The sequence below is a fragment of the Patiria miniata genome, unplaced genomic scaffold (genome assembly GCF_015706575.1).
Source record: "Patiria miniata isolate m_02_andy unplaced genomic scaffold, ASM1570657v1 HiC_scaffold_29, whole genome shotgun sequence".
Lineage (NCBI taxonomy): Eukaryota > Metazoa > Echinodermata > Asteroidea > Valvatida > Asterinidae > Patiria > Patiria miniata.
In genome coordinates this window covers 12,597,653-12,658,600 of record NW_024037068.1, presented here as the reverse complement: position 1 = coordinate 12,658,600, position 60,948 = coordinate 12,597,653, and the positions used below count along the sequence as shown (strand labels likewise).

General features: G+C 38.3%; 4 protein-coding genes and 1 long non-coding RNA gene across 5 annotated transcripts; 4 read left to right on the top strand and 1 right to left on the bottom strand.

Moving 5' to 3' along the window:
• Positions 1–2,160: 2,160 nt before the first annotated feature.
• On the bottom strand, positions 2,161–47,515 carry LOC119735180. The gene is made up of 10 exons (XM_038208885.1): positions 47,474–47,515; positions 8,046–8,112; positions 7,026–7,678; positions 6,679–6,819; positions 5,426–5,620; positions 4,764–4,820; positions 4,268–4,300; positions 3,590–3,881; positions 2,644–2,705; positions 2,161–2,415 (listed from the first exon to the last, which is right to left on the bottom strand). The coding sequence occupies exons 1-10, from the start codon at positions 47,513–47,515 to the stop codon at positions 2,161–2,163; spliced, it is 1,797 nt and encodes a 598-aa protein (XP_038064813.1).
• Positions 47,448–49,498, top strand: LOC119735179. The gene is made up of 3 exons (XM_038208884.1): positions 47,448–47,644; positions 47,919–49,414; positions 49,473–49,498. Exons 2-3 carry the CDS (start codon positions 48,046–48,048, stop codon positions 49,496–49,498), a joined length of 1,395 nt encoding a protein of 464 aa, XP_038064812.1. The 5' UTR covers positions 47,448–47,644; positions 47,919–48,045.
• On the top strand, positions 49,331–52,139 carry LOC119735178. The gene has a single exon (XM_038208883.1). It carries the CDS (start codon positions 49,512–49,514, stop codon positions 52,137–52,139), a length of 2,628 nt encoding a protein of 875 aa, XP_038064811.1. The 5' UTR covers positions 49,331–49,511.
• Positions 52,140–52,287: 148 nt separating this feature from the next.
• On the top strand, positions 52,288–53,802 carry LOC119735176. The gene has a single exon (XM_038208882.1). It carries the CDS (start codon positions 52,288–52,290, stop codon positions 53,800–53,802), a length of 1,515 nt encoding a protein of 504 aa, XP_038064810.1.
• Positions 53,803–53,879: 77 nt separating this feature from the next.
• On the top strand, positions 53,880–54,515 carry LOC119736290. The gene is made up of 2 exons (XR_005272300.1): positions 53,880–54,163; positions 54,438–54,515. It is a non-coding gene; the product is annotated as an uncharacterized LOC119736290 (long non-coding RNA).
• Positions 54,516–60,948: the final 6,433 nt, after the last annotated feature.

Below are 60,948 nucleotides of genomic sequence, written 5' to 3'. Positions count from 1 at the left end.
CTATAGACCGAAAATAATATATAGTAACAGTAAAACATTAACGGGGTCATTAAACATTCATTGTAATGGTCTGTATGTATTTAGTTTAATCACATCCCCGATAACTTGTGATGATAGACTTCGTTTGTTATCAAAGAAAACAATATATTGTACAGGAGTTTTGACATGTTTTAATTGCTTTCTTTCAAATTTTGAAATGTTCCTCATTATTAACATTCATATTTGTACACACTTTTTCCAACAATTGAGCATCGCTTATACAATATGATGAAAAGGTGATGATGGGATACTGTATTCTTTCCATTGCAACTTTGAAGACCGAGTAATCGTCGTTGTTTTAAGGCCCTCCCACCACCAACACCCCTACCCCCCCCCTAAAAAAAATGCAAGCTTTACAATTTACACCACAGTCCCAGGCTGTATTAGGCATTGTTGCCGAAATCATTTTATTTTACAAGTTTACATTTATGAAGGTTGCAATAACGGTACCTCTAAGTTTGTATTTGAAATAGTGGATCAGCCAAACATTGAAAAGCCATGTAGACAAAATCCACAGGTAATTATTTATTAATAGAAGGCACCAATATATTTTAAATCATTCTTACTGTCGCAGTGAGGCATCAACCTGTGTCAAAATGTTCTTGAACTGTACATATCTAACTTGACAAATAATCCAAGACGCACCTTGAAATAAATTGTTGTATGTGTAACTAAAAGGATTACAATTACGTCTTTTTGAAATAACTTGTAACTATAATTAGCATATGAGAAGAACAGTATCTATACAGGTGTATTTCAGCGTGCTTGAAAAGGGTCCAAAGATTGTAAATAATAGGTAAAACAAAATGAAGTAAATTTACTTTTCGCTTTTGTATAAAAATCTTCCTCATTATTTGACTTCAAAATCTAATTTACCTCATCTTCTCATATGTACTCATTAATTACTAAAAAAAAAAAATGCTCATTACCAGACATAATTTGATTAAAAACACACCTTTTTTTCAGCAACTCTTAAAATCATATTTTTCTTTCTATTTTTTAAATTTCAACATTACAACAGCCGATAAATCTACTTTAGTAACGGGTCTTAGTAACAACGGCATTCAGATGCGAAATATCAAATGAAAGACGCCATTTTCTTTTTGCATAATTTTTTTTCAAATACAAGCAGCATGTATGAACACGTTGCAGTGGTTGACAACGATTAAAGCAACTCACAACGACAAAAAAAGTGTCGTTTTCGTGCATATTTAGTCATAATTCCTGCTGGCAGTTTGTTTTCAAATCCCATTCAAACACTAGTACCAAAAGACTGACTTAAAAAGCAATTAAACAAGCAAAACGTTAGGACCACCAAGTCATTTTATTGTCTACTACCTTCGAAAACAGACTCATTATATAAGGTAAAAAATATCATCCAGATATACTACCTCGTTTTTATTTATTTCTTCCTAGATTCTGACGTCGTCTCTGTCAATGAAATCAAAAGTACAAACAAAAGTCAAGTTAGATTAAGTGGCATTGAGTGAATATTAGTTGCTCTGTAAAATGCACTTTTGTTGCAAAAACAGAAAAAGAAAAAAAGGAAATAGTACTGCAATGATTGCAGAGTGTTGTGAAAGAGTTGGGAAACTCAACGGAGAGAAAAACTTTTACTGTAAACATATATTGAGCTATTATCCTTCATTTTTGCAATGTATTTAATATTTTGAAATATCTATGATATTGAAACGGTTTAAACTAGGACTAAAAAGGATGAAATATCTGTTCGCGTGGAAAACAAAAAGTATTTCCATCCAATTCATTCGTACTCTTGTCATATTATGTGCCATGTTGTTTTTAAGGATTAGGACATGCATGTACAGTGAAAACCCCTTTATGTTGTATTATTTTTGTACAAGATGAATAGTGACTACTTTTACATAATTGGCATTTTCTCAGCAACTAAAAATACTATTTTCATGATTGCTTAAGTATTTTAAAGGAAAAACTCCCAGCTTTAATTTGATACCCAAAACATAAAAATCCACTGATCTCTTTTTTTTAACCGCAAATGTTTTAGGGTTGCATTTTTTTGGGTCACCCTGTATTTTAAAAGATATATAAATTGAAACAATACTATTATCGTTCCGGTGTTATGGAATAACTGGTGGTCTCACCTTAAAACTGCTGTGCCAGATCCCGTCGTCCAGCCTTCTCCAAGGCCCCGGCTAAGATACGGTTATCCAACCATCCCCACCGCTGCTTCCACTGGACAAGCATCGTAAAGATCTGATTACTGACGTCATATCTGTTATCTTCTTTAATCTTGAACAGGTCTGCATTAGTGCATTCTAACTCTGTTGCCAGTGCCTCCCACTCCGGTCCCAATCTGGAGGCAAGCCAACGGAAGCGTTTCTCGTCGTCAATTTCCGACTGTAAAAGAAATAAAAGAAACAAACATAATTTGAAACAAAGTCACGCAAATGACGACAGGAAACATCGCTATAGTGCCTGAGTTAATGGAGAAAAATGAAACATCCGAACAGACCAAAACAGTGGACGAAACGTTCAGTTTCCTCCGTCGTGATCCACTAATTCACAATGGAGTATTCTATCTTTCCTTTGTATCGACCAATAGAAACTGCCAAGCAGGATACTCACGGCAAGCCAAGAACAATCATCAGTCCTTCCCTTCGATATGGAACCATCATCTGGCGAGTTTTCTGGGGCAGGAGCAATATGAAACAGTTTTAGTCTCTTTTTGCAATGATATGAGAGTATTTTGTTACTCCGGCCACTATTCTTCATAATCATAAAGGGTAGTAATTACGGCAAGATTACGGCCATTATTCGCTGTCGGTTCCGCTTCTTTATTTATTATTATTTTTCTTGAGGGGGATCATTTTCCAGACCTTATTTATTTCATTACTCATTGGGTTCTTATCACCCCTAGGCAATGAAATTCCCATCATAGCAACATGTCCAGAGATTGCTAATTTATAGAAAATAGACGTTGGTTTAACATTGTGGCAGTGTTAGAATTCCTTCCATCGTGATGCGAAAAACTGCGGCCAATTCGTAGCACATCCCAATACAGCTGACTCTGTAGACATTCAAAACCAATCATTGTATTTGTCGTTCTATTTTGTTTTCTTTAAAAAGTTGAATCAACTTTAGGCTGTACCGAAATAATTAAGTTCGAAAGTAAATTGATACCTGCATTAACTACAGTTATTAAAAGTGGTCTTGTCTGGACGGCACGGGGACTTAGTGGGGCTTATCAAACAATGTGACGGTTTACACTTTTCAGAAGCCTCCAATTTTGACAAGTTTTAGCATTGGCAGTCCTCAAAATGCACATCTGTAATTCATGGACTAGCTTTGAGTAAAGTTTCGGCGTTTTTTGTTGTCTCTGAAGAGGCGTGATACAACTGAAAGCGATCACACTCTAAACTGTCATTGGTCCAATCCTATCGGTAATCAGGGTTCTACTTGGCTTGACACTTTTGCGGGTCGAAATGACACTTTTGCTCAGGTATCAGGACATAACAAAGCGCCGCAAAAAGGTCAAAGAAAAGTCCCTTTGACCCAAAACGTGTCTGTATACCTGCCCCTTGCAGCTCCTCCCTAACTTTCTTCACAATGTGCTTATCAAGAGATTCCAGCAGACGCTTCACAGCCGTCCTGTCTTGGACGCCACGTGCCCTCTGACGTCCAAAGAAGACCTTTAAGGAATCCTGTGCTTGCATTACGCTGTGGCCGACATCTGCTAGCCCCACCACCACTCTGGCCATGTCTCGTTGTTGAGAGAGAGTGCGTACCAACTCCTCCGATAAGCCTCCATAATCGCCGTCCGACAACTCTCGCTTCTTGGGAACTCGAACGCCTATCATTGCCTCCTTAAAAGACAATCAATAAACATACAAGTGTGAGGCCATATCAGTCCATACACTTTAAAACCTATTGTGTTTTTTTAACTTTTGAATACATATAAACGCTGTTTTTGCAAACATTTATGGACATTGTAGCGCGTTAAGAGGCTCAATGTGGTAGCTTTTACGGTATACTTGCTGCTTCTCTGCTGTTTTTCTAACACCATGTTTAACACAAACGTATACAAAATAAAACATAGGCCCGACATGTTAAAAAAAATAGCAGAGAGAAAAAAAGAACAACGGGAAAGACTTTAGTCAGAAGTCTTTCACCAAAATGTCTCGGCCGTGCGTCTGACTTTACTTTTGCCATAAAAAAACCATCTGTTTTACACATACGTGCAGAAACTCACCTTACACGATGGGCAGATTTCGTGGGCTGCATCCTAAAACAAAACCAAATAATTAAATTGAGGATTCAAGGAGTCAAATATTATGAAACTTTTATTTCTATTCCCATGTGAGGGCAAACATCAATAATCATGAAAATGAAAGTCACGCATCGCAAAGATAACAAAGGCTCACCTTTTATATAAAACTTAAGTACAAATTTATAGTAAAGTTTATCTTAAACCGTACTATAAGGACATATTTTCTATTTCACCTGAAATATGGCAATTTTAATTTCCATGTAAGCTTATGAAAATAGTTCAAAAATAATATCTAAAAATATCGACCGGAATCCGATATATCGCTCGATAATAGTTCGAAAATAATTCTCGTTTTGTTGCGCATTTAACTAAATGTATTTCTGTTATCAGTTCGACTTCAGTCCGAAAACTACCAAATATCTAACGAATTACAAGCTAATTTTCAAAAGCCAATATCTCTCCAAACTTTTAAACATACTTGTCGGCAACTGTAGCAAGGACTCTGCTCGTCTCTCTCTCGTTTCGATTCTTTCACCTATTTTAAAATGAATTTGTGAAAATAAACACAGTTTTTTTTTTTATTAGGGGACATGCCAACTTCACAATCGTTTGTTGGTAAGCCAGAAAAGGTAAAACACATCGATTACCAGATGCTCACCAGTGTCATGTGGACTAAAAAAATATTTGGGGGAGACTTAAAGTCCTTAATACCGGCAGCTGAGAAGCCGAATTGCAAGGGCCTGGCTATATACATGTACAATGGGGACGAGCCGTCGAGCCGATATCATGTGAAGGCGCCTTAGGCAGCCGCCATACGACCCATGTCTCATCACGGAGCACAGCTCTAAATCGAGAAGTGTTGATCTTTGCTTAATTACACCTATGTTGATTTACCAAAGTGGGGGTGTAAGCCCCGAATAAAGTTATTTCGGAACTGTTAACATGCAATTAAAAAAAAAAAAAAAATTCGGTTTCGGCAGAAAAATACCACGGTATGCATTGACAAGTGGCTTCAGATTCAAATTAAGTAAAGTTCTATCTAGAAAAAAGTGGGAACACAGTGGGAGCACTTAAAATACTGTTCAAAAATTACATTACAAAAATGGGTTTTTTTAATGAACATTTTCCCTCAAGACATACCTTTGGTGGTATAATGATGAAGTGAGCTTTGTCTCCATTTGAAGCTTCTCCAGTTTCGATGCTACTCTGGAAAATGGAACTTTCGCAAGAAGGACCTTTGCAAGATGAAGCTTCGTTGACATTTCGGCGATCAAGGTGAAAGGTCACAAAGTCCGTTGGCAACTTCCAGATTCTTTCGATTGGTATAGTCTGTTTCTAATATGCAGAAATGTATCAATATTAAAAAAAAAGTTTGAATGATGATTTTTTTAAATAACAATTGCGATATTTTTTGTAAGATTACGTTGTGTTCGGGAATTGAAATTCAATAGTGATTTTACCATAAAAACATTCAATTCCTTTGCGACATTTGCTACCTGAGTCAATCATTTGTATAGATGGCTTGCCACATGTAATAGAATATACTCCATCTTAAAGGGAAAATACAACATTTGCAAACATTGAAAAATAAAACTACCAAGTTGTTACGAAATACCTTACTAGGATGTTGTTAAATTACAGTCTAAAGCATCCTGTAAATTAGGGCACCTGGTGTCAAGTCATTTTCAAGAAAAATGGTACTTTTGTATACATTTCCAACGGTAGTCGGCCGACCACCGTTGGAAAAACCCAACTGTTCCAAATTTACCGGGTGTTTTTCAGTCCAAATTTTGTTTGCTATTGGTTCTATGTTCATGAACTGGTGCAGGCCAGCTAGACTGGTTCCCTTACCTTACAATTTCCTGCATTTTTGATCCATTTCATGTTTGGTAGAGTCGGGGAACAAGACTACTTGAACAAATTTTTAATTTTCTTGGTTTTCCAGCAGTTTCGAACACAAAACTTCGAACATGTCAGTGTAACAATATTTGATATATTATACTAACCCCCCCCCCCCAGTTCATTTCTGAAAATAACAGCAAAAGCCAATAATGTACATTCCCTTTAAAGGACATGGTTTGGTCACAAATGCTCCATTTCGCGACAATTGAGATGATACTGAATCCATGCAACACAGGCAAAGTATCAGGAGTGGTTCGCCTGCGTTTCTATCTTGTTAAACTTCGGTACCGCATGCTTTGCCTCAAACATGATGAGAAAATTGACCGGCGTTGTTGTTGAACTGCTGGCATTTTTTTGTATAAGCCAGTTTTTTTTTTAACCTGACGCCATACTTCGACAGTGGGAGTTGTCCTAACTAGGAAAGGCTCTGATCTGCAGGTAAATGTATTTACAATCACACAGAAAATGTGGATTAACAGTTTGCCTACTACCTGTAAACAAGGAATTGCCAGTTCCCAACCCTCCTTGATGTTCTCGATTTCAGCGTGGACGTCTCCTGATCTGCAAACTTTCAGTAATTTGGAAGCGTCCAGCTGCTCGGAGCTCATTTCCTTTTCCATTTCAAAAACATTCTGTGACACATAAATAAAGCACAGGTTTTGCACGTTATGTTTCAAAGGATCATGTTCAAACATTTTGCCGCCTGCGCATTTCTTGTCAGCCTGTAATAGTACACCTTATAGATATTATCTCAGTTTTTACCTTGTTTTTAAAACACTGCACAATGCCACGGTGTTCTCTTGAACTCATATGAAAATACTACAAATAATTTAAGTACCTCTCCTACAACTGGTTCAACGTTCCAGAGGCGAAACCGGAAGCTATAACGACCATCAGACGGATCAAAGGGGCTCCCAAACACTCCAGCCTTCATTATCTTGGTGCTCGTTGCGGAAGGTTGGCCAACTAGAGCTGCCCCTGTGAAATGCTTCATCAGGAGAACGACGGTCTTGTCTTTAGTCGATACCACCTCGCCGTCAACACCTGCAGCTAGAGTCTTCCAGGTTTTGAGCGAGCCTTCTTCGTCATTGCACAACTGTGCACGCAGCTCCCATCCGCTTCCCTCCTTTGCAAAGTGAGGGAATGACAGCACCACGCTGTCCAGAAACTCCAGACCTGTTGGGCCGCACTGGATCATCGGTGACAAGACACAATCTGACGGATCGATCCCGTCAACAGGTGGCGCATTAGGGTTGACGTAGATGTACACCTGCTGTAGTGAATCTTTGGGAAGTGCGCCACGAGGGATGTACAGGTGGACATTGTACTTGTCTAAGGACAGGCTTCCACCATCATGGTCGAAGTAACCGATTGCAATGTACGGCAACTGAAAGGTGTTATCCTTCAGTGTGTCTTCGCTGCAGTCTTTGGCGAAGTTGTCGTGTTCCTGAAGGATCCTGTTTAGGTGTGTTGCCGGAGTGGGTGGGCTGCCTGTAAACAAAATCAGGATGCAAGTTACACTGTAAACATAACATTGGTTAGAGTCAATGCAAACCATCAAGAAAACTACTCGGAATGGGTGATTGAGTGGCCTTCAAATCATGAGTTTACGTAAAGGTTTGCTGCCTCCACTGCTTGGAAGTTCTCAAAAAAATGCTGAATTACTATAGTTTCCTACTCAACTTGATTGTAAACATTCAAATCTGAACACAAAGACAGTGTCATATAATTTTAACGTAAAACACACTGCTATTCTAACAAATTTGACGTATACTAATTGAGCTGGGTTGCAATGTGACGTGTACTATTTCGAGCTGGGTTGAATTACATTATCCACATATGATTTATGTCTACACACCTTGAAGTTCCCCTTCGTTTTCTGGAGGTGATAGCACAACTGATGATGTCTCTGCTTGAATAAAGTCCTGCAGTTCAAAAGAGTAAAAGCGAGACACTAGAAATATCTGTATTTTGGTAATTTCTTTTTTAGAAATCAGAACAATCTGATAAGTGAATAAAGGTCGTATGCATCAGTAAAATTATCATCGGCAATTAGTACAGGCATTATGTTAAAAATTAAGGGGTAACCTCAAACAAATTGCAACAGAAACCATTTAAAAAGGTTATTACTCAGAAAAATCTCCTCTATAACATATTAAAAGTCTTAAGAAATCCGAGTGGTGGAAAGTAGTTTTCTAATGTGTTTCTTAACCACACCCAGTACCACTTTTTTTGCTACTTTATAATGGAATATTTAGTGATGCTGCAACAATATATTTAATACTAAACACAGAGAGTTGATCTTAATTTATTATTGAGATGCCCATTGACTTCAGAAAAGATCTGTAGATGATTTATATTTATTTATTATGCTGTAATATATATACTATCTGCAATATGATATATATATATGAATCTATATATAACATATAGGTTCAGTCTATTCTGCTGCCATTGGTTTCACGCACACGCACACTGCGTGGCGATCATCAGGCGAATTTACTCATTATTCTAGACCTTGGTAAGTTTCAATATCCCTATGTTTCCCAAATTTGCGATATGCCGATAATAATTTGCATAAATGCCATTTATTAATTTGCATAGATTAAAGTTAAAATTATGGCTGTCATGTGTGGACATGTCACAATAACATTTTCCCTGATAATCCAAGTCCAGTCATGTACATACATTAATTTCACACCATGGTGCATTGCTATAAGGTTCCTTAAAAAAGGAAAGAAATCCAAGTGGTGGAAATATGCCTAATTTGCATAAATTCAAAATGGCCACTTATTACATGATTTTTTATTTGGCCATAACTCTTGTCCTGCATTGCTTTTTGGAGTACTTTGAACAACAATTTGAAATTAAGATGAACACATTTGACTCACAGATTATAGAAATATGGTCATTTAAAAATGGCAGCAATGTCCATTTTGATCAAAATTGCCTGGGCGGTAGCGCGAAAACTGTTTGTCCGATGGTGCTAAAACTTAAAATTTCGGCTTTTCAGCCGAAATTACCTCATAAACTAAATATGATCCAATTTGAAGAGGTTGGGGTTTCAAATTTAAAAGTTTTGGGGGGTGATTTCACACTGAATGACCCCAATGTCAAATGACAAAATGTTGTTTAAAGTACCCCGAAAAGCAACTTATGACGAGAGTTATTACTAGATAGCATATTATGTCATATTTTTGGCCACTGCATTTTTCTTTGCTAAAGAAGGAATTTTTCTCATAATTATTTCAATAGACTTTACCTTCCTAAGCTGGAAATCCATTGGTAACATTTTTTTTTTCTATCTACCATGTGGCGGTCATCTTGGAATTCAAAATGGCCGCCATTTCGGGCCTAATTTGTATCTAACTTCGGACCTGATTGTCATATGAAGGTCAGTTTGGTGGCAAACCCCATGTTTTTGATACCAATGAACCCACGAAAATCATTGTTGATGGGGTATACTCCCAGTGGAGTACCCCATCAACAATGATTAACTTGGGTTCCTTGGTATCAAGAACATATGCAGTTTGCCACCAAAATGGACTTCATACGACATTCAGGTGCCACCTTATTATTTAAATGAAATCAAAGATGGCCGCTATTTTTGAATATCCAATATGGCTGCCATCCAATTGGGATGCCTAAATGTGCTAATTGGATTCCTTGGTATCAAATTTATGGGCTTTGCCACCACCAATAGTCACTTCATACGACATTGAAGTCCAAATTTATTATGCAAATAGTTCAGAATGGCGGCAATTATGACATATCAAAGATGGCTGCCATCAACTGTAAGTACCCCGTCCACAGTGATTTACTTGAATTCATTCAAATACATGGACTTCATAGGACATTCAGGTGCAATGTTATTATAAATAAGATCCAAGATGGCGGCTATTTTGAAAAAAAATCCAAGATGGCTGCCATCCATCTGGGATAGATCATCAGCAATGGGTCATTAAGATTACTTGGTATCAAATGTATGGGGTTTGCCACCGAAATTGACTTCGTACGCCATTCGAGTCCAAATTTATTATGCAAATAAGCCGAAAATGGCGGCCATATATTTGAAATATCCAAGATGGCTGCCATCCATTTGGAGTACACCATAAACAATAATGTACTCAGGTTCCTTCGTATCAAAAACATGGGGTTTGCCATCAAAATAAACTTCATGTGACAATCAAGTCCGAAGTTATGATACAAATTAGGCTCGAAATGGCGGTCATTTTGAAATCCAAGATGGCCGCCACACGGTAGCTGGGAAAAAATGTCTTCAATGCATTTCCGGCTTAGGGAGGTAAACTCTTTCCAAATATGGCAAAAATTACTTCTTAAACAAACAAAAAAAGCAAAAGTACATAACGGCCTATATACTATTATGGCCGCGCCAAATCATATGAAAATCATGTAATTAGCGGCCTTTTGAATTTATGCAAATTAGGCATATTTCCACCACTTGGATTTTTCACAACTTTTTTAGGGACCTTATAGCAATGCACTGTGGTGTGAAATTTGACTTGGATTATCAGGGAACACTCAATTGGTAGATGTCCACACATGGCATCCATTATTTTAACTTTAAATATGCAAATTGATATACGGCATTTATGCAAATTATACGGCATTTGAAAAATTTCGGAAACATAGGGATCTTGGAATTTACCTAGGACTTAAATAATGAGTAAATCAATGTAAAAGGACTAAAACTGTTGTTTAAAGTACCTCTAAAATCCACCTAGTATGAGCAATATGACCAAATCAATGCGAAAGTCTTAACATATGCGTTAATTTTGGATTTATGCAAATTAGGCAAATTTCCACCACCTCGATTTTTTAAGACTTTTAGTATGTCATTTTAGGGACCTTATAGAAATGCACTGTGGTGAAAAAAATTCTGTTGCAATTTGTTTGAGGTCAAACCTTATATTGCCTGTACTAAATGCCAACTTCTATGCAACAATTTATAACTACGTTCTCAATGACATGCGTTTGAAGATGTGAAAGAAACCAATATGTATCGGTCAATTAAAGTAAACCCGTAAACCAAATGGAGCTAACTGGAACGTGTGAGTAAATATTAAAAAAAAATCATGCTTTGGATTGTTTACTTATACAATGTACTATTTCAAGGTCTGGTTGAAAGGAAACAATCACAATGTTTTACCGTTTGCGAGAAAAGACAATAAAAGCCCCGGTTGTTTACATCGGACGCGACGGAAATTTTGTGGCATACCCACGCAGTTTTGTTTATGATGTAAATCGAGGATTTTCACATTGCTCCTCTTCCCTTTGCCTTTGTTTATACTTTGGTTTTGCAACAGCTGTCATTGGTGTTGTGCAATTCATCAATGATTTTGCACGTGTGTGTCCTCGATTTACACAATAAACAAACGCGTTGTGTGTGTGGCACACACTTTACAAACACATAAATGTTGTTTCTTACACATCCACAGAGTGCGAACCACTGTGAGACAGGATCAAAACTAGCACTTAATTTTTCGGGGACAACATTTTGAACACCCCCCCCCCCCCCCACCAATTCGTTCTTCCATGGTAGTCGCTAAAATAACACAAAACGCCTACTTTTAAAAGATGGTTGTGTGGACGTTCATATTCTACTTTTAAATGAACTTTCTATTTAATATCATTTCGTACAAAACGCGTTTTGTAGCCCAATTGGACGCATTCCAAGCAGTATCACCCCTTTAAGCTTAAAAGCAAGCTGGACATTATTTTGAAATGAACAGCTGCAGCCGGCATACTTTTTACCTGAAGAAGGAAATGGTACCTTGACAATGGCAATTTTTGAGTGTACGAAATAAAGAGGATGAGGGAACATTTTTTAGACAGAAAACTCTTTAAGGCGTTCAATTGTCGTTCAACAAGTGAGAGTCAATTGTTACCCTTGTCATCCTGGCATCAGTTGATGGTTTCTAGTATTGAAGCTGATGATTGAATTCGGTCAATGAGATAGTATAATGCTATTAGGTATTCGAAAAGCGTTTTGTATGCTTTAGAGTTTTTGTTTTGTTCACCGAAGCTGAAACCTCTTCAACGGGTCGGCTGAGATCTCTATACAGATGTGACATGGAACAAAATTCAACTGAACCCACATTTTTGAAAATAGTTCATTTTCTGCTTGGTACGAGGGGTTTCTTTTTCAGGTAAACTGAATCAAAGTGGACTTCGGTCTTGCATCATATTAAGTCAGACAGGCAGTCTCGATTACTTTGACCCAACGATTTTTTTAATGTTTGGGGGATATAAACTCAGTCAGTTATTGAAGTAATTAAATCAGAAGTGGTGTAAAGACACTTTTTCCCAATCGACGCAACCCATTGCCTTTCCCGGTTTATTACTCATACAGCTCTGGTTAAAAGAAAGACCGAGAACAAACGGTAAATTTGTCACAAATAGACTATAACATTGAAGGCCATAGACTGAGTGTGAATTTCCAACATTCCAAAACTGGGGGTGTTTTATTTTAACTCACAAGAAAACCTTTCAAGTTAAGCTTTTTGATACATTTTATTTTGGAATTTAAACCACAAAAAGAAAAAGGGAGGAATGGAGAAAATATTCAAGATATCGTGTTGGATTTTTTTTTACAATCTAGTCTGTGCTCTAAGCAAAAAGTCTGCTGTTGTTCATAAAAAAAATAATATCCAGTTTGCTTTTAACTTCAAAACTGTCATGTGTTTTGTTCAACATTCGAATACCAAAAGGCATACTGCATTATCGTCCCTTGGTCTAATTCAACTTTCAACTTTTTAACGTATTTGTTGAAGTCACAAATCACACAATATGGATCGAGGGGAAGGGAACCGTATCTTAAAAAAAAGAAACAATTTCCCCTTCCAAACCAAAAATCAGATATTTACAAACAGAGCGGATTCAGTTGAATTTCTTTCAGAAATAAAGATTTCCTCGATGTAACACTTTTTCATAGCTAATCCTTGCTTCCGGTGATCTTTCTGTTTTTGTTAAACAAATTAATTAAATAAATGGTGGTGTTGTACTTAAATGAAGACTTTACAGATTCAACCACAACCACATTCAATCCAGCTTGCTTTTAATTGAATGCGCTTTTTTCCATTGACAGTCACTTGCTTTCATGGGATTTATGGTGTTGTTAGGATGACGTCATTGCGGGACATGTGACGTCATATTAAAAGGTGTAAATTTTGAAGTCCTATACATGTATGTGAAGAATTTAGTCCTTTAACTACGGTATCTAATTGCATATGGACAAAACACCCCCCCCATAAAAAATAGACATATGTTTGTGGACAAACATAGGGCTGTTTCGGTAGCTTTTTGTGACATGTGACATGTGTTCCATCAACGAAGGATGTGTAGTTCTGTTTATAATAAATGGTGGCATATAATATGTGATTCCATTCGCATAGGGCTTTGAATAATGACGTCACATATTACTATAATATTATGGTAAAGAACAACTTAGCCAGAGCAAACATCGTTGAAAGCAAGTTCACGTCTTTCACCAATTTTAAATTACAAAGCACTTCCGGTTTCAACCAGAAGAAAGGGTCACGTGATTTATTTGCACATATTTAAAAAATGGAGACCCTCGATAATTCTATCAATTCCCGCAAAAATCATGTTCAGGTCTCTCACGGTTGATTTTATACTGATTTTTAAAGACGTCACGCAACCCGTGATGACGTCATCATGACGTCACTTCAATTTTCATCTATAACACATCCCGGTTTAGGTACATACCAACTTTCAATCCAATCGGACCAGTGGTTCTGTATATATTGGCCTTCGAAATATGCACGTTTAGTATGACGTCACATGTCACGTGATGATGTAATCATGACGTCACTTCAATTTCATCTATTATACATTCCGGTTTAAGTACATACCAAGTTTCAACCCAATCAGACATGTAGTTCTGTAGATATTGTCCTTGAAAATATGCACATTTGATATGACGTCACATGTCAGGTGATGACTAAATCATGACGTCACTTAAATTTTCATCTAAAACACTTTCCAGTTTAGGTGCATACCAAGTTTCAACCCAATCAGACCTGTAGTTCTGTAGATATTGGCCTTCAAAATATGCAATTTTTAATATGACGTCACATGTCACGTGGTTTTCAAAAGCTGAAAAGGTGAGTTGTATCCTTGACTATGTTACATATTTTTACCGAAGATGAAACCTTTTAAACAGGTCGGCTTAGATCTCTAGACAGTTGCAACATCAACAAAAATCGTACTGAACCCAATTTTTGGAAATCATTACATATTTGGCTCGGTATGAGAGGCTCATTGTCTTTCCGGTAAACTAAATAACATAACTTTAAAGTGGACTTTGGTCTTGTGTCATATAGGCAAAATCGATTATTTTGACCCAACGACATTCGATGGAATGTTTGGGGATTCAAACTCAGTCTGTGGTTGCTCTCAATCACAGTAAAACTAGCTGAGACTCCGTGAACCAAACAAACTATCAATGGCAGGAAACGAAACACGCTAGTTTTGATGTTAAAGGCAAACTGGATATTATAATTTTTTTAATGGACAACAGCAGGCTTTGTACTTGAAGCACAGACTAGATTGTAACAAAAAATGCCAATTCCTCCCTTTTTCTTTTTTTTGGGTTAAATTCTAACAAAATTGTATTAAAAAGCTTAACCTGAAAGGTTTTCTTGTGAGTTAAAAATCAAACACCCACAGTTTTGGAATGTTGAACTTTCACACTCAGTCTATGGTTGCGTTAAATCTCAGTAAATGTTATAGTCTATTATAGGCAATGGGTTGCGTCGATTGGAAAAAAGGGGTCTTTACTCCAATTCTGAATTAATCACTTAAATAACTTGCCATTTTTGTGGCTGTACCCCCCCCCCATGATTCCACATAGTCGCTTGAGCAATTGTTCCAAACGACGGAGTCAAAAGGTGTATCCGACATCCTTCAGATATCATTCACTGGCCCGTGACAAGTACTGATCGTGTCATTCAATGCAGAAAATCTGCTGCCCTCTGAAACCATATAGGTATCAATGCTATTGATAAATAGCGAAACCGGGAACCAAACTTAAGAACACCAAAGTAACCAAAGAAAGCGAATTGTACACTTACCAACTCCTTTGTCATCCGAAACGTACCATGTAAGGGAATGAAACAAAGTTAAAACATTAATTGAACGTATTCTTATACAATTGTGTGAAAATGTAATTGGATCTGACTTTGGAACGAATAGAAATCAGACGTTAATCATATTGTATCTGCCTCAGATTCTTCGTAAACAAAAAAAAATTGATCATATTTCATGTGTTTTTCCTCTTTCACTTTTTCCATAGGCTATGTACATGTTTTCATTCTACAAGCCACGTTTGGTATTATTATAAATACGATCAACTAAGGAAAACAACTAAACTGTTTGTAAATATATTTGGGGGGGGGGGGTCGGTAGGTGAAATCTACTCCACTTCTTATTTAATTACTCAAATAACTGACAATATTTTCTGGCTGTAGCCCCCCCCCCCCCGCCCCATGATCTCATATAGCCCATTGAGAAATTGTTCAAAAAGAAAGAGACAAAAGGTGTATCCGACATCCTTCAGAAGTCATTAACTGACCCGTGACAAGAATTGATCATGTCATTCAATACAGAAAATCTGCTGCCCTCTTTCCCATTGTACACTTACCTCTATCTTTGTTATCCGAAACGTACCATGTAAGGGAAACAAACAAAATGTAAACATTAATTGAAAGTATTGTTATACAATCGTGTGTCTAAAGAACAGAAATGTCGGGAAAATGTAACTGGATCTGACTTTGGAACGAATAGAAATCAGACGTTAATTATATTGTATCTGCCTCAGATTCGTCGTAAACAAAATGTATCATATTTCATATGTTTTTCCTCTTTCACTTTTTCCATAGGTTATGTACATGTTTTCATTCTACAAGCCACGTTTGGTATTATTATCAATACGATCAACTAAGGAAAAAAACTAAACTGTTGGTACATATTTATTTTATTTTTTTGGGGGGGGGGTCGGGTCTTTCCCACTTAGTCTATGGTTGCGTTTAATCTCAGTAAATGTTAAAGTCGATTTGTGACAAATCTTTACCATTTGTTCTCGGTCTTTCTTTTAACCAGAACTGTCTGAATAATAAACCGGGAAAGGCAATGGGTTGCGTTAATTGGACAAAACAGTGTGTCTTTACTCCACTCCCGATTTAATTACTCAAATAACTGACAATTGTTTGTGGTCATAGCCTCCCCCGTCCCAATGATTCCACAAAGTCGCATGAGCAATTGTCCTTTTTCCATAGATTAAGTACATGTTTTCACTTACACGTTTTTGCTCTGATTGGTCAATTCATCGATGATTTTGCAAGTGTGTGTTTTACACAATAAACAAACGCGTTGTGTGTGTGGTACATAATTATGTACACACATTACATACACATAAATGCTGTTTCTTACACATCCACAGAGTGCAAACCACCGTGAGACTGATTCAAGACTAGCACCCCCCCCCCCCCCCTATTTGTTTTTGCATGGTAGTCGCTAAAATTACACAAAACGCCTACTTTTTAAAAGATGGTTGTGTGGAGGACATTATTTTGAAATGAACAGCTGGATTGGCTATGAAAAAGTGTAACACCGAGAAAATCTATATTTTTGAAAGAAATTCATTTGAATCCGCTCTGATTGTAAATATCTGATTTTTGGTTTGGAAAGGGGAAATTGCTTCCTTTTTTTAAGATACGGTTCCCTTCCCCTCGCTCGCATATATATATAAAAAATCCAACACAACATCTTGAATATTTCTTCTATTCCTCCGTTTTTTTCTTGTTTTTGGTTTAAATTCCAAAAAAAAAAAAATATCAATAAGTTTAACCTGAAAGGTTTTCTTGTCAGTTAAAAATAAAACACCCCCAGTTTTGGAATGTTGGACATTCACACTCAGTCTATGGTTGCGTTCAATGTTATAGTCTATTTGTGACAAATCTTTACCGTTTGTTCTCGGTCTTTCTTTTAACCAGAACTGTATGAGTAATAAACCGGGAAAGGCAATGGTTTCCGTCGATTGGAAAACAGGTGTCTTTTCTCTTACTTCTAATATAATTACTTAAATAACTGACGATTGTTGTGGCTGTACCCCCCCCCCATGATTCCACATAGTCGCTCGAGCAATTGTTCCAAAAGACGGAGTCAAAAGGTGTATCCGACATCCTTCGAATAGTATTCACTGGCCCGTGACAAATACGGATCGTGTCATTCAATGCGGAAAATCTGCTGCCCTCTGAAACCATATATGCATCAATGCTATTGATAAATAACGAAACCGGGAACCAAACTGAAGAACACCAAAGTAACCAAGGAAAGCGAATTGTACACTTACCATTGGCTTTGTCATCCGAAACGTACCATGTAAGGGAATAAAACAAAGTTAAAACATTAATTGAAACTGTACTGCAATACAAGTTTTTCAGATAAAAGGAAGCTGGATACTATTTTTTTTTTAAATAAAAAGTAGGCAAAGAAAGCGAATTGTACACTTTCCGGGGGCTTTGTCATCCGAAACGTATCATGAAAGGGAATAAAACAAAGTTAAAACATTAATTGAAACTGTACTGCAATACAATCATGTGGCAAAAAAACAAAAATCAATGTCGGGTAAATGTTATTGAAATTGGCTGTTGTACGAATGGAAATCAGAGGTTAATTACATTGTATCTACCTCAGCTTCTTCATGAACAAAACAAATGATCAATGACTGTAAAGGGAAAAAACCCATTCAATTAAAAGCAAGCTGAACATTATTTTGAATTGAACAGATTGTATCTATAGTGGTTGAAGTACTGATCATGTCATCAATACATAAAATCTGCTGCCCTCTGAAATTATATAGGCCTCGATTCAACTGAATCCGCTCTGTTTGTAAATATCTGATTTTTGGTTTGGAAGGGGAAATTGTTTCTTTTTTTTTAAGATACGGTTCCCTTCCCCTCGCTCCATATTGTGTGATTTGTGACTTCAACAAATACGTTAAAAAGTTGAAAGTTGAATTAGGCCAAGGGACGATAATGCAGTATGCCTTTTGGTATTCGAATGTTAAACAAAACACATGACAGTTTTGAAGTTAAAAGCAAACTGGATATTATTTTTGTTTATGAACAACAGCAGACTTTTTGCTTAGAGCACAGACTAGAATGTAAAAAAATCCAACACAATATCTTGAATATTTTCTCCATTCCTCCCTTTTTCTTTTTTTGGTTTAAATTCCAAAATAAATTGTATCAAAAAGCTTACCTTGAAAGGTTTTCTTGTGAGTTAAAATAAAACACCCCCAGTTTTGGAATGTTGGACATTCACGCTCAGTCTATGGCATTCAATGTTATAGTCTATTTGTGACAAATTTACCGTTTGTTCTCGGTCTTTCTTTTAACCAGAGCTGTATGAGTAATAAACCGGGAAAGGCAATGGGTTGCGTCGATTGGGAAAAAGTGTCTTTACACCACTTCTGATTTAATTACTTCAATAACTGGTGATTTTGGTGGCCGTCCCCCCCCCCCCCCGATGATTCCACATAGTCGCTTGAGCAATTGTTTCAGAAGACGGAGTCAAAAGGTGTATCCGAAATCTTTAAGATATCATTCACTGGCCCGTGTCAAGTAATGGTCATTCAATACAGAAACCGCATTCAATTAAAAGCAAGCTGAACAATATTTTGAATTGAACAGATTGTATCTATAGTGATTGAAGTACTGATCATGTCATCAATAAAGACAATCTGATGACCTCTGAAATCATATAGGCCTCAATGCTATTGATAAATAGCGAAACCAAGAACCAAACCAAAGAACACCAAAGTAACCAAAGAAAGCAAATTGTACACTTAATACCGTTGTCTGTGTCGTCCGAAACTACCATGTAAGGGAATCAAACAAAATGTTAACATTAATTGCAAGTATGGTAATACAATCATGTGTCTAAAGAACAGCAAAGCCTGGAAAACGTTATTGGATATGACTTTTGAACTAATAAAAATCGTACATTAATTACATTGTATCTACCTCAGCATATTATTCGTGAACAAAACAAATGCATTATGACTGCAAAGGAAAAAACGCTCATTAAGTTAAAAGCAAGCTGGACATTTTTTTTAAATTGAACATCTGATTTTTTGCTGTCTTGGAGAAGGAAATGGTACTATTGAAACATGAAAACATAATATTTCCTCCTTTCCTTTTTTGTTTTAGGCTAAATTACCATGATTGCGTCCAGTGGTTGAATCTATATAGTCTTCATTTAAGTGCAAGTTAAAACACCACCATGTAATGAATTAAATTTTAAACGACAACAGAAAAATTCTCGGAAGTAAGGATTGCTTTTATATTAAAAGGTGTTACACCAGGACATCTTCATTTTGGAAAGAAATTCAACTGAACCGGCTCTGTTTGTAGTAAATAATTTATATAATGTTTGGTTTGGTAGTTAAAATTGTTTCTCCTGTTTAAAATTATGTGTTTTTCCCCTTCGGTTGCATAGATTAACTAGTTAAAGTGAAATTAAGTTTCTGAGTTTTGAAATATTGTTTTTGATATTCGAAGGTAAGAACGCCTGATTGTATCCTGTACATACAGTGCGTTCGTTTAAACTAAATTAACACTTGTTTAAAGTGAAGATTGGTGTTGCATCACATCATCACTGCAATCGCTCGCAGTGTCTACCGCAAGCCCACCCACACGGACAGATACCTGCACAGCAACTCTTTCCACCACCCAAGAATCAAGTCCTCCGTCAACCGAGCCCTCGTCCGCAGAGCGTACAACGCCTGCGACGATTAACACTTACCTCAAGAACTCCATCACATCACCGCAGCAATGCAGCGCAACGGATACCAGCCAAGCCAAGTCAAGACGCAAGACCCAATAACCATTCCCGGCTGTAGGGTCTCCTATACCTCAGGCCAACTAGTTAGGGCCCCGAGTTCCATCACCCTCCTCTACTTAGGCACCACTTCTCATCACATCCAGCGCATCCTCCAAAAGTATGGAATTCGAGTCTTCCACACATCAGCCCCTCTGAAGATGCAGAACATGCTGACTTCACACAAGGATCGGTGTGACCCAGAATGCAGACCAGGTGTGTACAAGATTCCATATACATGTATATCGGCAAGACCGGAAGGGACCTCCCCACCAGACTCAATGAACACAAAGCCCATGGCAGCATGGGAGACTTCGAGAAATCTTCCATCGTCAAACACTCCCACACCGAGGACCACTCGATCAACTGAAGCCAAGCAGAACCACTTACTAGCATCTACCGCTGGTACCCCCTACGCATCAGAGAAGCCATCAAGATCATCAAGCATAACACTGTTCCCCAAGACATCGGTTTCCACATCAGCGACATCTGGCGCACCATCCACAAGTCCAAGTCCGATGGGTCTCCGATTCCCTAGGACAACTTAGGTTCAGTTCTCGCCTATGGATCACCTATACCCTGAGCTCCTTCCCCTTTGCCCCCTCACCGTGTACTGACACGCTCCAGTGATCATCCAGTATCCTTCAGTCAACTTGCATCCGTCTCAGCTTCACCGGTTTCGAGCTTCACCAGTTTGCATCCTTTCCATGACTCACTGCACCCATCCTTAAAACATCACATCGTCGGAATCCCACTCTCCTGACGACGGGCAGAGCATACTGTTTGAAACGTTGAGTCCCTCCGGTTCTTTTCAGAACCACACATACTCACTAAAGAGATTTATTCACATGGTGCTACCGCAAACGTATTTTGTCTTAGTATCTTTCCACCATGCAAACCTTCAAATCTCATCTGAATATTTCCTCCATTCCTCTCTTTTCTTCTTTTGGTTTAAATTCCAAAGCAAATTGTATCAAAAGCTTAACTTGAGAGGCTTTCTTGTAAGTTAAAAATAAACACCCCAAGTTTTGGAATGTTGGACTTTACACTCAAGTCTTTGTGTAGGGACCCGATCTGCTCCTTCCCACACAAAATTGTTGCACCCCTATTTTAATTTTTGGAATAGTCCTACTAGCTAGTACTTGTACCTGCATAACATGTGGTCTACTTGTGGTCATTCTTGAATAAGACCACACTGAGAGAACATCATATTCATCTCTCCCTGTTGCTGGTATGTTGAAGATTATTCTTTTAATTTTGATACATTTTAGTTGACAATACTTTGCACTTGTATAAATTTTCTCTCTTTTTAATGCATTTTAGTTAAACTAGATAACAGAATTAGCCATTGGATAAGGTTTTGATCTAGGAAGATGCTGTATTCCTCAGATGGTGGTTAACTGAATAAGGATCATGGCTAAGTACAAGTTGAGAACAGAAGTAACAGTGATTTATCAGTTCTTTTGTAATTCAAGTTTATACTCTTGTAACATTACTTTGTATATTTCTTTATTAATCATCTCTTTAACTTGTATCTAGTTAGCTTTTAAGTTACTTTTAAATCTAGTATTAGAAGTACAGTATTTCCTGTACTGAGTGCACCTTTAAGTATTAATAGTTAAGATGAAATGGAAGTTATGGTTTGTCCCCAGAACTGAATTTAGACCACTTGATAGATAGAACGAGATGTAGTAAGAATATAATAAGTATTGTAATTTGCACACGTTTCTGTGCAGTCTTTTGACCAAGGACATTTGTGTACAGAGGAACAGTTTGTGTAGTGAAACAGTGTTGCCAGTGATTATGCCTCAGGCACTTACACTGTTGAGCATGGGCATGGTAGAAAGTATTGGTGCATAAATAATAAGTTGGCCAGAACCCCCCCCCCCTACCCCCCTGAGGTGGGACCACTACTGTATATAGAGTATTGCGGTCCAGCACCAGATGTTAAATCCATTATCTAAGACAGTAGTTCTTTGTTTAGATAAGGAGACCAGAGCTCAGTGCTGCCAAAGCTCTAGGCAATGTATCCATGGTAACAATACGTTTGGCCAGAAGAATTATGCACGTTGTTACTCAATTGTTTAATAGGCTAGTCTTGTGTGTTTCTACTATGGCCACACCAGCCGAAACAGACTTTGTTTTCGTTAAGATTGTTTGGCTTTTCCGCTGAACCAAAAGCCTTTGTTTTTGTTCTGATTTGTTTATTTCTTCTTTTTGATCTTTTTGGGTCCACCCACTCTTTTTGGGTCCACCCACAATCCCATTGACTTTGTACACGATTTTGGTACCAGCCACTTTTGACCTAAAACAAAGTCCTTTTCCAATGAAACTTAAGACCCTATAGTGAAGTTGTGTCTCGAAGAGTGACGTCATGATTACGTCAACATGGGTCACGTGACGTCATCACAAACGTGCATATTTGGAAGGCCTATATCTACAGAACAGTAAGTCCGATTGGGTTGAAACTCGGTATGTTGGTGAACCGGGATGTGTTATAGGTAAAAATTGAGGTGACGTCACGATGACGTCATCATGTGACATAATATAATTTTTTTGAATTTTTGGAGCTTTAAGCCATATCTCACGAACGCAACATGCAAAATTGAAAATTCTTGTTGTATTATGTCTGTTAGATAATACGTGTTTGCCAAAAATTTAGAAAAAAGTGTGACGTCACGATGACGTCATCAAAAATGCCATTTTTGAAAACACATATAAGGGAAGGCCCAATCGTCATGAAACTTTGTGGATAGGTAGACGGTGTCACAAGTATGCAAAGTCTGAAATGTCGTCACCATAACGTCATCGGTTGATTTTTATGATTTTTTTTAATATTTAAAATTGTATTGCCTTTTTACAATTTTACACTTTGTTTCATTGGATTAACGTCAAACTTGGTGCACATCAAGACTACAATAAAAAATATGTGGACTGACAGCAATTGTTATGATTACGTCATCATGGGACACGTGGCGTCATCACAAACGTGCATATTTTGAAGTGCTATATATCTACAGAACCGTAAGTCCGATTGAGTTGAAACTCAATGTGTCGGTAGACTGCGATGTGTTAAAGATACAAATGAAGTGACATCATGATGACGTAATCGTGCGATTTGATATGAATTTTAGAATTTTTGGACCTTTAAGCCGTATCTCACGAACGCAACATGAAAAAATCAAAATTCCTTTTGTATTTAGTTTGTTAGGTAATAGGTATATATACATATTTTTTTTCATTCGTGACGTCACGATGACTTTATCAAAAACGCGAATTTCCAAAACACATATAACAGAAGTTCCCATCCTCGTGAAACTTTGTGTATAGGTAGATAATGTCACAAGTATGCAAAATTTGAAATGACGTCGTCATGACATTATCGATTGATATTTCTGTGATTTTTTTATTTTTTAAGATTGTATTCCGCTAACAAAATGTTACACTTTCTTTCATGGGATTTATGGTGTTGTTACGATGACGTCATTGCGGGACATGTGACGTCATGTTAAAAGGTGTAAATCTTGAAGTCCTATACCTGTATGTGAAGAATTTAGTCCTCTAACTACGGTATCTAATTGCATATGGAGAAAACACCCCCCCCCAAAAAAAAAAAAATAAAAAAAATAAAAAAATACGGAAAAGCCCTTTGTTCTGTTCATCGAACAGACATAGCTCTAGTTTTTTTTTTTTTTTTGGCTGTTTCGCCAACCAGCCGAAACAGCCTTTGTTTTCGTTAAAAAAAATTTTTTTGGGCTTTTCCGCTGAACAGCGGAGGAAAAGCCTTTGTTTTTGTTCTGATTTTTTGTTTTCTTCTTTTTGATCTTTTTGGGTCCAACTCAAATCCCATTGACTTTGTACACGTTTTTGGTACCCGCCACTTTTGACCTAAAACAAAGTCCTTTTCCAATGAAACTTAACTCAGGTAAAGACCCTATAGTGAAGTTGTTTCTCGAAGAGTGACGTTTTGATTACGTCATCATGGGTCACGTGACGTCATCAAAAACGTGCATATTTGGAAGGCCTATATCTACAAAACAGTAAGTCCGATTGGGTTGAATCTCGGTATGTTGGTAAACCGGTATGTGTTATAGGTACAAATTGAGGTGACGTCACGATGACGTCATCATGCGATTTAATATTTTTTTGTTGCATGTTTGGAGCTTTCAGCCATATCTCACGAACGCAACATGTAAATTGACAATTCTTATTGTATTAGGTTTATTAGGTAAAACGTGTTTGCCAACAATTTAGAAAAAAAGTGTGACGTCACGATGACGTCATCAAAAATGCCATTTTTGAAAACACATATAAGGGAAGGCCCTATCGTCATGAAACTTGGTGGATAGGTAGATGGTGTCACAAGTATGCAAAATCTGAAATGACGTCACCATGACGTCATCGGTTGTTTTTCATGATTTTTAATAATATTTCAAATTGTACTGCATTTACAAAATTGTACACTTTGTTTCATTGGATTCACGTCAAACTTGGTGCACATCAAGACTACAATAAAACAATATGTGGACAGACAGGTACTGTTATGATGACGTCATCATGGAACACGTGGCGTCATCACAAACGTGCATATTTTGAAGTCCTATTTCTACGGAACAGTAAGTCCGATTGGGTTGAAACTCGGTGTGTCGGTAGACTGCCATGTGTTATAGATAAAAAAATGTGGTGACGTCATAATGACGTAATCGTGCGATTTTATATGATTTTTTTGAATTGTTGGATCTCACGAACGCAACATGAAAAATTCAAAAAATGTTTTGTATTTTGTTTGAATAGGTAATAGGTATATATACACATTTTTTTTTGAATTCGTGACGTCACGATGACGTTATCAAAAACGCGAATTTCCAAAAACACATATAACAGAAGTTCCCATCCTCATGAAACTTTGTGTATAGGTAGAAAATGTTTGAAATGACGTCGTCATGACATTATCGGTTGTTTCTATGATTTTTTAAATTTTTAAAGATTTTATTCCGCTAACAAAATGTTACACTTTCTTTCATGGGATTTATGGTGTTGTTAGGATGACGTCATTGCGGGACATGTGACGTCATGTTAAAAGGTGTAAATTTTGAAGTCCTATACATGTATGTGAAGAATTTAGTCCTCTAACTACGGTATCTAATTGCATATGGACAAAACACCCCCCCCCCCCCCAAAAAAAAATAGACATAGGTTTGTGGACAAACATAGGGCTGTTTCGGTAGCTTTTTGTGACATGTGACTTGTGTTCCATCAACGAAGGATGTGTAGTTCTGTTTATAATAAATGGTGGCATATAATATGTGATTCCATAAGCATAGGACTTTGAATAATGACTTCACATATTACTATAATATTATGGTAAAGAACAACTTAGCCAGAGCAAACATCGTTGAAAGCAAGTTCACGTCTTTCACCAATTTTAAATTACAAAGCACTTCCGGTTTCAACCAGAAGAAAGGGTCACGTGATTTATTTGCACATATTTAAAAAATGAAGACCCTCGATAATTCTATCAATTCCCGCAAAAATCATGTTCAGGTCTCTCACGGTTGATTTTATACTGATTTTTAAAGATTAAATCTATTAATCTTTAACGAGACGTCACGTTACCCGTGATGACGTCATCATGACGGCACTTCAATTTTCATCTATAACACATCCCGGTCTAGGTTATACCAACTTTCAATCCAATCGGACCAGTGGTTCTGTAGATATTGGCCTTCGAAATATGCACGTTTAGTATGACGTCACATGTCACGTGATGATGTCATCGTGACGTCACTTCAATTTTCATCTATTATACATTCCGGTTTAAGTACATACCAAGTTTCAACCCAATCAGACCTGTAGTTCTGTAGATATTGTTCTTGAAAACATGCACATTTGATATGACGTCACATGTCAGGTGATGACTAAATCTTGACGTCACTTAAATTTTCATCTAAAACACTTTCCAGTTTAGGTGCATACCAAGTTTCAACCCAATCAGACCTGTAGTTCTGTAGATATTGGCCTTCAAAATAGGCAATTTTTAATATGACGTCACATGTCACGTGGTTTTCAAAAGCTGAAAAAGGTGAGTTGTATCCTTGACTATGTTACATATTTTTACCGAAGATGAAACCTCTTAAACGGGTCGGCTTAGATCTCTAGACAGTTGCAACATCAACAAAAATCGTACTGAACCCAATTTTTGGAAATCATTACATATTTGGCTCGGTATGAGAGGTTCCTTGTCTTTCCGGTAAATTAAATAACATAACTTTAAAGTGGACTTTGGTCTTGTGTCATATAGGCAAAATCGATTATTTTGACCCAACGACATTCGATGGAATGTTTGGGGGATTCAAACTCAGTCTGTGGTTGCTCTTAATCACAGTAAAACTAGCTGAGACTCCGTGAACAAAACAAATTATCAATGGCAGGAAACGAAACACGCTAGTTTTGATGTTAAAGGCAAACTGGATATTATCATTTTTTTAATGGACAACAGCAGGCTTTGTACTTGAAGCACAGACTAGATTGTAACAAAAAATGCCAGTATTTTATCTTCAATATTTCCTCCATTCCTCCTTTTTTCTTTTTTTGGGTTAAATTCTAACAAAATTGTATTAAAAAGCTTAACCTGAAAGGTTTTCTTGTGAGTTAAAAATCAAACACCCGCAGTTTTGGAATGTTGAACTTTCACACTCAGTCTATGGTTGCGTTAAATCTCAGTAAATGTTATAGTCTATTATAGGCAATGGGTTGCGTCGATTGGAAAAAAAAGGGGTCTTTACTCCAATTCTGAATTAATCACTTAAATAACTTGCCATTTTTGTGGCTGTACCCCCCCCCCCATAATTCCACATAGTCGCTTGAGCAATTGTTCCAAAAGACGGAGTCAAAAGGTGTATCCGACATCCTTCGAATATTATTCACTGGCCCGTGACAAATACTGATCGTGTCATTCAATACAGAAAATTGGCTGCCCTCTGAAACCATATATGCATCAATGCTATTGATAAATAGCGAAACCGGGAACCAAACTTTAGAACACCAAAGTAACCAAAGAAAGCGAATTGTACACTTACCGGTGCCTTTGTCATCCGAAACGTACCATGTAAGGGAATCAAACAAAATGAAAGTATTGTTTTTCAATCGTGTGTCTAAAGAACAGCAATGTCGGGAAAATGTAATTGGATCTGACTTTGGAACCAATAGAAATCAGACGTTAATTACATTGTATCTGCCTCAGATTCTTCGTAAACAAAAAAATGATCATATTTGATGTTTTTCCTCTTTCACTTTTTTCCATAGGTTATGTGCATGTTTTCATTCTACAAGCCACTTTTGAAATTATTATAGATACGATCAACTAAGGAAAACAACTAAACTGTTTGTAAATATCTTCTCTTTTTTGGTTTGGTAGGTAAAATTGTTCTTTTTTTTAAGTGACAGATTCTTTTCCTTCCACTTGCATATTGTGTGATTTGTGACTTCAAAACATATGTAAATTGGTTGAAAGTGGAAGAAGGTCAAGGAGATGTGCTATAATTATAATGTTTTTGGTTTTCGAAAGCTGAAAAAAGTGAGTTTCATCCTTTATTAAGTTCCATATTTTTACCGAAGATGAAACCTCTTAAACGGGTCGGCTTAGATCTCTAGACAGTTGCAACATCAACAAAAATCGTACTGAACCCAATTTTTGGAAATTATTACATTTTTGGCAAGGTATGAGAGGTTCCTTTTTTCCGGTAAACAAAATAACATAACTTTAAAGTGGAGTTTGGTCTTGCGTCATTTCAGCAAAATCGATTAATTTGACCCTACGACATTCGATGGAATGTGTAGGGGATTCAAACTCAGTCTGTGGTTGCTCTGAATCACAGTAAAACTAGCTGAGACTCCGTAACAAAACACATTATCAATGGCAGGGAAAGAAACACGCTAGTTTTGATGTTAAAGGTAAACTGGATATTATTATTTTTTTTAATGAACAACAGCTGCAGACTTTTTTACTTGAAGCACAGACTAGATTGTAACAAAAAATGCCAACATGATATCTTGAATATTTCCTTCGTTCCTCTCTTTTTCTTTCTTTGGTTGAAATTCCAAAAAAAAATGTTTCAAAAAGCTTAACTTGAAAGGTTTTTATGTACGTTAAAATAAAACACCCCCAGTTTTGGAATGTTGGACTTTCACACTCAGTCTATGGTTGCATTAAATCTTAGTAAATGTTATAGTCAATTTGTGACAAATCTTTACCGTTTGTTCTCGGTCTTTTTTAACCAGAACTGTATGAATAATAAACCGGGAAAGGCATTGGGTTGCGTCGATTGGACAAAAAAGGTATCTTTACTCCACTTCTGATTCAATTACTTAAATAACTGGCGATGTTTGTGGCTGTACCCCCCCCCCCCATGATTCCACATAGTCGCTTCAGCGATTGTTGCAGAAGACGGAGTCAAAAGGTGTATCCGACATCCTTCAGATATCATTCACTGGCCCGTGACAAATACTGATCGTGTCATTTAATACAGAAAATCTGCTGCCCTCTGAAACCATATATGCATCAATGCTATTGATAAATAGCGAAACCGGGAACCAAACTTAAGAACACCAAAGTAACCAAAGAAAGCGAATTGTACACTTACCGATATCTCTTGTATCTGCAACGTACCATGTAAGGGAATGAAACAAAATTTAAACATTAATTGAAAGTATTGTTATACAATCGTGTGTCTAAAGAACAGCAATGTCGGGAAACTGTAATTGGATCTGACTTTGGAACGAAGAGAAATCAGACGTAAATTACATTGTATCTGCTTCAGATTCTTCGTATACAAAAATTATCATATTTCATATGTTTTTCCTCTTTCACTTGTTCCATAAGTTATGTACATGTTTTCACCTACACGTTTTTGCTCTGATTGGTGTTGTACAATTCATCGATGATTTTGCACGTGTGTGTTTTACACAATAAACAAACGCGTTGTGTTTGTGGTACATAATTATGTACACACATTACATACACATAAATGCTGGGAATGAATTTCTTACACATCCACAGAGCACAATCCACTGTGAGACTGATTCAAGACTAGCACCCCCCCCCCCCACATTCGTTTTTGCGTGGTAGTCGCTAAAATTACACAAAACGCCTACTTTTTCAAAGACGGTTGTGTGGAGGACATTATTTTGAAATGAACAGCTGGATTGGCTATGAAAAAGTGTAACACCGAGAAAATCTATATTTTTGAAAGAAATTCATTTGAATCCACTCTGATTATAAATATCTGATTTTTGGTTCGGAAAGGGGAAATTGTTTCCTTTTTGTAAGATACGGTTCCCTTCCCCTCGCTCGCATATATATAAAAAAAATCCAACACGATATCTTGAATATTTCCTCTGTTCCTTCCTTTTTTTCTTTTTTTTTTGGTTTAAATTAAAAAAAAAAAAATTATCAATAAGTTTAATCTGAAAGGTTTTCTTGTAAGTTAAAAATAAAACACCCCCAGTTTTGCAATGTTGGATATTCACACTCAGTCTATGGTTGCATTTAATGTTATAGTCTATTTGTGACAAATCTTTACCGTTTGTTCTCGGTCTTTCTTTTAACCAGAACTGTATGAGTAATAAACCGGGAAAGGCAATGGTTTCCGTCTATTGGAAAACAGGTGTCTTTACTCTTACTACTAATATAATTACTTTAATAACTGGCGATTGTTGTGGCTGTACCCCCCCCCCCCCCCCGATGATTCCACATAGCCACTTGAGCAATTGTTCCAAAAGACGGAGTCAAAAGGTGTATCCGACATCCTTCGAATATTATTCACTGGCACGTGACAAATACTGATCGTGTCATTCAATGCAGAAAATCTGCTGCCCTATGAAACTATATATGCATCAATGCTATTGATATTATGAAATAGCGAAACCGGGAACCAAACTTAAGAACACCAAAGTAATCAAAGAAAGCGAATTGTACACTTACCATTGGCTTTGTCATCCGAAACGTACCATGTAAGGTAATGAAACAAAATTTAAACTTTAATTGAAAGTATTGTTATACAATTGTGTGTCTAAAGAACAGCAATGTCGGGAAAATGTAATTGGATCTGACTTTGGAACGAATAGAAATCAGACGTTAATCATTCTATCTGCCTTAGATTCTTCGTAAACAAAAAATTGATCATATTTGATATGTTTTTCCTCTTTCACTTTTTCCATAAGTTATGTACATGTTTTCATTCTACAAGCCACGTTTGGTATTATTATAAATACGATCAACTAAGGAAAACAACTAAACTGTTTGTAAATATTTTTTTTTGGGGGGGTCGGTAGGTGAAATCTACTCCACTTCTGATTTAATTACTCAAATAACTGACAATATTTTCTGGCCGTAGCCCCCCCCCCCCTTGATCTCATATAGCCCATTGAGAAATTGTTCAAAAAGAAAGAGACATAAGGTGTATCCAACATCCTTCAGAAGTCATTAACTGGCCCGTCACAAGAACTGATCATGTCATTCAATACAGAAAATCTGCTGCCCTCTTTCCCATTGTACACTTACCTCACTCTTTGTTATCCGAAACGGACCATGTAAAGGGAAACAAAAAAATGTAAACATTAATTCAAAGTATTGTAATACAATCGTGTGTCTGAAGAAAAACAAAGCCGGGAAAATGTTATTCGACCTGACTTTTGAACGAATAAAAGCGGACAGTTATTACATTGTATCTATCTCAGCATATTGTGGAAAAAACAAATGACCTATGACTGCAAAGGGCAAAAAACGCCCATTGAATTAATTTTAAAAGCAAGCTGGATTTTTTTTGGAAAGAGTAGCGTTTTTGCTGTCTTGCAGAAGGAAATGGAACTGTTGAAACATGTAAACATAATATTTCCTCCTTTTTTTAAGGCTTAATTACCATGATTGTGTCTAGTGGTTCAATCTACATAGTCTTCATTTAAGTTCAAATTAAAACAGCACCATGTAATGAATTAAAATTTTAACGACAACAGAAAGATTCCCGGAAGTAAGGATTGCTTTAAAAAAGTGTTACACCAGGAAATATTTTCACTATTCCTCCCTTTTTCTTTTTTTGGGGTGAAATTCCAAAAGAAATTGTATCAAAAAGCTTAACCTGAAAGGTTGTCTTGTAAGTTAAAAATAAAACACCCCCAGTTTTGGTTTGTTGAACTTTCACACTCAGTCTATGGTTGCATTAAATGTTATAGTCTATTTGTGACAAATCTTTACCGTTTGTTCTCGGTCTTCCTTTTAACCAGAACTGTATGAATAATAAACCGGGAAAGGCATTGGGTTGCGTCGATTGGACAAAAAAGGTGTCTTTAGTCTACTTCTGATTTAATTACTTCAATAACTGGCGATTTTTGTGGCTGTACCCCCTCCCCATGATTCCACATAGTCGCTTGAGCAATTGTTCCGAAGACGGAGTCAAAAGGTGTATCCGACATCCTTCAGAAATCATTTACTGGCCCGTGACAAGTACTGATCGTGTCATTCAGTGCAGAAAATCTGCTGCCCTCTGAAATCATATAGGGCTCAATGCTATTGATAAAAAGTGCACAGGGAATCAAACTTATGAACACCAAATTTACCAAAGAAAACGAATTGTATACTTACAGACTCCTTTGTCATCCGAAACGTCACATGTAAGGGAATGAAAATAAATTGAAACATTAATTGAAAGTATTAATATACAATCGTGTGTCTAAAGAACAGCAATGTTGGGAAAATGTTATTGGATCTGACTTTGGAACGAATAGAAATCAGACGTTAATTACATTGTATCTGCCTCAGATTCTTCGTTAACCCAAAAAATGATCATATTTGATATGTTTTTCCTCTTTCACTTTTTCCATAGGTTATGTACATGTTTTTCATTCTACAAGCAACTGTTGAAATTATTATAAATACGATCAACTAAGGAAAACAAAACTGTTTGTAAATAATTTGTTGGGTTTTTTTTTTTTGGGGGGGGTGGGGGTTGGTAGGTGAAATTGTTTTTTTTTTGTAAGTTATGGTTTCTTTTTCTTCCACTTGCATATTGTGTGATTTGTGACTTCAAAACATATGTAAATTGGTTGAAAGTGGAATTAGGTCAAGGAGATATGCTATATAATGTTTTTGGTTTTCGAAAGCTGCAAAAAGTGAGTTGTATCCTTTACTTAGTTACATATTTTTACCGAAAGAGACAAAAGGTGTATCCGACATCCTTCAGAAGTCATTAACTGACCCGTGACAAGAACTGATCATGTCATTCAATTCAGAAAATCTGCTGCCCTCTTTCCCATTGTACACTTATCTCTATCTTTGTTATCCGAAACGTACCATGTAAGGGAAACAAACAAAATGTAAACATTAATTCAAAGTATTGTAATACAATCGTGTGTCCGAAGAAAAACAAAGCCGGGAAAATGTTATTCGACCTGACTTTTGAACGAATAAAAGCGGACAGTTATTACATTGTATCTATCTCAGCATATTGTGGAAAAAACAAATGACCTATGACTGCAAAGGGCAAAAAACGCCCATTGAATTAATTTTAAAAGCAAGCTGGACTTTTTTTAAGGAGTAGAATTTTTGCTGTCTTGCAGAAGGAAATGGAACTGTTGAAACATGTAAACATAATATTTCCTCCTTTTTTTAAGGCTTAATTACCATGATTGTGTCTAGTGGTTCAATCTACATAGTCTTCATTTAAGTTCAAATTAAAACAGCACCATGTAATGAATTAAATTTTTAACGACAACAGAAAGATTCCCGGAAGTAAGGATTGCTTTAAAAAAGTGTTACACCAGGAAATCTTTATTTTGAACCCGCTCTGTTTGTAAATTTATAATGTTTGGTTTGGAAGTTTAAAATTATGTGTTCTTTCCCCTTCGCTTGCATAGATAAACTAGTTAAAGTGAAACTAAGTCTCTGAGTTATGAAATAATGTTTTTGATATTCGAAGGTAAGAAAGGCTGATTGTATCCTGTACATACAGTGCGCATTTTTACCCAAGAAAAACCTCTTCCCATGGTTGACTGAGATAGATAGTTGCAACATCGAAAGAAAAGTAACCGAAACCGTTTTTCGGGGGAAGCATTTTATGTTTGGTTCGGTGTGAGAGGTTTTTATTTCCGGTTAACTAAATTAACACTTGTTTAAAGTGAAGATTGGTATTGCATCACATCATGTCAAAACACATCTTGCAGCCCTAAAATACAATTCAACAGTATACAAGTATTATGGTGAACCCAACATTTTCAGAAAGAGACAAGCTTCCTGAACGCCTTCTACATTAAATTAAGCCCGAGGCTAAACCATTCTTAAGTATACCAAAGGCCAAAAAGAATACCAGTTGTTCCCTTCTTCTGTAACTTCTTCTGTTTCTACGTAAGGCATTTAAGCAGGCATTTAAACAGGCTATTCTTTTGACAGAACAATTCCTTAACAGAGTTAATGTGAAAGAACAACAACAGACGTTTTAATTGCCTTAATAAGAATGAAACATTTAGATAGAAAACTCCATAACCAAACAAAAACAGAAATATCCAGACAATATCGATCATTTTGCCGTTCGTTGGACTCTTTTGGGACTTTCACTCAAGTCTGTGGTTGCATTGAATTTCAGTAAACTTAGAGTCTGTAGGCCCTACATTTGTTACAATTCTTTACCGTTTGTTCCATTTTGGGGGTTGATTCTGTAAAGTCTTTGTTTAAGTGATGACACTTTATGTTGGGCCCACACGTTTTATACGTGAAGAAAACAGTTTCCTCTAAATTGGGTATGCTTAATAGAACCCGCAATTATGTTCCCCGAAGCAGTCTGCACTTTCTTTTTGTTAGCTTAGCTATGCTATCTTTTGATTATTGTAGAACTGTATTGGGAGGAAGGTACACATCACACGACAATATTCTTAAAAAATATCTCAAAAGAGCCGCGCGGATAATGCTGAAGTGTGCATTCTTAACTCCTTCAGCCGATATGTTTGCTAGTCTAATTGGATGTCAGAAATGTAAGAAATGTAAACAGGGCTATTCTCTTTGACAGAAAAATTAATTAACAGAGTCAATGTTTAAACAGAAAATATCAAAACAGTCTCCACGATTTTGACCCAACGACATTCGTTAGAATGCTGCATGGTCTGTGTACTCCGTCTGTGGTTGCTTTGAATCTCCGTAAAACTTTTTAGATATTTGGTACACTCTAAATAAAAAATTTACCGTTGATAGAAAAATAAACACATTTTGAGTGAGGAAAAAAATCGTTACTTTGCACAAAGTCGCACAAAATGAAGATATTTATGCCGATGCAGTAATTCAACTGAGGATGTACCATACCGAAGGATGTTTTTGTTACCGAAAGAAATTCAACTAAACACACTTGTTTCTGTAAATATGTTGTGTTTGGTGCAGCATCAAAATGTATCGTCTGCAAGTTTAAAGCCGATTGACAGTGAATATAGACATTCGTTTTAATGCATTTAATAATTGTCGACAAGGTCAAGCGGACATCCTTAAATAAAATACTGAGAGGCTCTTCAAAATATTTGCAATTATTTACCAGACCGCGTCATAACTAGATAAAGAAATACTGCTGCATTCGGGAATTATGACAACGCTGTTTGTTTTAATATTATAATAGTTACAGAAAATCCGCCATATATGGCGAAACAGCGAAGCAAACTAAGGAACTCCAAAATTATACCAGGGAAGGTGAATCGTTTACACTCACCTCTCCCTGCGAGTTTTCGTCGGGGAGCAGTGAGGAAATAAAAGAGATGAGAATGTCATTAATTGAGAAATTATTCTATTATAAAATTGTGTTTCTAAAGTCAAGAAATATAACACAATAATAATATGTGATACGATTTGATCATTTTTACTGGACTGAAACGAAAGGTTCTATTCAAATCTCACGATAACTTGTAACATCAAAAGAAATTCAACTACACCAACTTTGTGGGAAGTATTTCATGACTCGCTCGGTATGAGAGTTTTTCGGTAAACTGAATGAACACTTGTTTAAAGTGGAGTTTAGCCTTGAAAGACATCAATTGAAAAGAAACATTGCAGCCGTAAATTCAATTCCACAGTATACAAGTTTGGCAGTGAACCAATATTTCTAGGCAGAGAGAAGCTTCCCGAATAATTACTAATACATTGAATCATTATACAAAAAGAACAACAGCAGACGTTTTACTTGTTTTTAAGAGGGAATACATTTTAGACAGAAAACTCTTAACGGAACAAAAAAAGGAATAGCAAGACAATCTCGATAATTTTGACTTAATGGCGTTCGTAAGAGTGTTTTGGTGACTTTCACTCAGTTTGTGGTTGCACTGAATATCAGTAAACTTTAGAGTCTATACATCAAATTTTTACCACTGAGAAGGAAATGGAACTTGAAAACAAAATGAAACACAATTTTTGATCCTTTTCCCCTTTTTTTGGTTTGGGCTAAATACCATGATTGTGTCTGGTGGTTAAATCTGTAAAGTCTTCATTTAAGTGAAATAAAAATCTACCAGTTTGTAATGAATCACTGTTTTTACGAAAACAGAAAGATTCCCCACAAGCAATGATTGGTAGAAGAAAAAAACTGTTTCACCAGGAAATGTGCTCTTTTTTTGGAAGAAATTCAACTGAACCCGGTCGGATTGTAAATAACTAATTTTTGGTTTGGTATATGGATTTTGGTTCGGTATAATGCTTTTGCTACTGGACAGTAAAAAAGTAAATCGAGTTGTATCCTTTGCAAAGTGAGTTTTTTACCGAAAATTAAATCTTTTAAACGAGTCGGATGAGCTCTCAAGACAGTTGCCACATCAACAAAAATTGAACTGCGTCCTATTTTTTTATTATTTCATTTTCGCTTTGTATGAGAGGTTCCGTTTAATGTTAAACTAAACAATGTAAGTTTGAAGTAGAGTTTGGTCTTGCATCATTTTAAGTCAAACAGGCAATCTCGATTATTTGGACCCAACGACATTCGTTTGAATGTTTGGGGATTTAAACTCAGTCTTTGGTTGCTTTGAATCTTATAAAGCTTGCTGAGCCTCAGTGAACAAAACAAATTATCAATGGCAAAAATAAACTGGATATTATTTTGAAATGGACAACAGGAGACTTTTCACTTGAAGAATGAAATGCAGCGTTAGAACATTCCAACATTATCTTTAGAATTTCCTCCGTTCCTCCCTATTTGCATGTCAAATGATAGCCTTGACCAAGGCTGTCAGCTTGTTCCCATACGAGCTTGTTCCCGCTACTGCACACCGCGCGCGCCGCGACACACTAGTTGTACTATACCGTTAGCCTCAACGACCCTTGCGTGTGCTTTGTGTGCATGTTCGTACGCCCCACACACACTTCCGCAAACAGTTTTCATTTAAGTTCCTTATGTGTTTCTTTATGTTTTCGACCGAATTCGGCCGAGAATTTCTGATGCGTATATATTATATTACACGATATCCAATCAAAGCCCGTAAATCTGACCCGCAACATACATATTCATGAAGCTCGCAAATTACTGTATACACCATGTATGTTCACTCAAAAATACATTTCCAGGTATTTCAATCCCTTTTAAACTTTTTCTCCAGTTTTATTACGAACGAATGAAATATGCCGCTATACGAATGAACAATTGTTCAAAATGATGACACTATTTCCAATGTATTGCGAATTGGACAGTTCAAGACAGTCCGCCGACGTTTACTGTCCGTGCAACCATGGTGCAACCAGACTATGGTGCAACAGCGTACATTATCACGCCGCTACCCGTACCTACCCGTGCCATTCTGACAGTGAATGTAGGGAACAGGTCAAATCGCACCCATTTAATCGAATGCAGGTTAACTCGTTTAAGTCTTGTCGCACCCGTATGAATGAACTGCGAAAAACGAGCTATTGACTTTGGAATGAAAATATACGAAACTGTCATGGTGAAAAAAAATCTCTCCCTGAATTCGTACCTTGTGCAACATATATCTCATACGTACGACATATGTATTTAAACGCGCACGTACGAAATGTATGTCGTACCTACGACATACGTACGACATGTAAGTCGTAGGTATAACATATAAATCGTACCTATATGTCGCATGACATACAAGTCATACACATGAGTTACAATACATGTCGTTCGTACGAGATACAAGTCGTACTCACAAGATATGTCGTATGTATGACATAAACGACAAACAAGTCGAACGTACGAGTTAAAATTCATATGTTGTACACACGAGATATTAAGTCGTACTTATATACGACCAAGTCATTTGCGACATATATCGTACCCTGTCGACTCGACATATAAGATCGTATGCACGACATGTATGTCGTACCCTGTCAATATATTAGTCGCACTCTGTCGACATATATATGTCGTACCCTGACGATATATTTGTCGTACATACGACATATAACTTATAGGTCGTTCATACAAGTTAAAATCAGTCTTACTCTTACGGAATAAGTTAGCTGAAGGATAATTTTTTCCCAAATCCCCAAAAGTCAGCGGTAGATATACTCAATAGTGTGAACATTTTTTTGCCGTTGAACGAGAAAGCGCAGCGTGTCTTACCGAATGGCGCCAGCCGGGCCGGTGCCTACAGTGGACGACCTCAACGTGGCCTCTGTGCACGGTGACATCGTTTTTGCCAGCGTGCGGTTTGTACCGTTTGCTGTGTTTTAAAGGTCTAATGTTTCATCTTTTTTCATTTCATTTTCGATCCAAACTATGTATAAGTTTATAAATATTATTATACTATTATTTAAGATTTCAATGTGGTAACAATAATAATTGTTACCACATGCCATCTGGTTTATAAATTTTTGGTCGCATTATGCAATTTAACAAATATTCAATTTTATGTCAGCCATTATCCAATGAGAGAAGACTATTTACTATAGCGTGTACTAATTAACATATCGAGCAAACACGGTTGCGTCAAGGCTATCCTCCGCCTCGACTTACTGTACGCCTGTTTGCGGAAGTGTGTGTGGGGTGTATGTACATGCACACAAAGCACACGCAAGGGTCGTTGAGGCTAACGGTATAGTACAACTAGTGTGTCGCGGCGCGCGTGGTGTGCGGTAGCGGGAACAAGCTCGTATGGGAACAAGATAATACCCTTGGTCAAGGCTAGTCAAATGATTGTATCAAGTAGCTCAATCTGTAAAGTGTTTGTGTATGAAAACTAAAACACCATCAATTTCTGAATGTTGGTGGGACTTTCACTCAGTCTGTGGTTGCGTTGAATATCATAAATCTTAGAGTCTATACATTTTGAACAAATATGTACTTTTTTGTGTGTGTTTTATTTACCAGAACTGTATGATTAATGAACCGGGAAAGGCAAAGGGATGCGTTGATTGTAAAAAGAAAACCTGTTATTACTCCACTTCTGATTTCATTACTCAAATAACTGACAATATTTTCTGGCCGTAGCCCCCCCCCCCATGATCTCATGTAGCCCATTTGCGTCCATTTCAAAGGTCTTCGAGCCAAAATGTGAAGTAATGTCAAAACAGTAACAATATTATGTTAAAGTATCATCCTTACCCTCACGAGAAAAAAATTAAAAACACTTTTGAAAAGTCGAAATATTGTTTAAAATTAATTTTTACACCATTTTTAACCCTCCAAATTGCCACTTACCAGGGCACTCAGAATTCCTTCGGCTTTGGTAAGTTCTGTCATTTCATATCTGGTGACAACATGTTGGGTTATTGTATATCCTTTGTGCAGTAGTGCTCCAAAAATGGTAATTTTCACAAAAACCTTAAAAAGTGTATTTTCGTGTTTTTTCCTTTGTTTAGAGTAATTACTTGTATAATTGGTGTTCCTAAATATAGCACATTTCACTAACAGAATCACACAAGCAGTATCATTGTTAGGCCAGTGGATGAATAGTAGGTCGTATAGTCCCCCCTACACCCGGCTAGGCCCCGCCCACTCCCTCTTTGCCACCGAATTTAGATCTTGTGTGTTGCATAACAAAAAAAATGTAAATAAATAATTTGCATGTGAACACTTTGGAAATAAATAGAGTTCCTTTCCACAGCCTCCCTTCCCCAACCCGAGGGAAATGCTTGGGTTGAGGGTGGGGTGTGACCACCCACAAATAACTTGGCTTTGTCGGTAAAATCGTTGTCACGTCGGCAAAAATCATGTGTTTGCAAGCCGCAATGAATAATAATGGCCATATCCATTGTCCTGTGTTTGAAGAGCATCCATTTATAAAAATAATGTCGTCTTTCCCGTCCAGCTAGGCCCTGCCCCCTTCCCCTGCCACCAAATTCAGATTTTGTGTGTATTTGCCTATTTTGGAATTGTAAATGGATATCAATTTGCAAGTGAACCTTTATAATTTACACCAACAACCGTCTCACAGCCCCCCCCCCCCCCGCACCCCTCTTCCTTCCCAAATGCTCATGAGCAAATCTCCCTTCCCCCTCCCAAAAAAAAAATCGACATGTATTTTTGTTAAGGTTTCATATATTACTTATGGGAAAGGCCACATCTTTCTATGCACTATGCAGGTGTGTTTTTTTTCCTTTAAAACATAGGAGTGGTTTAGAATATCTGGAAAGCGCGGTTGGGGGGGGGGGGGGAGGTAATATTGATGCATGCATACCGTAGATATTGCTGTAACTTATTTAAGAAAATTGCATTTATTTCATTATTTTCAATACAGGGAAGTGATCTGGCGATTTGGAGAGCAAAGGAATCATATTTTTTTATAGTGAAATACATGTACTTTAAAACACCATTCCAGTGAAAACTCAAAACGGCTTCTATTTTGATGGATTGAATTGGCTTGGCCCTACATGAACTTTCGGTCAGATCGAGTACATATTAAGTCGTTTTGGGTACTGCTATGCCCTGCAGATTTGTAATTTCATAATCAGCAAAACTTTTGAGTCTTTTCCAAACTGTCATCAGTAGTCAACATACTTCTGTGGTGTGTCAATTGTTGCATGGAGGCGATCCTAAATGTATTGGTGTTTATAAATTACAGGTTGTTTTTGGTATACAAGCATGGGAATGTTTTGTTATTGTGTTAATTCAAAACATGTCAACTCCCCTACCTAATATAAGCAATTGTGTAAAGATATTAACCCTACCATGTGGGTATTTGGGTATTTTTATTCTGGAAAGGGAGGGGTACAGCACATTGTGATTCCCACGTTGATTTCCATATGCATAATGGGGGAGTCAGGTTGGGGTAGCGGTACTTTCCTCGCCTTCCACCGCTGTGACCCGGGCTCGAATCCCGCCTGGGCCAATATGTGGATTGGGTTTTCAGTCCCTGCCTGGTTCCGTGGGTTTTCCACGGAATATTCTTCTAGGCTTTTCCTCCCACCTCTTAAACTGTAACTTTTTCTCAGTGTCTTCTCTCCATTTATCCATCCTGATATTGGCGCTTGCGCTGTTGGATGTAGCTAAAATCAATAGGAATATTGGTTGACCATAACTGTATAATATTTATGACATTCTTGGTTCTTAAGCTGCTACAACAGGAGGTGATTTTTTCCATATTTTTGGCATAATTTCTGTATTTTCCGTGTAAAAGGTTTTATATTTGGTAAAACATATTGGTCTACATATTCATTCCACTCAGGTAATATATGTATCCATTGTTATCGCCATAGGGGCCATATACATGATTTTATTCCAAAATTGGTGGGTTTTCAACCCGAATTGGCAAAACTGAAAGTAAATATACATAACAACGGTGATATTCTTTAATGCTCTGCAATTGATTCATGTAATATCTATCAAAACAAAGAAATGGTACAGATTGAAAGGTGAAAATTACATGGGCTTCTCGCACCATAGCGGCCACGTTACATACTGAGCATGTATTGTTGTTATTTATTTAGCCATGAATTTCAGTCTAAATATAGTACTTGATATGTTTTGAAAATGGAAGAATTTTTGACTTAAGTTTATGAGCACCGATTGTTTTTACATCGGTTGCCAGGTCATAATGAAAACACTACAGAAGTGCGTTTGGTGCTGTGGTGACCACCGTTAAAAGTTTGGAAAAGTCACAACATTTCATTTTGATCAGGCAATTACAAATTTGGAAGACACCTCAACTTAAAATGCACTCCAGGCCCTGACTTCATGTATGTATAGCGCCAAGTCAGAGTGAAATTCATTCAATCAAAATATTGATGCGGATTTCTCTTTCATTTTCATTCGTTTTCATTGGAGTGATCCTTGTTGTAGCCCTAACAGTCCCGAATCCTCCAATTTTAATACGACATTGCACACCCCCTAGGGAGTTAGGGTACATGTATTTCAATATAAACAAATAAGAGTTATTTGCTCTCTAAATCGCCTGATCTTTTCCGTTTTTTTTTAAATAAAATAAACGCCACTGTTTTGTTCCCAACACATTCAATGTAATTCCAAAAGTAACTTGCAATAATAGTGTACATGTACACATATGTATGTGTGTGTCCAGATCAACCTCCCCATGGCCACCTCTCCCTCCCCCCATCCACCCCTGCGATGTACACACCCCTTCTCCTCTGCGCTTTTCGGATATTCCTAGCTGCCCCGTGTTGTAAAAAAAAAAAAACACTGTACATAATTCAGACTTTCTTCAATGCCATAACAAAATTGCACTTGTTGACTCCTTGGGGGAGAGGGGTGTCGCTCTTATGAGAATTAGGAGAGGGGTGTGGCAGGGGAATGGGGCTAGCTGTGAGACGGCTGTTCGTGTAGATTGTAAAGGTTCACTTGCAAATTGATATCTATTTACAATTTCAATTAAGGCAAATACATGTAAGAATCAAAATCTAAATTTGGTGGCAAGAAAAGGGGGCGGGGCCTAGCTGGGCGGGGAGGACTTCACATTATTTAACTAATCGATGCTCTTCAATCAGAGGATACTGGATATGACCATTATTATTCATTGCAGCTTGCAAACACATGCATTTTTTGCCGACGTGACAATGATTTTACCAACAAAGCAAAGTTATTGGTGGGTGGTAACACCCCACCCGCAACCCCAAGCAATGCCCCGGGGGTGGGAAAGGGGGAGGCTGTGAAAAGGAAGTCTGTGTAGGGGGTGTGGGAGGGGAATGGGTGTTCAAAAGTGTTCACTTGCAAATTCTTTAGTTACATTTGTTTTGTTATGCAACACACAATATCCAAATTCGGTAACAAAGGCACAGTGGGCGGGGCTTAGCAGGGTGTGGGGGAATATACGGCCTACTATTCATCCACTAGTCTAACAATGATACACAGTGTGATTGTGTTTGTGAAATTGTGCTAAATTCAGGAACGCTTCCAATTATACAAGTTAATGCTCAAAACAAAGGAAAAAACTGAAAATGCAAAGTTTTTGTAAACATTATCATTTTTGGAGCACTACTGCACAAAGGAAATACAATAACCCATTTTTTCCACCAGATATGAAAAGACCTATGTCTGAACTAACCATAGTTAAAGGGAAATTATTCTGAATGCCCTGGCAAGTGTCAATTTGGAGAGTTAAAAATGGTGTAAAAAATGCAATTTTGATAGTTGTAAAAACATGCTGTATTGGCCAAAACACATAAACGCCCGGAAGGTTACTTAGTCCCCAAGTCCTTTCATCCCAGAAAGAATAACAAGATTTTTTTTTAGCGTGGACACACTTACCACAGACTTGGACTTGATCATCAGTAAGGGATTAAACCAAAATAAACACCTTAATTGAAACAGTATTGTAATACAATCGTGTGTCTAAAGAACAGCAATATCAAGAAAGTATTATGGATTTGACTTTGGAAAGAATAGAAATCAGACGTTAATTACATTGTATCTGCTTCAGCTTCTTCGTGGACAAAATAAATGATTAATGACTGCAAAGGAACAGACAGCTCATTAAATTAAAAGCAAGCTGGACATTATTTCGAATTGAACAAGAGTAGACTTATTACTTGTTTCTGAGAAGGAAATGGAACTTTAAAAAATGCAAACATAATATTCCCTCCTTTCCTGTTTTTTTTTGGTTTAGGCTCAATTCTGTTTGTAAATATCTTATTTTTGGGTTCGGTAGGTGACTTATTTTTTTTCGTTTAAAGTTATGTTTCTTTTTTCCTTCCGCTTGCATATTGTGTGATTTCTGACTGCAAACGATCTGTTAAGTAGTTGAAAATGGAATTAGGTCAAGGAGATATGCAGAATAATGCTGAGATGTATTCAAAGGTAAGAAAAAAAGCAAGTTGTATCTTTAAGGTTTTACTTATTTCACGGAGGATGAAACCTCTTACACGGGTCGGCTGAGATCCCTTTAGACAGTTTATACAAACTATCAACTGTTCCCAATTCTTGGAAATTATTTCATTTTTGTTTGGAAAAGGGATGACACGATCCCATTCAGTGACACTTCTTCTCTAGTGACTTGTATAAATTAATATGGATTTTAAGCACTTAGTCTTTGCCAGTTATGTCCAATTGAAATGTAGAGTGGGCGGACATAAGAGATTGAGTGACTATGGTAGGCTGGGTAATCAAAATAATGTGAGTAAGGGTGCGAGCAAAGGATTATGTTCGCAAATCCTCTTGTTGCCGCGCAGCGAAATATTTTCCGGGGCTACGCGCCGTAAAAACTGAATTTTCCCATATATACGTCGTGTACACTGAGCAGAATTACCATTCGCACATATTAATAATTATTTAGCCATAATTACAAAACCCTTAAACCTATAGTCACGACATTTCTTGGGTATGTTTATGGTGAGTTGCTCTATGCATGTATCGAGTTCCAAAATGTTTGGTCACTCGATGGCCGAGATCTTAGCCCCCCCCCCCCCCCTCGGCTAAAAGATGGTCAAAATAGCCCGGCCCCTTTAGGGTCAATACAGCAAATCTGCTCTCCTTTGAGATCATATAGGCCTCAATGCTATTGATACACAACAAACAGGGAACCAAACATAAGACCACCAAAGTAACCAAAGAAATCAAATCGTACACTTACGTAATTCTTTGTCATCCGAAACGTACCGTACCGTGTATGGAATAAAACAAATTGAAAACATTCATTGAAACAGTTTTGTAATACAATCGTGTGTCTAATGAACAGCAATTACATGGTAACAACCTCAGCTTTTTCGTGAACAAAACAAAATGATCAATGACTGCAAAGGTAAAAAAAAAAAACCTCATCAAATTAAAAGCAAGCTGTATAATGTTTTAGTTGTGTTGGAGAAGGAAATGGAACCAAGAAATGAATGCAAACCTAATATTTCCTCCTTTCCTCTTCTGGTTGAGGCTAAATTACCATGATTGGGTGCTGTGGTTAAATCTGTAAAGTCTTTATTTAAGTGCAGAGTAAAACACCACCATGTAATGAATTAAATTATTAACGAAGACAGAAAGACTCCCGAAAATAAGGATTGGTTAATGTTCCGAGGGGTATTTCTGCTTACGAAAGGTCTGTTCCATCATCTTAAAGGTGCACAATCTTGTTAATGCGAGAGGGGCACTTGTGTTTTGATGGGCAGTTTTCCATTAATAGAGAGGAGACAATCGTATTCGTAGCGCGAACATAATCTGTTCATGACTAGTGTTCGTTGAGGTGCGGTTGTGTTTCATCTCGAGGGGACACATTCATAACTGCGAGGGGGGCAAGTGCCCCTCCCCGGTTTCGCCGCCTCTGCGTTGCGTCGATCGGGGAAAAACACTTGTCTTTAATCCACCTCTGATTAACTACTCAGATAACTGGCAATTATTGTTTGTGGATGTAGCCCCGATCCCACATAACCGCTTGAGCAATTGTTCCAAAAGATGGAGTCAAAAGGTGTATCAGACATACTTAAAATATTTTCACTGGCCCGTGACGAGTACTGATCATGTCACTCAATACAACAAATCTGCTGCCCTCTTAGATCATATAGGCCTCAATGCTATTGATACACAGCAGACAGGGAACCAAACGTAAGACCACCAAAGAAACCAAAGAAAGCAAATCGTACACTTACGTAATCCTTTGTCATCCGAAACGTACAGTACCATGTATGGAATAAAAGAAATTGAAACATTCATTGAAACAGTTCTGTAATACAATCGTGTGTCTGAAGAACAGCAATGTCGGGAAAAGCTATTGGATTTGATTTTCAAACGAATGAAAACTAAATAACAATTAAAAAAGAATGAGTCTAGTTGTTCAATCTGTAAAGGCATCCTGTAAGTTATAAGTAAAACACCACCATGCCATGAAATTTGCAAATATCAAAAAGTTGGTTCTTCAGGTGAAATAGCTACCTTTCCCAGTTAAGCTTAATTTTCCTTCGCTTACATACTGTGTGATTTATTAATTAAAAAAAAAATAACCTAGTTAAAAGTGGAATTTGGTTGGTGGTTTTTGCAATAATGCTTTTGGTATTTTAATGTAAACAAGGGAGTTCTATCTTTTACACATGGTGAGTTCTTTTACCCAAGGAGAAACCTCTTTAAAGGGTCGACTGAGATCTCTAGATAGTTGCATGATTAAAAGAAATTGACTGCAAATGAGAAAAAAAACTCATTAATTTACTTGATTTGGAGAAGAAAATGGTACTTAAAACAAGGTGGTTCTCGAACCACGCTTCTCGCCTGTTTTCTTTTTCATTTTTTTGAAAGAGTGAATAATCAGGGCCAGACTGCTTGGTATGCATTGTAGGGTGGCAATGGCAAGGGGTAGTATAATGAGGATGAGAGGGCCCTGATCAGTGTAGAAATAATTGTTGGCAGTATGAACTGCTAATAATTGTATAACCTTTACACTGAATTGCATCATGAAGTGGAGATTCAACAGTTGCATATTTAAGCTTGGAAGATGTGGTCTGTAAAAGTAAAACTGAACTTGGTTACCTTTGACATCATTATCATGTTAAGGTTGCTATGTTGCATCTATGACTCAAGTATAGTTCCAATTGGACTTCAGCTTTTCAAGTCAGACCAATTTTACATTTTCAGCCTATTTTACAACTTGATCTCAGATGACCTTTGACCTTGGTATGTGACCTTTGTCATTAATTTTATATGAAGGTTGCCATCTTGCATGTATGACTCAAGTTTAGTTCCAATTGGACTTCATCTTTTCAAATGAGACCAATTTTACATGTTCAGCCTATTTACAACTTGACCTCAGATGACCTTTGACCTTGGTATGTGACCTTTTTCATCATTTTCATATGAAGGTTGCCATGTTGCATGTATGACTCAAGTTCGGTTCAAATTGGACTTTATTTTTTTCAACTGAGAAACATTTTACATTTTCAGCCTATTTTACAACTTGACCTCAGATGACCTGTGACCTTGATATGTGACCTTTGTCAGCACTATCATATGAAGGTTGCCATGTTGCAACAAATTCGAAGGTTAAAAAAAGCCACTTGTAAGTTCCTTTAGATAGTGATTTTTTTGTTTACAGAAGATGAAGCCTCTCAAATGGGTCGGCTGAGATTTCTAGACAGTTGCAACATCAACAAAAATTCAAGTGAACCAATATTTTGAAAATATTTTTTTTCTATGAAAGTTTCCTCTTTCCGCTAAACCAAATAACGTGAGTTTAAAGTAGAGTTTGGTCTTGAGTCATAATGAAGTCAACAGGCAATCTTGATTATTTAGACCCAACGACATTCGTTTGAATGTTTGGGGGATTTAAACTCAGTCTGTGGTTGCTTTGAATCTCATGAAACTAGCTGAGCCTCAGTTAACAAAACAAATTATCAATGGCTGGAAAAGAAAAGCACTAGTTGTTGCGTTAAAAGCAAACTGGATATTATAGGTTTTCCCTGCCAATTTTCGAATTGTTACGTTAAAAGCAACTGGATATTATTTTGAAATGTACAACAGCAGACTGTGTACTTGGAGAAAAATGGATCCTTAAATCATTCCAACATTGTATCTTTAGTATTTCATCCTTTCTTCCTTTTTTTTTTTGGGGGGGGGGTTAAATTCCAAATGATTGTATCAAGTTAATATAAGTCTGTATATTTTTTCTGTAAGAAAATAATAAATCATGACCAGTTTTGGAATGTTAATGAAACGTTGGTTCTTGTTTTACCAGAACTATTTGGTTAAATACAATAAGTGGCATCGATTGTGGGGGGGGGGGAGTTGTCTTTACTCCAATACTGATTTAATTACTCAAATAACGGACCATTGCTCGTGGCCATATACATATAGCTCTACCCCCCCCCCCCGATCCCACATAGCCGCTTGAGGAATGTTGCAAAAGACGTCATAAGTCATAATGTGTGTCCGACATCCTTCAAATATTATCATTTAGTTTACCGAGTTTTTTTTGGTAAACTAAATTAACACTAGTGTAACTGCTGGTGAGTTATTCCAAGCTTACCACATGGTGGCGCTCTCCACAACTCATGAGGGCGCTCTTCATTGTTACCACAGATTCATGGTCCTTATTGATGACACATGTCTGTGTCCTAAATTTTTGACTCGTATTTTGACTCGTATTTTGACTCAGTATAATTCGATCATCCTTCCACCCCAGGACCCGAGGACAGAGGTAAACAAAGTTTGATTATTAGAGAACTTTATATTATTGCAGTCTTTGTGCTACATAAGTGTGATTTAGATAAATTTAGGGTTAGATTTTCATTACATTATTTGCATCAGATGATTATTGCTTAGTGCACTTTCGTTGCTAAGATGACCTTTGACCTTACATTTTCGAGAGTTTATTGCTATTATTTTTGATGCACATTTTAGATTAGTGATTTTCCTATATTTTAAGATACCTTGTATTCTAATTAGAGTTAGTTTTGTTTGCTTTGTTGCAGTTTTTACGTGAACTCTGCAATCGCCACAGTCATATTTGGTAATAAATAAGCCAGGAATATACAGTGTTGAACTTGAAACAGTGTTGTTAACTACAACCGCCACAGTAAAAACTCTTCTTGGGATAAGATGTCAGACACGGATGATATACAGGTTGGTGATTCGGCTTCAGTTCTCAGCCATGGCAGTCGCAGTTCGAAAGCCAGCTCAAGACACTCGAACACAGAGCTGCTTCGTATAACAGAGGAGCAGAAGAGAGCAGAGCTTACTGCTCGGTCTGCAGCTATCAATGAAGCACATGAGTTGGAGATATCAAGACGAACATTAGAAATGGAAAATCAACGACTCATGCAGCAGATAGAGATGTCACGACTGGAACTTCAAAGACGAGCGAATCAGCTGAGACTCCAGACAGAGATTAATGTGAGCAGCGCAAGACTTGAAGTTTTGGACAAGTTTGATGGTGAGTCCCCTCAGCAGCATAAGCCAGAGTTGAATGATGTAAATGACCTCCCCCCAATAATTGATGGGTCATTTACCGAGGCAGAAGCTGAGAACGCACCAAACGATAGTCCACAACATCGTGCTCGCAAACCAGAACATGGGACTTTGAATACCTTTCGAGACGCACAGAATGATGGTGACAATTTCCCTAAAACCCCACCCCCTATGTCTACTCCACCTACTGGAATGTCGGATTCATCTGACGCAGTTCTCCCCCCACAGACCAGTGATGTACCCCGCAACGATGTGGCAAGTGCCATCACAGCACTGGCAGATGTGCTCACACACCGGGAGGAGAAATTGCCTAAGAAAGAACCAGAAATCTTCAAAGGCAGTGTATTCGACTTCCCCGTGTGGATGAATTCCTTTTCCGTTCTGGTAGAGCAGCGCTACACATCACCAATCGACCGCCTATACTATTTAGGCAGATACACGTCTGGTGAGGCCCGAGAGTGTATCAAAGGACTTCTCGCCTTGAACAGTGAGAACGCATACCAGAAAGCGAAGAAACTCCTGACTGAGCGGTACGGTAACAAGATGCTAGCTGCAAGCACCTATCGTGAGAAAATAAGCAAATGGCCGACCGTGAAGCAAGACGATGGAAAAGGACTGCGTAATCTCTCAGATTTCCTTTTCCAGTGCGAAACAGCCATGTCAACTCTGAGCCAGTTAAAGGTTCTTGACGACCCAGCCGAGCACAAGAAAATTATAGAGAAGCTACCGAGGCAGGTGCAGGGTCTTTGGCTTCGTTTCGTCGACCAGTGCATGTATGGCCAGAAGGATGCAGAGGAAGGTGACTACCCGCCCTTTGCCGAGCTGTGCAAATTCATCGCAAAGGAGGCTCGCATTGCCTGTAGCCCCTTTCACCAAAAACCGATGGACGAGAAGAGGGAATTGACCAAATTTGTCAAACCTACCAAGTCGGGAACAGCCACGACATTTGCCTCAAAGGCAGATGAGCTCACAACGAAGAAGAAGACTAGCCCCCTAAAGGGCAACACCCCCCCCCTTCACCCAATGCAAACAAGGCATCAACATGTCCCCTCTGCAAGAGCCAACATCAACTCGATTCCTGTAGCAGTTTTGCAGCCATGAGCCTTAGTGAAAGGCATGACCTCATCAAGAAGAGCGGCCTTTGCTTTGGATGTCTCAAATGGGGTCACAGAAGTCGCGAGTGTCGCCACAAGAAGCAGTGTGCAGTCTGTGGGCGCTCCCACCCTACTTTGCTGCACGACTTCTCCAAGTCCACTCCAGATGTGCAGACCAAAGATGACACCGATGACAAAGAAGTGGTTGTTGTTCAATCTACCACACATCGAGTGCAGACACTTGACGTCGGAGAAAATTGCTCACACACTCTCATCGTTCCCGTCATCGTTCATCACATCAAAGAACCCTCTGCGAAGGTGATAGTATACGCCCTATTAGATGAACATTCCGATTCTTGCTTCGTCTCAGATTGGACACTAGAAAGGCTCGGAATCGATGGAGAGGCAGTCCAGCTGAGTCTGTCTACAATATTAGCGAAGGGCACCATATCATCCAGAAAGGTGCATGGCCTAACTGTCAAAGGATTGTCCGAGGACACCGAGATACAATTACCAGGCGCCTACTCCAGAGAATCTATCAATGCAAACCGTGAGCAGATTCCGAAGTTGGACACCGTGAAGGAGTGGCCTCACTTGAAACGAGTCGCCAACCTACTACCTCCCTACCTGAGTGAAACCGAGATCGGACTTTTGATTGGCTGCAATGCAACTCGCGCAATCAAGCCGAGAGATGTCGTCCATGGAGAGGAAGATGCCCCATATGCAGTCAGAACAGCCCTTGGATGGGGAGTGATAGGAATGATGCGTCATGACAACAGCGGCAACAATGTTTGCAGAATTTTGAATGCATCAAAGGAGCAACAAGGCCACTTCGCCTTTCGCACCCAAGTGAAAGAAGTCAGCCCCCTCCAAGTCACAAAAATGTTTGAGATGGACTTCATCGGGAAAGACACCGAAGAAATGGTTTCCCACGATGACCGAAAGTTCATGCAGAAGATGAAGGATGGTATCCACAGACGTGATGATGGCCACTTTGAGATGCCCCTCCCACTGAAAACAGATGTCCAGCTCCCCAACAACAAGCCAGTAGCTCTGAAGAGGCTCAACAAGCAAAAAATGAAGATGTTGAGCAACCAAAAATATCGAGATGATTACAAGACCTTCATGGAAAACATCATCGAAAAGGGCTACGCAGAGAAGGTTCCGGACGAGGAACTTGACCTGGACAACAAGGCCGTGTGGTACATACCTCATCACGGGGTATACCATCCCAAGAAACCAAACAAGATCAGAGTCGTCTTCGACTGCAGTGCTGAATACGAGGGTGAAGTGTTGAATCGACACCTACTGCAGGGACCCGATATGACCAACAATCTTGTTGGGGTTCTTTGCCGATTTCGGAAGGACCACGTCGCCTTCACCTGTGACATCGAAGGCATGTTTCATCAAGTTGGCGTCAACGTGGAAGATCGCAACTACCTGAGATTCTTGTGGTGGCCAGGAGGTGACATGAACCGGTCCCCAAATGAATATCGAATGACGGTTCACTTGTTCGGCGCTACCTCTTCCCCAGCTTGTGCAAATTTTGCACTGAAGTGTGCTGCTGATGCATACGAAGATAGTTGTGGGACGGCGGCAGCCGACTTCATACGGAAGGACTTCTACGTCGATGATGGACTAATGTCAGTCCCAACTTCCGATGAAGCCCTGAAGTTGATAGAAGACAGCAGACGGCTGTGTCAGAAGAGTGGATTTCACCTTCATAAGTTCATCTCCAATGACAAGGTGGTTGTGAATTCCATACCTCTCAGTGAACGAGCCAAGGATGTTCAGAACGTTGACGTGTTCTCAGAAGGCCTTCCCATCGAGCGTACTCTAGGTGTACAGTGGTGTGTTGAATCCGATGCTTTCCAGTTCAGAGTCCACTTCAACGACAAACCACCCACTCGTCGTGGCATCATGTCGAGCGTCAGCTCCATATTTGATCCACTTGGTCTGGTAGCACCAGTCTTGCTTGTTGGAAAACGCATTCTCCAAACCTTGTGTCGTGATGGGTATGCATGGGACGACCCAATCTCAGAGGAAATCAGATCAGAGTGGGAGAAATGGAGGAACGACATCCTGCAATTGGCAACCCTGAATATCCCACGATGCTACAAGCCTGAGAAGTTTGATGTCATCAAGTCAGCAGAACTGCATCACTTTTCCGATGCCAGTACCGAAGGCTATGGTCAGTGTAGCTACTTGCGACTGATAGACGACAAAGGAAGTGTATGTACAACTCTGGTCATGGGAAAGTCCAGAGTAACTCCTTCGAAGCCAGTTACCATCCCTCGACTGGAACTTACAGCAGCCGTCATCTCGGTGAAAGTCAGTACTTTCCTCATGAAGGAACTAGAGTATAACGATGTGACTCAGTTCTACTACACTGATAGCAGAGTCGTACTCGGGTATATTGCCAATGACAGCAAGAGGTTCCACATATTCGTCGCCAACCGCGTGCAGAAGATCAGAGATCACACCACACCTGAAGATTGGCGACATGTTGACACTAAAACTAACCCGGCAGATGCAGCTTCCCGAGGTCTCTCTGCTGAGTCACTCATCAAGAGCAAACTCTGGTGGAGTGGTCCAGATTTCCTGCAAGAAAGAGAACCCCCCCCCACCTGACACTGAGTACGTGGAGCCAAGTTCAAACGACCCAGAGGTGAAGAAGGCATCTGCATTCAATGTCCGAACTGAGGCCTCCAACTACCCGAGCATGCTTGAAAGATTCCAGTCCTACTCAAACTGGTTTCGCCTGAAACGTGCAGTAGCAATGTGCCAACGCTACATGAAGAAGCTTAGAGATCGCTGCTTCAAAACAGCTACTACTGCACCTGATGCCAACACCCCCCTCACTGTAGATGAACTCCAGCATGCAGAACGACTGATACTGAGGCTGACTCAAGAGGAAGCATTTCCAAAGGAAATTCGAGCCCTCAGCAAACCCGATGGTCTTCCTAATGGCGAGCAGCAAGGCCCAGGAAACCCCCTGAACAAGAGCAGTCCTCTGTATATGCTTGACCCAGTCATAGATGAAACGAAGCTGTTGAGAGTCGGTGGACGCATCAAGCAAGCCAAAGCACCTAAAGAGATCAAGCATCCCATCTTGCTTCCACGTCATGGCCACGTGACTGACCTGGTGATTGAACACTACCATGTTCAGAGTTGTCACTCAGGCCGTGGCATGACACTGAATAGCATTCGCCAAGCTGGCTTTTGGATTCTGGGGGCAAGATCAGCTGTTACCAGCCATATTTGGAAGTGCGTGACCTGCCGCAAACTCAGACGTGCTCCCTGTGGGCAGAAGATGGCAGAACTACCCAAGGACAGATTGGATCCATCCGCACCCTTCACCTATAGCGCTGTAGACTACTTTGGTCCCTTCCTGATTAAAGAAGGACGAAAGGAGCTAAAAAGATGGGGGGTCATCTTCACCTGTATGGCATCCCGCGCAGTCCATATCGAGACAGCTAATTCGCTGAACACCGACTCCTTCTTGAATGCCTACCGCAGATTCACATGTAGAAGGGGTCCAGTGAGACAACTCCGCTCCGATAGAGGCACAAACTTCATCGGTGGAAAGAATGAACTGGACGCTGCCCTAGCCGAGATGGATCAACCCAAGATTTCTCAAGAGCTGCTAAAGGACAGTTGTGATTGGGTGACATTCAATATGAACGTTCCCACAGCCAGTCACATGGGAGGCACATGGGAAAGGCTCATCCGTTCAATCAGACAGGCGCTCTCAACATTGCTGCAGAAACATGGGCAACAACTGGATGATGAGCTCTTGAGGACCCTCATGACCGAGGCTGAAGCAATTGTGAACAGCCGACCTCTCACCTACGTTGACATGGTGGCCCCAGATTCAGAAGAGCCCCTCACGCCAAGCCAACTGCTAACGCTGAAAAGCAAGGTAGTTCTCCCTCCGCCAGGAGTCTTCATCCAACAAGATCTTTATTGCCGACGCCGATGGCGCAGAGTCCAGTACCTTGCCAACCAGTTCTGGTCACGTTGGAAGACTGAGTATTTGTCGACCCTACAAGAGCGGAAGAAGTGGCAGAAGGCTCAGCAGAATCTGGAGATAGGCAACATTGTCATGATGGTCGACAACTCCACTCCCCGATGCCAGTGGCAACTCGCTCGTGTGGTTGAGACGTACCCAAGCTCAGACGGTCACATCAGGAAGGTCAAGCTCCAAACTGGTCGATCTGTCTTCGAGAGGCCTATCCATAAGGTTGTACTACTGTTGGACCAGGGCCGCCCCGACGAGGAGCCAAATGCCTGAACTTGAGCCGATACATGAACTGTACTTAAAGGAGCCACGTAGTGTTCACATTCTCAGTAGTATAGTAGTTACTATTTCTAGTTTTGCGCCTTTAGTCAAGTTTAATGTTAAAATTGTTAATGTTGTTAAGTAATTTGAAAGGTCAAATTAGGGGAGCCATGTAACTGCTGGTGAGTTATTCCAAGCTTACCACATGGTGGCGCTCTCCACAACTCATGAGGGCGCTCTTCATTGTTACCACAGATTCATGGTCCTTATTGATGACACATGTCTGTGTCCTAAATTTTTGACTCGTATTTTGACTCGTATTTTGACTCAGTATAATTCGATCATCCTTCCACCCCAGGACCCGAGGACAGAGGTAAACAAAGTTTGATTATTAGAGAACTTTATATTATTGCAGTCTTTGTGCTACATAAGTGTGATTTAGATAAATTTAGGGTTAGATTTTCATTACATTATTTGCATCAGATGATTATTGCTTAGTGCACTTTCGTTGCTAAGATGACCTTTGACCTTACATTTTCGAGAGTTTATTGCTATTATTTTTGATGCACATTTTAGATTAGTGATTTTCCTATATTTTAAGAAACCTTGTATTCTAATTAGAGTTAGTTTTGTTTGCTTTGTTGCAGTTTTTACGTGAACTCTGCAATCGCCACAGTCATATTTGGTAATAAATAAGCCAGGAATATACAGTGTTGAACTTGAAACAGTGTTGTTAACTACAACCGCCACAACTAGTTTAACGTGGAGTGTACACTTGAAAGACATCTAGTGAAAAGAAATCTTGAAGCCCTCAAAAGCAATTCCACGGTATACAAGTTTTATAGTGAACCGATATTTCCAGAGAGAAAGAAGCTTCCCGAATAATTATGAAAGAACAACAGCAGACGTTTCACTTATCTTGAAGAATTAAAAATAGAAATATCAAGACAATCTCGATCACTTTGGCGTTCGTAGGACTGTTTGGGGACTTTCACTCAGTCTGTGGTTGCATTGAATCTCAGTTAATCTTAGAGTCTGTGATTTGTTGTGATTCTTTACTGTTTGTTCTGTCTAGTGGTTGAATCTGTAAAGCCTTCGGTATGTAATGAATAATGTTTTCATGGATTATTTAATTAATTTAACGAAAACAGAACGATTCACGAAATTCAACTGAACCCGCTTTGTTGTAAATATCTCATTTTTGGTTCACTAGCTGAATTGTTTCCGTTTTTAAAGTGATGGTTTCCTTTTCCATGCGCTTGCAAAATGTTTGATTTGTGACTTCAAAAGATATGCAAACAAGTTGAAGACGGAATTAGGACCAACAGATACGCAGTATATTGCTTGTTGGTATTCGAAAGTTGTTGGTATTCGAAAGCGAGTTGTATCCCTTACGTGGTGAGTTTTGGCATTGAAGATGAAACCTCTTAAACGGGTGGACTGAGATCTCAAGACAGAAGATTTCTGAACAGAATTAGTGTGTAAACAGAAAACATCAAAACAGTCTCGATGATTTTGACCCGACGACATTTGTTAGAATGTTGCCGGGACTGTATTCCGCGTGTGGTTGCTTCTTTGAATAAATGAAGACGTTTATGTCGATTCAGTTATAAACTGGAGATGAACCTGACCGAAGGATCTCCCGTTACCGTACCAAATTCAACTAAACACACTTCTTTTCTGTAAAAATCTTGTGTTTTGGTGCAGCAGGGACATGTTTTGGGTACAAGTTGATGTGTTTAATAATTGTTCTACACTACATGGTTAAGAGGACATCCTAAAATAAATCACTGAAAAGCTTTTCAAAATATTTGCAATATTATTTACCAGACCGCGTCATCATTACGTGAATCTCCCATTTGAGCTAGACTCGAGTTTGCCTATGACAAACTCGGGTCGTACCTACCGATTTCAGATTCAGCAGCTTTCAACGCGATCTCTCTTATCTGATCAAGAGTTAACGAGCCATGAACAGGTGGTGTATGGTGCCTCTGCCTGTGAGCTTACTGACAAAAAATATCTACCAAAGTCTACTAGGTTCTTGTTTATAATGTAAAGTATTTGGAAAAGTGTCAAAAGTTATTATGTGAGCAACTTTGAATCATAAAAATCGATCAAATATATCTCGAAATATCAAAAAAGAAACAGTCAGACTTCAGCCATGCTCTTCAAGGTTTCCGTTATTTGATACCACCAGCATATGGTCACTGGCCCTGGGGAAGTGGGTGCCAGGGTAAGTGTTTATCTTATAATTACTTTACTGATAACAGCTGATAAGAGTCACAGTGAAATCGGTAGGTACAGTTCAGGGGTTTTGGCAAATGGGAGTTTCACGTAATGATTACTAGATAGAAAAAAAATACTGCAGCAAAAAGGAATCATGTAAATGCTGTTAGTGTTAATATTATTATAGCGACAGAAAATCCGCCATATATGGAGAAACAGCGAGGCAAACTAAGGATCTCAAAAGTTATACCAGGGAAGGCGAATCGTATACACTTACGTCTCTCTGCGAGTTTTCGTCCAGGCGCAGTGAGGGAATAAAAGAGACATGAGAATAACTTTAATTGAGCAAGTATTCTATTACAAAATTGTGTGCCTAAAGTCAAGAAATATGAAACAAAATGTCATACGATTTGATCATTTTAACCGGAGTGAATGAAACGGTCTATTCAAGCTTGCGATAGTTATAAGGCGAGCCATCAGATAACAGACCGTTCGGGTACCGGGTCCGGTATGCTAATTTCTTTCACCCCAATCGGTACGAAGCCAGAAGCCACCCGGTCACTGAAGCGTGACGCCCCAATCCGTCCAAACTGGTGAATCAGGGTTTCACAATAGGCAACATAAATTGAAGTCTGGCCATTGTTGGAGGATTATTCAGCCCAGCGGCAACTTCTATGAAGCTCAAAACAGTCATTGTTGCCTACTGGAGGATTAGCGCGTCGCAAATTGATTCCTTTGTGATGAGACAGAGCCATGGTGCAGAAGCCTGGTGGAGTTAATCCAGGCCGATCAGTTCCATGCAAGATCCCAATCCCTTCAACATACTGGGCGGGCTCAACCCCGAACGGTCCGGGGAGGGATTCTAATTTGAGGGCTCGCCTAACATCAACAAGAATTCAACAAGACCAACTTTGTGGAAGCATTTCATGATTGGCTCGGTGTGAGAGTTTTTTTCGGTCAACTAAATTAACACTAGTTTAAAGTGGAGTGTAAACTTGAAAGACATCTAGTGAAAAGAAATATTGAAGCCCTCAAAAGCAATTCAACGGTAAACAAGTTTTATAGTGAATATTTCCAGAGAGAGAGAAGCTTCCCGAATAATTATGAAAGAACAACAGCAGACGTTTTACTTATCTTGAAGTATTAATATTATGTTATGCATTAAAGATGAAACCTCTTAAACGGGTCAGCTGAGATATCTAGACAGTTGCAACATTAACAAAACATTAACACATGTTTCATTTACCTGTGCACTAAATAACATAAGTTTAAAGTGGAGTTTAGTTTTGCATCATATTAGTGAAATGGGCAATTTCGAATATTTTAACCTTAAAGGAGCCGGGTCATTATGACCACTTCGCTGTTTCCCCTCCCCTTTTTAATCTCAACCATCGAAGGACGACTATAATTATTAAACTTAGTGCATTCATAAAGAACAACTTAATATGAACATACCGAAGAAATTTCATGACTATAGGTAAAGGGTTTCAGAATGACCGGTTAGTTAATTATTCATATGCACCAATGGCAACTCTGCTTTGTGTAAAATACATATGGGGAAATTGAAAAAAAAAAATTCTGCGCGGTAACCAATGGTCCGAATGTTCTGTTATTCGCATCAAAAGATGCGCAAGACGCCAAGCTAAAAAGTCAGGAAAGCTCTAGGCGGGATTTTTTTTTGGGGGGGGGGGCAAGGGTATTGCAAAAAAATGGGGGAGGGTCCGCCCCGACTCTTTTAGTGTTAACTCAGTCTAAGGTTGTCTTACTGTTTGGTTAAATACAATAAGTGGCATCGATAGGGGGGAGTTGTCTTTATTCCAATACTGATTTAATTACTCAAATAACGGACCATTGCTTGTGGCCATATACATATAGCTCTAAACCCAGCCCCCCCCCCTCCCCGATCCGATTTATGCTTGTGGCCATATACATATAGCTCTAACCCCAGCCCCCCCCTCCCCGATCCCACATGTAATTGGATCTGACTTTGGAACCAATAGAAATCAGACGTAAATTACATTGTATCTACCTCAGCATATTCGTGGACAAAACAAATGACCTATGACTGCAAAGAAAAAAACGCTCATTAAATTAATTTTAAAAGAGAAGAGTTTTTGCTGTCTTGCAGAAGGAAATGGAACTGTTGAAACATGTAAACATAATATTTCCTCCTTTTCTTTTTGTTTTAAGCTAAATTACCATTACATTAATACAGTCGTGTGTCTAAAGAACAGCAATATCAAGAAAATATTATGGATTTGACTTTGGAAAGAATAGAAATCAGACGTTAATTACATTGTATCTGCTTCAGCTTCTTCGTGGACAAAATAAATGATTAATGACTGCAAAGGAACAGACAGCTCATCAAATTAAAAGCAAGCTGGACATTATTTCGAATTGAACAAGAGTATACTTATTACTTGTTTCTGAGAAGGAAATGGAACTTTAAAAAATGCAAACATAATATTCCCTCCTTTCCTTTTTTTTTTGGTTTAGGCTCAATTCTGTTTGTAAATATCTTATTTTTGGTTCGGTAGGTGACTTATTTTTTTTTCGTTTTAAAGTTATGGTTTCTTTTTTCCTTCCGCTTGCATATTGTGTGATTTCTGACTGCAAACGATCTGTTAAGTAGTTGAAAATGGAATTAGGTCAAGGAAATATGCAGAATAATGCTGAGATGTATTCAAAGGTAAGAAAAAAGCAAGTTGTATCTTTAAGATTTTACTTATTTCACGGAGGATGAAACCTCTTACACGGGTCGGCTGAGATCCCTTTAGACAGTTAATACAAACTATCAACTGTTCCAAATTCTTGGAAATTATTTCATTTTTGTTTGGAAAAGGGATGACACGATCCCATTCAGTGACACTTCTTCTCCAGTGACTTGTATGGATTAATATGGATTTTAAGCACTTAGTCTTTGCCAGTTATGTCAAATTGAAATGTAGAGTGGGCGGACATAAGAGATTGAGTGATTATGGTAGGCTGGGTAATGTGAGTAAGGTTGCGAGCAAAGGATTATGTTCGCAAATCCTCTTGTTGCCGCGCAGCGAAATATTTTCCGGGGCTACGCGCCGTAAAAACTGAATTTTCCCATACATACGTCGTGTACACTGAGCAGAATTACCATTCGCACATATTAATAATTATTTAGCCATAATTACAAAACCCTTAAACCTATAGTCACGACATTTCTTGGGTATGTTTATGGTGAGTTGCTCTATGCATGTATCGAGTTCCAAAATGTTTGGTCACTCGATGGTCGAGATCTTAGCCCCCCCCCCCCCCCTCGGCTAAAAGATGGTCAAAATAGCCCGGCCCCTTTAGGGTCAATACAGCAAATCTGCTCCCCTTTGAGATCATATAGGCCTCAATGCTATTGATACACAACAAACAGGGAACCAAACATAAGACCACCAAAGTAACCAAAGAAATCAAATCGTACACTTACGTCATACTTTGTCATCCGAAACGTACCGTACCGTGTATGGAATAAAACAAATTGAAAACATTCATTGAAACAGTTTTGTAATACAATCGTGTGTCTAATGAACAGCAATTACATGGTAACAACCTCAGCTTTTTCGTGAACAAAACAAATGATCAATGACTGCAAAGGTAAAAAAAAAAACTTCATCAAATTAAAAGCAAGCTGTATAATGTTTTAGTTGTGTTGGAGAAGGAAATGGAACCAAGAAATAAATGCGAACCTAATATTTCCTCCTTTCCTCGTATGGTTGAGGCTAAATTACCATGATTGGGTGCTGTGGTTGAATCTGTAAAGTCTTTATTTAAGTGCAGAGTAACACACCACCATGTAATGAATTAAATTATTAACGAAGACAGAAAGACTCCCGAAAATAAGGATTGGTTAATGTTCCGAGGGGTATTTCTGCTTACGAAAGGTCTGTTCCATCATCTTAAAGGTGCACAATCTTGTTAATGCGAGAGGGGCACTTGTGTTTTGAGGGGCAGTTTTCCATTAATAGAGAGGAGACAATCTTATTCGTAGCGCGAACATAATCTGTTCATGACTAGTGTTCGTTGAGGTGCGGTTGTGTTTCATCTCGAGGGGACACATTCATAACTGCGAGGGGGGCAAGTGCCCCCCCTCCCCGGTTTCGCCGCCTCTGCGTTGCGTCGATCGGGGAAAAACACTTGTCTTTAATCCACCTCTGATTAACTACTCAGATAACTGGCAATTATTGTTTGTGGATGTAGCCACGATCCCACATAACCGCTTGAGCAATTGTTCCAAAAGATGGAGTCAAAAGGTGTATCAGACATACTTAAAATATTTTCACTGGCCCGTGACGAGTACTGATCATGTCACTCAATACAACAAATCTGCTGCCCTCTTAGATCATATAGGCCTCAATGCTATTGATACACAGCAGACAGGGAACCAAACGTAAGACCACCAAAGAAACCAAAGAAAGCAAATCGTACACTTACGTAATCCTTTGTCATCCGAAACGTACAGTACCATGTATGGAATAAAAGAAATTGAAAACATTCATTGAAACAGTTCTGTAATACAATCGTGTGTCTGAAGAACAGCAATGTCGGGAAAAGCTATTGGATTTGATTTTCAAACGAATGAAAACTAAATAACAATTAAAAAAGAATGAGTCTAGTTGTTCAATCTGTAAAGGCATCCTGTAAGTTATAAGTAAAACACCACCATGCCATGAAATTTGCAAATATCAAAAAGTTGGTTCTTCAGGTGAAATAGCTACCTTTCCCAGTTAAGCTTAATTTTCCTTCGCTTACATACTGTGTGATTTATTAATTAAAAAAAAAATAACCTAGTTAAAAGTGGAATTTGGTTGGTGGTTTTTGCAATAATGCTTTTGGTATTTTAATGTAAACAAGGGAGTTCTATCTTTTACACATGGTGAGTTCTTTTACCCAAGGAGAAACCTCTTTAAA

Bases quoted from the DNA above. Each gene is read 5' to 3' on its own strand.
- LOC119735180 (XM_038208885.1), bottom strand. From the start codon at position 47,515: ATGAAGAGCGCCCTCATGAGTTGTGGAGAGCGCCACCATGTG. The intron at 6,820-7,025 runs GTACTTAAATTA...TATGTGTCACAG, and splicing joins TTGAACCAGTTGTAGGAGAG to AATGTTTTTGAAATGGAAAA. The intron at 4,821-5,425 runs GTATGTCTTGAG...ATTTTAAAATAG, and splicing joins TCATCATTATACCACCAAAG to GTGAAAGAATCGAAACGAGA.
- LOC119735179 (XM_038208884.1), top strand. From the start codon at position 48,046: ATGTCAGACACGGATGATATACAGGTTGGTGATTCGGCTTCAGTTCTC. The intron at 49,415-49,472 runs GCAACACCCCCC...CCCCTCTGCAAG, and splicing joins GAAGACTAGCCCCCTAAAGG to AGCCAACATCAACTCGATTC.
- LOC119735178 (XM_038208883.1), top strand. From the start codon at position 49,512: ATGAGCCTTAGTGAAAGGCATGACCTCATCAAGAAGAGCGGCCTTTGC.
- LOC119735176 (XM_038208882.1), top strand. From the start codon at position 52,288: ATGTGCCAACGCTACATGAAGAAGCTTAGAGATCGCTGCTTCAAAACA.